Source organism: Eurosta solidaginis, chromosome 4, assembly GCF_040869045.1.
Source record: "Eurosta solidaginis isolate ZX-2024a chromosome 4, ASM4086904v1, whole genome shotgun sequence".
In the NCBI taxonomy this organism is placed as follows: domain Eukaryota; kingdom Metazoa; phylum Arthropoda; class Insecta; order Diptera; family Tephritidae; genus Eurosta; species Eurosta solidaginis.
Window position 1 is genome coordinate 272,328,495 of NC_090322.1, and position 57,045 is coordinate 272,385,539.

The window sequence follows — 57,045 nt, forward strand, 5'->3', positions numbered from 1 at the left end:
AGTGCAACCAGAGCGGATAGGTAGAATGAGACGTAATTTCATACTTTTTGCGAAATTTATTTATAATGTCCCATTTGAGGGGTTATTTTAAATTGCTTCTACACGTTTTCATGGGGTATATTTGATTCAACCTCTTTCCAACAATCACAATATATATTAATATAAACTTCTTATAAATGTGTAGAAATTTTCTAATACCCGCCAATCAGGTACATTACAAATAAAAATTGAAATGACGTCTCTTATTATATAAATCCTCTCTGGTGCAACCATACGCACAAAAAATTTTATGCTACGCTAAATTTCAGCTCTGGGAAACTCGCGTCTATTACCATTTTCACCATAGTTGGAATACGCCTGAATAGTGATTGCTGCGTCATCCAGCGAGAATAAACTAAAAGAGCGCCATCTGGTGGTGGCATTATTTCACCATCATCAACAAAAATCACTCGTCAATACGCATTATTTTTTTCTTATTTTAGGAAGAGCGCGTTGAAATTTCTATCATTTTATTAAAAAAAATTCACACGACATTTACGATTTGCTACGAAAGATACATTCAAAACGAGACAACTTCATTGATTCAACAAACAGTTTAATAAAACGAGTGAGGCGATAGAGACAGCGGTGCTGAAGATCAAAGTTCGAATTAGGCGTAGTGAAAAGTAAAAAATCGCTTACAATTGTACATGATGGCAGCATCTGCTGGAGCACCTGACACTAGAAGCAATGTCGCCGGCGATGATAAATCTTCATCCATGTTACTTGGCATTGTGGAGGAGATTATCTATAGTCCCTTAAATTTAGCACTTGTTGCTGTAATTGTTTTTCTGTTTTACAAAATTATAAAAGATCGCTATGAAGTGCCCAGTAACAAATCGGGTGATGGTTCGCCACCCATACCTGATTTACCAAAATTGCGTCGGGATTTTACAATACAGGAGTTACGTGCCTACGATGGAAATAATTCTGATGGACGTATTCTAATGGCTGTGAATGGAAGTGTATATGACGTCACAAAGGCAAAACGTTTCTATGGTCCAGGTAAGTGGGTGGATGGGTGGTAATTGAAAAAATAAAATTGACGCAGTACATTTGTTAAACTTGCAAAGATAACAACCATATGGTAGTTACTCAACAAACATACTTGTATTTTTCATAGCAGTCATTACATATGAAGTACAATTGTATTAGAGAATGCAATTAAAGCGAAAATTTAGTTAGTATTTTTGTTTCCAAAGTATGTATTTGTGTGCATGCACATGCCTACGGTGGACCCGACAAAAATTGGCATCGTTGATCAAAACAAAAGGATATTCTAACACTTCTGCGCTCTACAAACATAACACCAGAGCTGTTAAATTTGAATTAAGTAATCAATTAATTAGATACCTATTTTAATGTCCAATGATTATTTCAATTGTTTTCCGAAAAAAGCAATTACTAATTGTTTACCATTAGAAAAAATCATGATTTATTCCGCTGAAAACAAAATTGTTGAGTCGTTCAAAAGATATTAATGAAAGACAAAAATGCTTGGTAATTCTATACGACAGCATGACACTGCTAATAAGCGTCCAAAAATTTCGAGAGAGGTGTCAAACGACGCGTCTTGACATCAAAAGATATTAACGAAAACCCGAAAAATTACCCACTGGTCCCTCCGAAACCGGGGAACACCTTTCTGCTTTCTGCGTAGAACACCTTTCTGCATTGGCGGCCTTCGTCCGCGCTTATAAAAAATTACCCTAGGTGGGTCCAACACCGGTTTGGAGACCAAAACTACAACAACCACTTGAAAATCGCTAACTTCAACTGCAAATATCTCCGGACAGAGATAAAAATTTTCCGTTCCGGTTTCAGATTATTAATACTTGATATCCATACGCGTCGTTTGACACCTCTCGATATTTTGGACGCGTATTAGCAGTGTCATGCTGTCGTATAGAATTACCAAATGCCTATTTATGCTAAAGCTCTCTTAAAGTGTGGCCCGAAGAACTCTCACACAGTGGCCAATATTACTAAAATAAAGCTAAGAATATGATAAACTTTGATTAAAAAACAATCCGTGCATAACTATAGCTTAATCCAAAATAGCGGATATATTTATTTTGGATACAATAAATTTGGCTAGACTTAAGGATGAGATCATAGAGGACCATTATAATTTTATATAATGAGTGTAGCTAATTATTCACATGTGTATATACATACTTACCTGAGAATATGTTTAGATCAACGCTCATATACCATTCGCCATATATGTTGCAAGTATATATACGCCTGGATAAGCGCTTCCGATTTACTATTGCATCCTAAAATGTACTTGTACATATGTAGAAATTATCCCGTTCATGCAACAAAATAGAATTTTTCATTCAACAAACGGAAAAATAAGCGAAAAAATCAAAAGTAACCAAAACAGGCTTTTGATTTTTGATTTTTTTTTTTTTTAATAATCGTAAGAAATCATGATTTTTTTTAATTATTTCTTATAAAAAATAAAAGTACAAACTGGTAATCATTACCATTAGTAACAGGTCTGCATAAAACAAATGTTAATTTTTTACTTTAACTCACAACTGCTAATATGCTCCAAAAAATATCGGGAGGGGTGTCAAGAGTAGTGATATAATGATACGAGTACTGAGTGAGCAGCATCGAAATGTTCCAATAAGTAATCGAATATTTTGTACTCGAAGCTTTTCACCATGTACTGAGTAAAGTATTAATACTTCACCAATTGCCGATGGTCTACAGTTTACGCTCAACAGAGTATAGAACATTAAAACCATAACTTGATCGAAAATTGAGATATCTTCACCAAATTTAGTTCACGAGGTTATCTGAACTCAAGATATCGTCGACGATGCGGTAAGTGCTGCTAACTTCACCTTTACCTCAAAACGACTTTTTGGTAATGATGGAATGGTAGCCGAATCAAAAAAATGGTATAAAAACAAAACCTGCTAATCCAATAAAATTATGAAAAGCTGCTAACTTCATAAAATTCCAATACATTTTAAAATGTAGAATGTTGAGCGACATTTTCATTCAATTAAATTTGTTGTTCTACTGTGAAATTTTGTTGGATGGAGTTAGCAGCTTTTGCAGCATCGGCGACGATATATTGGTATTAAAAATGGCCGAAATTATATTATAACCACTCCCACTTACAAAAATTCAAAATGTGGAAAAGTGACAATGTACCTATTAAAAAATACTAATAATGTTGCGAAACTTGGCGAGTGGATTATCATTATGACAAAATAGAGATTTTGTACAATTTAGCAAAATGGGTAGATTCAAGTTTTGCAAAGAAAATTTGAAAAAATTTCAAAAACCTTGTCCAAAAATGTATCAAATTTGTTTTGATATTTTTTATTTTTTTGTAAGTTCTGAAAAAAATGCTACAGTAATTGTCTAAAACATGATACAAAAAATGGAGGTAGTTCCATTTAGTGTGACGTTAGCCACTTGACTTTAGCGGGGACAATGACAATTTCCTCAGAAACAAGCTACCAGATTGAAAAATGTTACGTATTTTTCTAATTTTATTGGATTTCATATTAACAAATACGACTAAATTACTTTCATAGTTATTTTAAATAAGAAAGAAAAAAATGAGACCCGTGTCCGTACGTTTTCTCAGAACATTTTGAAATAGACGTTTCGGCGACGATATATTGGTATTAAAAATGGCCGAAATTATATTATAACCACTCCCACTTACAAAAATTCAAAATGTGGAAAAGTGACAATGTACCTATTAAAAAATACTAATAATGTTGCGAAACTTGGCGAGTGGATTATCATTATGACAAAATAGAGATTTTGTACAATTTAGCAAAATAGGTAGATTCAAGTTTTGCAAAGAAAATTTGAAAAAATTTCAAAAACCTTGTCCAAAAATGTATCAAATTTGTTTTGATATTTTTTATTTTTTTGTAAGTTCTGAAAAAAATGCTACAGTAATCGTCTAAAACATGATACAAAAAATGGAGGTAGTTCCATTTAGTGTGACGTTAGCCACTTGACTTTAGCGGGGACAATGACAATTTCCTCAGAAACAAGCTACCAGATTGAAAAATGTTACGTATTTTTCTAATTTTATTGGATTTCATATTAACAAATACGACTAAATTACTTTCATAGTTATTTTAAATAAGAAAGAAAAAAATGAGACCCGTGTCCGTACGTTTTCTCAGAACATTTTGAAATAGACGTTTGTCAATTGCTTGCTCAAACGAGGTCCTTATAAACCGACACCGCAATTTCTTGATAAATTGGCTACAACCACTTTTTATTTTTTTATTTATTGTATAATTCAACCGTTGCGCTTTATGAGGGAATTGTTACCATTATTTTTTGGGAGAACATTACCCTGTAGCTCTGCAGGTTAGCCACCAGTTATGAGAGTGTTTCTGCCCGTTGTACCAGGGACCACCTTGGGGCAGCCCCGCCTATACACATTCTGTGCCCTTATGCATTGACATAGATGTGCAGACTTTGGAGGTACACTTTCTCAACACGCCTTCAGAAATATCCACTGTAGGGGCATGATAATAGGGCCATGCTAGAACAACAGGATTTTTCGTGTTTTTTTTTTTTTTCTGCCTAGGGTCAAGCTGCCATAAAGATATGAGTCATTAACCAATGTATGAGTCATTATCCACTACTTTTCAATGAAATTACATGTTTTACTTTATTCTCAATCAATATATATGCACATAAATCGTGCTAAAGCCTATTATTATTATCTCAGATGACCATTGCGTTTTCATCCTAAAGGAAATTTCCATCTCGAAAAACCACAATTTCGCTTTAAACAGTAACGGTATGGCAACGCTTCTGGCAAAACAACAAACATTATGAAACTTCAAAAATCCCAAATACGTGAAACAATTTTGAGTGGAACTACCTTCTTTTTTGTATCATGTTCTAAACCTCTTGTTTTTGTACATTAAAATATGATGACATAAAGATTTATCAGCCCATTTGCGTCTTGGCAACAATGTCAATTGTCAGCCATAATTCCGAAATTGTAAGACTTCGTTTATTTGAGAACCAGTATTAACACAAACAACATTACCAGCTCTGAAATCCAGCGAAGAACCACTCTTGCCAATAAATGCTACTTTGGACCAGGTAGGAAACAGTTTTTCGAAAGATTTTCGGACCTTTACGCGTTGTCGACGGCTATTACCGAAGAAGATTTAGTGATGAGCTTTACCCAGACATAATGTAATGTAATGTATTTATTTATTAAATCTATTTTACATGTTTATAATTGTCTTCTGGACTATGCAATCTAGAATAGTTACATCTATGTCCTTCCTTGGAGTACTATGGATGGGGGACTTCCAGATCACGCGAACAAAGTGTTGTGCTAGTGTAGTATGTAGGCATTTTACGCATGTTAGTAAAGCGCGAAGGCAACATCTGCACGGCGATGCACTGAGTTGATCACAGTGTAGTACAGGGAATAAAAACGCAGCGGGTACGCTGGCTAGGTCATGTTATGCGAATGAAAGAGGATGATCCGGCTAAGAAAGTATTTTAATCGGAACCCGCCTGTGGTAGCAGAAGAAGAGGTCCGGCCCACTCTGCTGGAAGGGTCAGGTGGAAAACGATATAAATTACCTTGGCGTCAGTTAACTCAAAATGGTGAATGCCAGAATGGTTTAAACGGCTAAGCGCCAATTATGTATGTAAGTAAATATTTATTGAAAAAAGGGCACAAGGAAAAAAATTTGTTTTCAACACCCTGTATCATCGCAATCCGTTAATATTTACTCCTTTTGCACAGGTATTATGCCTTACAATGACAACATTTTAGCCAACTTTGTTCGGTGGATTTTGGACATCTCAAGTTTTTCAAGTTGAAACACTTGACGCGAAAAGTTTTGCTCGAACCTAAACTTCCTTCCTTGTTTTCTATTCGATTTAAAATGCACCACCTCCTTAAAAAAGAAAATAAAAAGTTTCTTCCTTTTGGTTAAGGTTCACAAGTACTATCTTGGATAGAGCATACTCGATGCCTTTTACTTTTTGTTGTTGTTGTTGTTGTTGTTGTTGTTGTTGTTGTTGTAGTAGCGATAAGGTTGCTACCCGAAGGCTTTGGGAAGTGTTATCGATGTGATGGACCTTTGCCAGATACAGATCCGGTGCGCTCCGGTACCACAGCACCATTAAGGTGCTAGCCCGACCATCTCGGGAACGATTTATGTGGCCACATTAAACCTTCAGGCCATACCTCCCTCCCCACCAACTTCCATGAGGAGCTTGGGGTCGCCAGAGCCTCGTCTGTTAGTGAAACAGGATTCGCCGCGGATAGTGAGGTTGACAATTGGGTTTGGAGAAGCTAATATTGCGCTGGCAACTGAAGGGTTGCGCTACACAGCCTATTTTAGTCGCCTCTTACGACGGGCATACCTACCGCGGGTATATTCTGACCCCCTAACCCGCTAGGGATATCGATTCTTTTCTTATATTTCTATTTAGACAAGAGTCGCATGATGATGTGAAAAGATATTGGAATTATTTACAATTGAGGCGGTTAAGAAGAACAATTTATAACTTCCGCAACCTAATTTTCAGCCTCACATACGCGAGGCGAATCCTGTAACAAATATGCACGTATCATACACACATTTAGCAGGCGAGGCTCTCACGATCCCAAGTTCCTCATGGAACTAGGGGGTGGAACGGGATAGCCTCTAAGTGTCAATTTTATATTAATCGTTCCCGAGATGGTTGGGCTAGTAATGATGCTTGTGGCCGGAACGTACCAGATCTATATCCGGAAAAAGATCAACATTCATAACAATCCCCAAAACCTTTGAGGTGTATACTTATTGGTACAACAACAATAACATCTGCCAATACACGACCAAAAATGCTGGGAGAGTTGTCAAAAGACGCGTCTTGATCCCTGCAGCAATAACCCGCAGGCGAAATAAAGAAACTAGGATGGTATCCGCAGTATCTTTGCTCAGGACACCTTTCTATATCAGCGGTCTAGGACCGCGATTCGAATATGGGCGGGTCCAACACTGTTTTAGAGATCAAATATGTATCCGCGCCAAAAACCCCCTTTGCACGCATTTTTTCTTGTGTACAATAAAATCATCAAAATTACAAAAACATTATTCTTACTACAAACGCGTCGTTTGACACTTTTGCTTGCATTTCTGGATGTGGATTAGCAGTCGGACGATTGATGCAAATTTTTAACAACCATTAGAAAAAATAACCCCGGCTCTTGTCCAACGCCGTTTTAGGAATTTAAATTATTTCCACGCGAAACGTTTTCATGTGCTCAGACAAATTAACGAAATAACAACAACCACGTGAAAATTTTCATATCTTTAGCAAATAGCCGTTAAAACTTTTATTTCCGCTTTTTGACGCCTTTCGCTATATTTTGGCACGTAATTTAGCAGTTGTGGTCTAAAGTAAAGAATTACCGAAAAATATATCCAGTCTTCGAAAAGTTTTAAGTCCATAGATAGATAGATAATTGATTGAGGATCGCACTGCGGCCATTGGTCTATTGCCCTCAGCTGCTTCACAACACCTCATCCAAGCCGACATCTTTGATGAACCCTAGGAGTTCACCTGGCTTAAGGGATTTGATGTGAGAATGCTCTGGCCATGGTGAGCCCATAAACTTAGCCCTACGTCTTGAGATTGCGTCACACTCTAGGAGTACATGGTCCGCCGTCTCCGCTGATCGATCACAAAATCGGCATATGTTGCTCGATATTATACCCAGCTTTTGCATGTGACTGTTCAGTCTACAGTGTCCTGTAAGAATAGCTGTTAGGATTATTAGGTTATCTTTCGAATGGCCTATTAATGCCCTATATCGATTTGTGTTGTAACCCCCTAACAGTAACTTGGATTGTCTCAGGCCTGGCATATTACGCCAGTGTTCTTCCCTCTTCTCCCTCTCTTCTGCTAATGCTAATATATGCCCTCTAATTTCCTGCGGGCCTACTGGCAGGAACGGCTCAGGACAAATAGTTCGTGTCGTTGCTGCCTCTCTGGCCAGGCTGTCCGCCCGCTCATTACCCTCAACTCCCCGGTGGCCAGGAACCCAGGCCAACAGTAGTTCATTGTGTGCTCCTAGTTGATTTAGCTTTTCAACGCACTCAAGGACCAGTGCTGATTTTATTTCAGACGCCGATATCGCCTTGAGGGCGGCCTGACTGTCACTGAGTATGGCAATTGTTTCATTGGAGTATTCGCGCTGAAGGTTCAGGTCAGCGCACTGGCTTATGGCAAATACTTCCGCTTGAAAAATGCTCGGGTATGCTCCCAAGGGGGTAGATATTTTGGCTCTGGGTCCAACGACTCCAGATCCAATCTCCTCTGGCGTCTTCGAGCCATCGGTATACCATACTATTCTATTTAGCTGATGAATGTTCTCAATTCTGCTTTCCTCCCACGTACGCTTGTCTCCCAGTTCTACTTTGTACCTTTTCTCATAAACTAACTGCCTGAGTATATCATCCCTCGGGAGTTGAGAGATTGGGATCCTCTCTCTCAATTCCTCCATGTTCCGGGACGATATGACTTTACCTTTGCCCGAACCCTCCTTGACGATATTCAGAAGGGTTCGCTGGGCTGACTGCTCTATTGATATATGCAGCGGGGTTAGATCGAGGATAGCCTCCAGCGCTGTTGAAGGGCATGTGCGCATAGCTCCAGTGATGCATACACATGCCAGTCGCTGAAGTTTTGACAGTGCTTGCCTCGTCGTCGCCCGAGTTGTTCTCGATGCCCAGGCTATCGAGCCATATGTTATCATAGGTTTTACTATCATGGTATACATCCGTCTTAGCACATATGGTCTATAGCCCCATAATTTGCCTGCTAGACGTTTGCATACCATGATGGACCTCGTGGCCCTAGCTCTCATGGAGTGGAAGTGTTGTTTCCATAGGAGTTTGGTGTCGAAAGTGACTCCCAAGTATTTCACAGCGGTTCCATATTCTAGTGCCACGCCATCTATTGTTATTGCTCGCAGGGCTGTAGGACCCTTCTTCTGGTGAAGGGGATGATGGTTGTCTTAGATGGGTTGATGTCAAGCCCCACACTGGCGCACCATCACCTTGTGATATTCAATGCTCTTTGTATTATGTCACAGGGCGTACTCTCGAATTTACCTCTTGCAATTATGACAATGTCGTCAGCATATCCTTGACATCTTATGCCACTGTTTGATAGCTTTTGCAGGAGTTCATCCACTACTAGGCTCCACAGAAGGGGCGACAGAACACCTCCTTGGAGGCACCCCCTCGTGGTATTAACCTTAACTGCGCTGTTACCTACATTGACTTCAGCGATTCTTGTGCGGAGTAGATTGTCAATCCATCTCTGGATAGGCACCTGAATTCCTCTTCTCTGCAGTGCTATGCTTACGCTTTCGTGAGATGTGTTGTCAAAGGCATCCTCGATATCCAGGAAAGCGCAAAGCACTGTTTCCTCTGTTTCGAACGCCCTCTGTATTTCAGATGTTAATTGGTACAGAGCTGTGTCCGTGGACCTAACCGCTCTGTACGCATGCTGGCTATGATGTAGGGGCCAGCTCTTGAGGGCGGTCGACCTAATTTCTTGGTCTATTATCTTTTCCATTGCCTTTATGACAAAGGAGGTTAGACTTATTGGTCTGAAGGACTTTGCTTTTTCCTACTTTTGGTATGAAAGCCACTTTTGCTCTTCTCCACATCATGGGTATGTATCCCAGTGAAGGCTCTTGATCCTGGCGAGATATGGGATAATCTGTGTTCCTTGCTGCATTAGCGCCGGGTAGATGCTATCCACCCCCGGAGATTTGTATTTCTCAAAGGATTCCACTGCCCATCTGACTCTGGCCTCGCAGAAGAGGGATTTGGCTAATTGCCAGTCTGATGGGGTTGGTTTCACTCTGGGTGATACAGGTTTCGGTACTTGCGGGGAGGCACCAGGAAAATGCGCTTGTAGCAGGGCCTTTGCTCGCTCCTCCACTGTTCCGGTATAGGTACCGTCTGGGAGCCTTATTGCTAGGTTAATCTCTCTCTGCTCTTGGGCTAAGGCCTTGTGGAGCCTTGCCGCTACAGGTGTGCTGGAAATTCTCTCACAGAAATTCCTGAAACTTTCCCTTTTAGCTTTCCTTATCTCTTTATTGTACTTTGTCAGATTTTGAGTGTATTCCTCCCAGTTGCCGGTTCTCCTTGCCACGTTAAAAAGTATACTGACTTTCCTCCTTAGTGACGTCAGATCATGCGACCAGCAGGAGGTTGTCTTTTTACCTTTAACTAAGGAGACTCGGCAACTGGAGTTGTAGGCATCTATCATTATCTGATTTGCCCTGTCCACTCTGCTCTCTAACTCGGTACAGTTGGTGCTTCTGCACTTCTTGAGGCTATCTACGTTAGCCTCTATAATTATTTTGTAGCTGCCCCAGTCTGTTTTCCTGGGATTTCTTTTAGGGTTGGCTTGCCTCGATACAGCACCCAGCTCAAACCTTATGATCCTGTGATCCGAAAGGGAGGGTTCTTCCGAGATCATATTCTCAGTTAGATTGTTGCCGAGTGTTATATCAAGGACTTCTGCCCTGGCTCTTGTAACAAACGTCGGTTTACTCCCGACGTTGTATATAGTTAAATCATTACTGGCTATATATTCTAGCAAACACTCACCCCTTTGGTTGGTATCACTGCTGCCCCACTCCTTGTTGTGGGAGTTAGTATCGCTTCCTATAACGAGCGGAAATTTGATTCTCCTGCAGCTTCTGGACGTTATCTGGAGGGATTGTATTTTCGTCCCCCGGGAAATAGGCTGCGGCTAGCACTATGCTGGAGTCGTCTCCATTGATCTTTGCATCGATTTGCACCGCCACCAAATCTCGACTTAAAAACTCTGTAATGCAAAAATAGTTAATATTTGTTTGAAGCATTACACATGCTCTAGGTCTCTCCTGTGGGAGATCCCAAATTACTCTGTTATTACTCACATTAAGGCCCCTCACCTGTCCCTTGTATATAAGGTTCCTGTATGAGGGCAATGCCCAGATCAACCGAGGCAAACTTCCTCGCCAGTACAGCCGAGGCTGCAATGGCGTGATGGAAATTGATCTGGGCTATCTGGATACTTATGCCGGTCATTTTGACCCGGCCGGCCTCATTGGATCGTCGTAATTCGACAACCCGCTCTCGCTGTCGTCTTGCTTATTCAGTGCCAGCTCCTGGAGGTTCAAGCCCTCGATGAGCTCCTGTGTGGTAGGGATTTCCTCATCCCTTGGCTGTGCGATTGCATCGCTTCCGCTTGCTGCGGTGGGAGGGTTTGTGGACTCACAAGCTCGGATGGTGTCGGTGCTTTCGTCCGAAATTTCGTGTTTGTCGACGCCCTTTGCCTCCGCCCTTTCTTCCTTTCTTCACTGTTCCCTGGTAGCCTCCAGGGTCTCACATGGATCAATCCGTATCTGTAATGCAGCTTGAAACCATTCTTACAAGGGAGCTGGTATGATTCCTCTTCAATGGCCACGTCGAGACGTAGGCCCGTTTCTTCCGCGCTGCATTTTATAACGCGTCACCTTTGCGTCTTGAGGCCCTCGTTTTGGTTCGTGAGGAGCCAGATCGCAAATTCTTTGGGGCGTTCCGCACATTATGTGTGGGCGGTATATCATCCCCGTGCCTCGTACATAATGGTGGCCCTGTCCACCCCTCGAGTGTTGGTACTACCTCTTCGAGCCACTTTTCGGTTCTCTCGTCCTCGCAGTCTACGAGGAGGAGCCCTGCTCGGAAATACACCCCGCAAAATATTAGGGCATGACCACACCCCCTGAACATTCCCTCCAGGATCTGTTCCTGGAGAATCGTCAGGTCCTGTTGTTGTTGTTGTAGCGATAAGGTTGCTCCCCGAAGGCTTTGGGGAGTGTTATCGATGTGATGGCCCTTTGCCAGATACAGATCCGGTGCGCTCCGGTACCACAGCACCATTAAGGTGCTAGCCCGACCATCTCGGGAACGATTTATGTGGCCACATTAAACCTTCAGGCCATCCCCTCCCTCCCCACCCCCCAAGTTCCATGAGGAGCTTGAGGTCGCCAGAGCCTCGTCTGTTAGTGAAACAGGATTCGCCGCGGATAGGTGAGGTTGACAATTGGGTTTGGAGAAGCTATACATTGCGCTGGCAACCTGAAGGGTTGCGCTACACACCCCTTGAATCTGGTATTTTAGTTGCCCCTTACGACAGGCATACCTACCGCGGGTATATTCTGACCCCCTTACCCGCTGGGGTGATCGTCAGGTCCTCTTGACTAAGGGCATCCGCTGGGTAGTTCTTGGGCAGCACAGCCACTCGGATACCCCTGAGGGCTTCCGAGTAGCTCTGCTGCCTTGGTGCTGACTCAGCGGGTATCCCGGTCGCCCTGGCCAAATTCTCCCGGCGCATGGTTGCCGTGTTATGCGGAGCATGGGCCCGTTGCCTCTTCGAACTTGGAGTTTCCTCCGGTGTAATCTGCCCGATCCTACGCTTTTCAGCGGGAGCGGGTGTATGCTGGCCAGCTACCGCTGGCTGTTCTCTCCTTCCGCCTCTGTTCCTCCGTTCGGCGGTCGCTGTTCTCTGCTCGTGGGCTGATTTATGCCTGTGCTCGTCTGCCCTGGCTCTTGCTTCCCTGGGCGGCAGGCCCGCCTCAAGGTATCGGAGATACCATTTTTTACCAGACCCACTTAGTCCCAGTCGCCATTTATCTGTAAGCGATCCTGGTCTGCCCGGTAGTGGTAGTGCAGGATGCCTGCCTCTATTATGCCTCCTGTTTGGCCGCTTCCACTCTTCCCGGTTTCGCTCGGTGTCGGTCCCTTTCTGGGACCTATCGCAGCTGCCTTGTAAGCTGTTTCCAGAATCATGCTCCGACGGTGAGTGCCCATGTTTACTCGGCTCTCTAGAGGGCCTGCTAGGTTGGTTGTCGTTACCTTCGCTCATTAAGAGGTACCGTCGGAGCTACGCTTAGTTGCTGTACCTTTTTCCTCGGGGGCCTGCGATGCACTATGGCGGTACTGGGCCCTCCATGGTTCGCGGGTTTATTGCTTGACGCCTGCACGTCTTGCCCCCCTTTCTTGATTTGCCCGCGCTGCTAACCAGTTGCCGGTTTCGTCGCCTTTTGCTTTTTATGCTCTTCTGGCCCGCGTAGCTTTTCTTGGGTATTTGTGTTGCCCTTTGGGTTTGTCGGTTTAAAAGCTGGTTCTCTGCGCATCGTCTCTCATATGCTCTAAAAAGAGCATTGCCTGCTCTCTCGAGAGACTCTCCAGGAAATGCCTGGAGTACTTGCGTGACCTGCTACTGCTTTGCCCGCTGCTCTTCTTGGAGCCTGTTTTCTTTGTTGCGTTGCTGTTGTTGTTTAGTTTTTTGATTTGGTTGTTGTTTCTGCTCATTTTGTCGAACGACAACATGCTTGACGTGGCAAGCGTAGTTATCAAGTATGGCTGCAAACCAGTCCAATGGGCACGGTGACGCATGACACCCTGGATTAGGAGGTGACAGTTTCTGGTTACCGATAGCATTTGACCACATCTGTCAGGTGAGCGCGGTTGCACCGCTCCCATCTGACCAATTAGTATCAAATAAGATCGGCATAAGCCCCTGCACCGCTACAAGGTGACTGTCTTCGCAGAGGTTTTAAGTCCATATCGAAGCATATTCCAAAAGAGGCGTACCTAATGATATAAAAGGGTTTTTGTAACATATGGGTCATTAAGTACTTTCGACCATCGAAAACCAAGTACTTTTAGCCCAATTCTAGTTTAGAGTCCCTATTGACGCCTAGATCAGTAAAGTTTGTGAATTGCTTGATAATACAATCACCAATCGCATACCTACTCATACTTGTAAAACATAGGAACTTGCACTTAAATGATATAACAAGTTTAAAACGATCGGCGTAAATCAAAAGCTTTCAGCACTTTAAAACCCTTGGAAGTCATTAATGAACAGCAGGAACAACAGTGGGCCTAAGGTCGCTGCCTTGTGGAACACTCGTGTGCAACCTGACCACATATGCTTCATATTTTAACAATCCAGCCGACATAATATGTATGTATCTATGTGAGCTTTTCTTTTCGGTTCGACGCATTTAACATACAATTAGCATTTTATGAACAAGGCCAGATAATGTAAGTTCATTTATTGAGTTCTGCACCGCATATATGTATGTCTTTTCGGATACCATATATGTATGTACTATCACACTTACGTTTGAACATATATATAGGCTTAGGCGTTTGAACTGTCTCCTATTCAAACGATCACATTTTTTATGTAAAATTATTATTATACTCAGCTGAGCAGAGCTCACAGAGTATATTAATTTTGTTCGCATAACGGTAATCCGTAACGGCATAAACTAATCGAGATAGATATAGACTTCTATATATCAAAATGATCTGGGCGAAAAAAGAAATTAATTTAGCCATGTCCGTCCGTCCGTCCGTAAACACGATAACTTGAGTAAATTTTGAGGTATCTTAATGAAATTTGGTATGTAGGTTCCTGGGCACTCATCTCAGATCGCTATTTAAAATGAACGAAATCGGACCATAACCACGCCCACTTTTTCGATATCGAAAATTTCGAAAAACCGAAAAAGTGCGATAATTCATTACCAAAAACGGCTAAAGCGATGAAACTCGGTAGGTGGGTTGATCTTATGACGCAGAATAGATAATTAGTAAAATTTTTGACAATGGGCGTGGCACCGCCCACTTTTAAAAGAAGGTAATTTCAAAGTTCATGATGAAATTTGGCTGCAACGTTACTCCTATTACAATATGTGTGCTAAATAAAAATTAGCAAAATCGGATTAGGAAAAAAATTTTTTTTAGTCACATTTTAACAAAAAATTGAATATCTTTACAGTATATAAGTAAATTATGTCAACATTCAACTCCAGTAATGATATGGTGCAACAAAATACAAAAATAAACGAAAATTTCAAAATGGGCGTGGCTCCGCCCTTTTTCATTTAATTTGTCTAGAATACTTTTAATGCCATAAGTCGAGCAAAAATTTACCAATTCTTGTGAAATTTGGTAGTGGCATAGATTTTATGACGTTAACTGTTTTCTTTGAAAATGGGTGAAATCGGTTGAAGCCACGCCCAGTTTTTATACACAGTCGACCGTCTGTCCTTCCTCTCGGCCGTTAACACGATAACTTGAGCAAAACATCGATATATCTTTACTAAACTTAGTTCACGTACTTATCTGAACTCACTTTATCTTGGCATAAAAAATGACCGAAATCCGACTATGACCACGCCCACTTTTTCGATATCGAAAATTACGAAAAATTAAAAATGCCATAATTCTATACCATATATGAAAAAAGGGATGAAACATGGTAATTGGATTGGTTTATTGACGCAAAGCATAATTTTGGAAAAAACTTTGTAAATTGGGTGTCACACCTACCATATTGTCACGGATATTAGCATCACTAAGCTATACCATCACTAAGGCGATGCTAAGCGCTATTTACGTCAATAATCAAATCATGTATACACATATATAAGGCAGCCGAGAGATGTCACACACAGATGCATTTACTTATACGCCTATGTGTGCGCGAGAGACTGTAAACTACAAACATTCACATCAATAATTCAATCTTTATGTATCTACATAAACGAATAAATAATTGCGTATACACATATGTACCATGTACGAATACGAGAAGCGGAGAGTCAATGCGCAAACACATGCATATATCTGAGAAGTTTGAGAGCTACTGGACTAGTAGATTCTGGAAGCGCCTAAAAGATGTATAAAATTGTGCAATTTTAGTTATAGCTGAGAAGTTTGAGAGCTCATGGACAATGCTAGTAGATTCTAGAAAAAAGCGAACGAGGAAACCAAAGAGTATAAAAGGCGACAGATGTAGAGGCGCTGTAATTCAGTTTGAGTTGAGCTATCAATCAGTTTGCTTAAGCACGCGATCTGGCGGCCAATAGTAGAGTTTCATTTGAGTTATCAATCAGTTTGGTTATTAAGCCAGCGAGTAGCAAAGTATAAGTGTTATTGTGAAGTACTTTAATAAAGGCCATTTTTCCATCATTCAATATTGGAGTTATTTATTCAACAGTTTAGTGATTCGAACTTAGCAGAGGATTGCAAATAAGAGGATTTGCGGCAGATTCGTTACAATTGGTGTCAAGAGGAATTGTTGAATAAATTCCAGAGGACAACAAGGACATGGCAAAGTTCAGTGAATTGAAGATCCAGCAACTAAAGAAGGAGTTGGAGAGCCGTGGATTGAATACAAGCGGCATTAAACTCGAACTTCAGGCACGACTACGAGAGGCAATGGAATTAGAAGGAATTGACGTGGAAGAGTATGACTTTCATCTTGAAGGCGAGGAAACAACAAAAATGGAAGAGACAGTTACGCAGACAGTTACGAGCACAGACTTGAACATGATTTTGGCTGCAATATCTGCTCAAACATCGACAGTGGCTTCTCAACTGGAATCGCAAAAGACAGATATAACATCTCAACTGTCATCACAGATGGAATGGCAGGAGACACGCATAACATCGAAGATTGAAGCACAAGAAACGCGCATGTCAGAAATATCGACACAGATTACATCCAAGATGGAAACTCAACTGGAAGAACAGAAGACATATATGGCATCCCAACTGGAATCGCAGGAGACACGCATAACATCCAAGATGGAAGAACAAGAGGAGCGCTTATCATTGCAGGTGGCACAAATGTCTTCACAGTTAGAAGCACAGGAAGCAAGGGTAACATCAAAGCTGGAAGCGCAGGAAGCAAAAATCGCTCAATTTCAGGCAGAAGTCGATGATTTGAAGGGTCGTATGGAGCAGTTACAACTAAATCGCCCAGCTGTTTCAGCAAGCAATACGAAGGTAAAAACTCCCATCTTTTGACGGCTCTGTTCCTTTCCAGGTGTTTAAGATTCAGTTTGAGAAGACCGCAGCAGTGAACAACTGGAGTGCTGAAGATAAAGTTGCTGCACTATTCGTGGCATTGAAAGGATCTGCTGCTGAAATCCTGCAGACTATTCCCGAGGGAGAGCGGAACAACTACGAAACATTGATGAGCGCTCTAGAGAGGTGATACGGAAGCGAACACAGGAAGCAGATACACAAATAGAGTTGCAAAACCGCTACCAAAAAGCTAATGAAACTTTGCAGGAGTTTGCGTCAGATGTCGAAAGGCTTGCACTATTGGCGAATGCCGACGCACCCGTGGAATACACCGAAATAGTAAAAATTCAGAGCTTTATAAATGGCATACGGGACGTCGAAACGAAGCGAGCCACACACGCAAACCCAAAGCCAACATTTGCAGAAACGGTATCACATGCATTGACTCAGGAAACGGCCTCACTATTGAGTAAACCAGCATACAAAGCTCATCGTGTGGAAGTGGAAAGAACAGATTGGGTAGACACAATTTTGGAAGCACTGAAGGGATCACAACAGAAAAATGCCGGAGTTATTAAATGTTTCAAGTGCGGCAACCCAGGTCATATTGCACGACATTGCAGCAGCGGTCCCAATAGCTCCAACAATGTGGGTGGTCGTAAACGCAGAGCAGAAGGTGACGAGCAAATCTCCAAGACCACTCAATCGTTAAACTAAATCGAGTCAGCCGCAAGGGGCGACAGCTGGCTCCCGCAATTGAATGCCCCATAATCTCTATCTCGCAGATTGGAAGAAGATCGAGCAATCTTACTGTTGGAGGACATGTGGACGGAAAGGAACGGTTACTGACTGTAGATACGGGTGCATCTCATTCCATCATTCGAGCGGATTTAGTCAACAAAAAGATAAGACCATTGCTTGGAGCAAGATTACGTACAGCCACGGGAGAGGACAACCAGGTAATTGGAGAAGTAGAATGTGAAGTCGCAATTGGGAACGTCACGGTAGTACACAATTTTATAGTGGCAGAAATTGTTGATGAAATCATAATTGGAGTGGACTTCTTAATCGACCAGGGCATCAAGATCGACATGCAAAGCAAGACGATGCGATATAAAAACATGGATGTACCACTTAATTTCGGCTACGAGAGAGGCTACAGCAGTAAACGAGTGCTGGTGGGAGAGAGTCAGCAAATACCAACAAAATCCGAAGCAGTCATCTGGGCAGAGGTTGATGGAGATTGTGGGACAAACAAATTGTGGGTTGTCGAAGCAGCAAACAAATCAGCACTAAAAATAATTGTAGGAAAAACCCTGGCTATGACAAAACAGATGGACGTATTCCGGTAAGAGTACTCAATGAGTTCAAGTCACCACTCAAACTGACTAAAGGAGCTATTTTGGGAAGATGCCAAGAGGCTGAAGTAGTTATTAACTGTGAACAGCTCCAGGAACACGTTTCAGCTAGTAATACTGATCTTTCAAATGACATCACGGCATGGATGCAGGGGCTAGAGGAAGCATATCAGAGTAAGGCAAAACAACTGCTCCTAAAGTACGCGAACATATTTGACCAGGATGATTCTAAACCAGGCCGCACCAACGTTGTGAAACATCAAATTGACACTGGAGATGGGAGGCCGATCCGTCAAGCTCCACGTAGTGTTCCACTGGCGAAGCGGGAAGTTGTGAGTCAAATCATTCAAGAAATGAGCGACAGTGGCGTCATCGAACCATCAGCTAGTCCATAGATCTCACCGGTAGTACTTGTAAAAAATAAGGATGGAAAAATGAGGTTTTGCGTGGACTACCGGAAGTTGAATGACGTAACGAAAAAGGATAGCTACCCATTGCCAAGAATTGACGACACTCTGGACTCGCTATCTGGTATGAAATGGTTTTCCACGCTGGACTTGAAAAGCGGCTACTGGCAAGTGGAGGTGAAGGAGGAAGATAAAGAGAAAACAGCCTTCAGTGTCGGTGATGGTCTTTGGCAATTTACAGTGATGCCTTTTGGACTTTGTAATGCACCAGCTACTTTTGAGAGACTCATGGACCAGGTACTGAAAGGACTACATTGGAAAACATGCTTGGTGTACCTGGACGACATCATCGTATTGGGCAAGAACTTTGATGAACATCTTAAGAACTTGGAGGAAGTTTTCGAGAGAATAGCTGGCGCTGGTCTGAAGTTAAGTCCCAAAAAGTGTGCTGTTTAAAAAGGAAGTCAATTATTTGGGTCACAAGGTAACGACAGAGGGCATCTGCACTGCGAAAGAAAAAATAGAGGCTGTAAAGGATTGGCCAAGACCACAGAACCTACATGAATTGAGAAGTTTTCTTGGGCTGTGCACATATTACCGCCGATTTGTACCAAATTTTTCCAGCGTAGCCCATAGCCTCCATGAGCTTACAAAAAAAACAAAGCTTTTGAATGGAAGAAGGAGCAAGAAGTGGCTTTCCAAACATTGAAGGAGCGTTTGTGCACTGTCCCAATGTTAGCATATCCGATTCCAGGAGCAATATTTATTCTAGATACAGATGCGAGTGGATATGCTATAGGAGGCGTTTTATCACAACTGGTCGATGGACAGGAGAAGGTAGTTGCATATTACAGCCGTTCGATTGGAAAACCAGAGAGGAACTACTGTGTTACGCGGAGAGAGCTGTTGGCATTGGTAGAGTGCATTAAACATTTTCACAAATACCTCTACGGCCAGCGATTCCGTGTCAGGACAGATCACGCAGCGTTGAAATGGCTTCTGCAGTTCCGTAATTCGGAAGGACAATTGGCACGGTGGATCGAGCGACTACAAAGCTACGACTTTTCAATTGAGCATCGAAAAGGTAGTACCCATGGAAATGCTGATGCAATGTCACGAAGACCATGTAGTTTGGAATGCAAGCACTGCTCAAAGGCCGAGGCTAAAGAAGACATTATAGATGTCCGGCTAATGACTATAACGTGTACGGATGAATGGGACAAGGAACAACTAAGAAAGTGTCAGCTAGAAGATACAGATCTGTCACATGTTACGCAAGGGCTCGAACGAAACGAAAGACCAAGCAGAAAGGAGATGTCAGCAGAGAGTCCCATTGCGAAGTCATATTGGGCACAGTGGAACAGTTTAGAATTGATATCCGGTTGCTTGCATCGAGTATGGGAGAGTGAGGATGGTCAATGCAAGAAGAAACTGATAGTTGTTCCCAGAAAGAGGATTCCAGAAGTGCTCAGCGAGCTGCACAATGGTCCAAGTGGAGGTCATCTTGGAATCACGAAGATACTCGAGAAAATTAAGCAGAGATTCTATTGGGTTGGTTGCCGTCAGTCGGTCACCGAGTGGATTGCCAATTGCGAGGTATGCAACAGAGCGAAAGGTCCATTTCCTACTAGCAACCGCGGAAACAAATACGTACTGGTGGTTATGGATTATTTCAGTAAATGGCCAGAGGTATACCCAATCCCAAACCAAGAAGCAGAAACAGTAGCAGAAGTGGTTAAAAACGAATGGGTTGCAAGGTATGGTGTACCAATGGAGTTACATTCTGACCAAGGCAGGAATTTTGAATCAGCTGTGTTCCAAGAAATGTGCAAGAAGTTGGGCATTCGAAAAACACGGACAACTGCATTGCATCCTCAGTCCGATGGTATGGTGGAACGTTTCAATAGAACATTGGAGGAGCATTTAAGGAAAGTAGTAGACAAATACCATAAGGACTGGGATACACACATATCATTATTCTTGATGGCCTACCGATCGGCAGTACATGACACAACGGGCCAAACTCCCGCAAAGGTAATTTTTGGCAATGACCTTCGACTGCCAGCTGATTTGAAGTATGGGATAGATGCCGATGCGGAGAGGAATGTCAAGAAATCCACTGGTGTCTTGGAAGAAGAGCTGAGAGAGATACACGATCTGGTAAGGCAACGAGCAAAGATTATGAGTGACAAGATGAAAGCGAGGTACGATAAAGCAATTAATTCGGAAGGGTTTCAGGAATGAGATTTGGTGCTGCTATACAACCCACAACGAAAAAAAGGTTTGTCCCCGAAATTGCAGTGTAACTGGGAAGGCCCATACAAAGTTGTAAAACGGATCAACGATGTAGTGTACCGCATACAAACCACTACCAAACCACGAACCAAAATGAAAGTGGTTCATTTGGAGAGATTAGCAGCGTTTAGATCGAGAGATTTGTCTGATCGGGACGATCAGACTTAGGTGGAGGGCAGTGTCACGGATATTAGCATCACTAAGCTATACCATCACTAAGGCGATGCTAAGCGATATTTACGTCAATAATCAAATCATGTATACACATACATATATAAGGCAGCCGAGAGATGTCACACACAGATGCATTTACTTATACGCCTATGTGTGCGCGAGAGACAGTAAACTACAAACATTCACATCAATAATTCAATCTTTATGTATCTACATAAACGAATAAATAATTGCGTCTACACATATGTACCATGTACGAATACGAGCAGCGGAGAGTCAATGCGCAAACACATGCATATATCTGAGAAGTTTGAGAGCTCATGGACAATGCTAGTAGATTCTAGAAAAAAGCGAACGAGGAAACCAAAGAGTATAAAAGGCGACAGATGTAGAGGCGCTGTAATTCAGTTTGAGTTGAGCTATCAATCAGTTTGCTTAAGCACGCGATCTGGCGGCCAATAGTAGAGTTTCATTTGAGTTATCAATCAGTTTGGTTATTAAGCCAGCGAGTAGCAAAGTATAAGTGTTATTATGAAGTACTTTAATAAAGGCCATTTTTCCATCATCCAATATTGGAGTTATCTATTCAACAGTTTAGTGATTCGAACTTAGCAGAGGATTGCAAATAAGAGGATTTGCGGCAGATTCGTTACAATATTAAGTAGAAGAAAATGAAAAAGTTCTGCAGGGCGAAATCAAAAGTCTTGGCAGGAACAGTATCGCGGTATTACATATATAAATAAATTACCGGTACCCGACAGATGATGTTCTGTGTCACCCTGGTCCACATTTTGGTCGATATCTCGAAAACGCCTTCACATATACAACTAAGGGCCATTCCCTTTTAAAACCCTCATTAGTACCTTTAATTTGATACCCATATCGTACACACACGTTATAGAGTCACCCCTGGTCCACCTTTCTGGCGATATCTCGAAAACGCGCCCACCTATAGAACTAAGGCTCACTCCCTTTTAAATACCCATTAACACCTTTCATTTGATACCCATATCGTACAAACAAATTCTAGAGTCACCCCTGGTCCACCTTTATGGCGATATCTCGAAAAGGCGTTCACCTATAGAACTAAGGCCCACTCCCTTTTAAAATACTCATTAACACCTTTCATTTGATACCCATATCGAACAAACAAATTCTAGAGTCACCCCTGGTCCACCTTTATGGTGATATCTCGAAGAGCGGGCCACCTAAAGAACTAAGGATCACTCCCTTTTAAAATACTTATTAACACGTTTCATTTGATACCCATATCGTACAAACAAATTCTAGAGTCAGTCCTGGCCACCTTTATGGCGATATCTCGAAAAGGCGTCCACCTATAGAACTAAGGCCCACTTCATTTTAAAATACTCATTAACACGTTTCATTTGATACCCATTCCGTACAAACAAATTCTAGAGTCAGTCCTGGCCCACCTTTATGGCGCTATCTCGAAAAGGCGTCCACCTATCGAACTAAGGCCCACTCCCTTTTAAAATACCCATTAACACCTTTAATTTGATACCAATTTCGTACAAACAAATTCTAGAGTCACTCCTGGTGCACCTTTATGGCGATATCTCGAAAAGGCGTCCACCTATAGAACTAAGGCCCACTTCCTTTTAAAATACTCATTAACACCTTTCATTTGATACCCATATCGTACAAACAAATTCTAGAGTCACCCCTGGTCCACCTTTATGGTGATATCTCGAAAAGGCGTCCACCAACAGAACTAAGGCCCACTCCCTTTTAAAATACTCATTAACACCTTTAATTTGATACCCATATCGTACAAACACATTCTAGAGTCACTCCTGGTCCACCTTTATGGCAATATCTCGGAAAGGCGTCCACCTATAGAACTAAGGCCCACTCCCTTTTAAAATAATCATTAACACCTTTCATTTGATACCCATATCGAACAAACAAATTCTAGAGTCACCCCTGGTCCACCTTTATGGTGATATCTCGAAGAGGCGGCCACCTATAGAACTAAGGATCACTCCCTTTTAAAATACTCATTAACACGTTTCATTTGATACCCATATCGCACAAACAAATTCTAGAGTCAGTCCTGGTCCACCTTTATGGCGATATCTCGAAAAGGCGTCCACCTATAGAACTAAGGCCCACTCCCTTTTAAAATACTCATTAATGCCTTTAATTTGATACCAATTTCGTACAAACAAATTCTAGAGTCACTCCTGGTCCACCTTTATAGCGATATCTCGAAAAGGTGTCCACCTATAGAACTAAGGCCCACTTCCTTTTAAAATACTCATTAACACGTTTCATTTGATAGCCATATCGTACAAACACATTCTAGAGTCACTGCTGGTCCACCTTTATGGCGATATCTCGAAAAGGCGGCCACCTATAGAACTAAGACCCACTCCCTTTTAAAATACTCATTAACACCTTTAATTTGATACCCATATCGTACAAACACATTCTAGAGTCACTCGTTCCACTTTTATGGCGATATCTCGAAAAGGCGTCCACCTATAGAACTAAGGCCCACTCCCTTTTAAAATACTCATTAACACCTTTAATTTGATACCAATTTCGTACTAACAAATTCTAGAGTCACTCGTGGTCCACCTTTATGGCGATATCTCGAAAAGGCGTCCACCTATAGAACTAAGGCCCACTCCCTTTTAAAATACTCATTAACACCTTTAATTTGATACCAATTTCGTACAAACACATTCTAGAGTCACTCCTGGTCCACCTTTATGGCGATATCTCGAAAAGGCGTCCACCTATAGAACTAAGGCCCACTCCCTTTTAAAATACTCATTAACACCTTTAATTTGATACCAATTTCGTACAAATAAATTCTATAGTCACTCCTGGTCCACCTTTATGGCGATATCTCGAAAAGGCGTCCACCTATAGAACTAAGGCCCACTTCCTTTTAAAATACTCATTAACACGTTTCATTTGATACCCATATCGTACAAAGAAATTCTGGAGTCAGTCCTGGTCCACCTTTATGGCGATATCTCGAAAAGGCGTCCACCTATAGAACTAAGGCCCAATCCCTTTTAAAATACTCATTAACACCTTTAATTTGATACCAATTTCGTACAAACAAATTCTAGAGTCACTCGTGGTCAACCTTTATGGCGATATCTCGAAAAGGCGTCCACCTATAGAACTAAGGCCCACTCCCTTTTAAAATACTCATTAACACCTTTAATTTGATACCCATATCGTACAAACACATTCTAGAGTCACTCGTGGTCCACCTTTATGGCGATATCTCGAAAAGGCGTCCACCTATAGAACTAAGGCCCACTCCCTTTTAAAATACTCATTAACACCTTTCATTTGATACCCATATCGTTCAAGCACATTCTAGAGTCAGCCCTGGTCCACCTTTATGGCGATATCTCGAAAAGGCGTCCACCAATAGAACTAAGGCCCACTCCCTTTTAAAATACTCATTAACACCTTTAATTTGATACCCATATCGTACAAACACATTCTAGAGTCACTCGTGGTCCACCTTTATGGCGATATCTCGAAAAGACGTCCACCTATAGAACTAAGGCCCACTCCCTTTTAAAATACTCATTAGCACCTTTCATTTGATACCCATATCGTTCAAGCACATTCTAGAGTCACCCCTGGTCCACCTTTATGGCGATATCTCGAAAAGGCGTCCACCAATAGAACTAAGAATCACTCCCTTTTAAAATACTCATTAACACCTTTAATTTGATACCCATATCGTACAGACACATTCTAAAGTCACCCCTGCTCCACCTTTATGGCGATATATCGAAAAGGCGTCCACCAATAGAACTAGGGCCCACTCCCTTTTAAAATACTCATTAACACCTTTAGTTTGATACCCATATCGTTCAAGCACATTCTAGAGACACCCCTGGTCCACCTTTATGGCGATATCTCGAAAAGGCGTCCACCAATAGAACTAAGGCCCACTCCCTTTTAAAATACTCATTAACAGCTTTAGTTTGATACCCATATCGTACAAACACACTCTAGAGTCACTCCTGGTCCACCTTTATGGCGATATCTCGAAAAGGCGTCCACCTATAGAACTAAGGCCCACTCCCATTTAACATACTCATTAACACCTTCAATTTGATACCCATATCGTGCAAACACATTCTAGAGTCACTCCTGGTCCACCTTTATGGCGATATCTCGAAAAAGCGTCCACCAATAGAACTAAGGCCCACTCCCTTTTAAAATACTCATTAACACCTTTAATTTGATACCCATATCGTACAAACACATTCTAGAGTCACTCCTGGTCCACCTTTATGGCGATATCTCGAAAAGGCGTCCACCTATAGAACTAAGGCCCACTCCCTTTTAAAATACTCATTAACACCTTTAGTTTGATACCCATATCGTACAAACACATTCTAGAGTCACTCGTGGTCCACCGTTATGGCGATATCTCGAAAAGACGTCCACCTATAGAACTAAGGCCCACTCCCTTTTAAAATACTCATTAACACCTTTAATTTGATACCCATATCGTACAAACACGTTCTAGAGTCACTCCTGGTCCACCTTTATGGCGATATCTCGAAAAAGCGTCCACCAATAGAACTAAGGCCCACTCCCTTTTAAAATACTCATTAACACCTTTAATTTGATACCCATATCGTACAAATAAATTCTAGAGTCACTCCTGGTCCACCTTTATGGCGATATCTCGAAAAGGCGTCCACCTATAGAACTAAGGCCCACTCCCTTTTAAAATACTCATTAACACCTTTAATTTGATACCCATGTCATACAAACACATTCCAGGGTCACCCTAGGTTCATTTTCCTACATGGTGATTTTCCCTTATTTTGTCTCCAAAGGTCTCAGCTGAGTATGTAATGTTCGGTTACACCCGAACTTAGCCTTCCTTATTTGTTTTTTATTCATTTGTGAGAATAGTAAAAATTTTAGTTTCCATTTTTTAAGCTCGATTTGGCCACTTTTTTCTCTCCTTCATTAGGGCTCTTGGTACTCGGATAGTCGTCTAACCGAATTATTCGAATATGTCATTAGTAGACTATTAAAAGTCCTGGTAGTCGACTTCATTCCATTGGTCCAAATATTTAGACTATTCGGTTAGTAAATAAATAAATAAGAAACATACGTACCGTTACGTAGTATTTGGGATATTCAAATATTCAATACATTCTGAGATGGGGCGTTCTTCAACCAAACTCTGAAATAAGGCGCTGTTCAAAATTTGTCTGAGATAAGACGACAGCGGAGATAGGGCGATATTTCACTCAGCACTAAATATGGTATCGTTGTTATTGTAGCGATAAGGGCACTTGCAGGTTCTTTGCCGGATAATGATCCGGTACGTTGTGGTAACGAAGCACCATTGAGGTACATTATCGATCCCCCAGCGGGTTAGGTGGTCAGAATATACCCGCGGTAGGTATGCCTGTCGTAAGAGGCGACTAAAATACCAGATTCAAGGAGTTGTATAGCGCAACTCTTTCAGGTTGCCAGCTCAATATATAGATTCTCCAAACCCAATTGTCAACCTCACCTATCCGTGTGGAATCCTGTTTCATTAACAGCGAGGCTCTGGCGACCCCGAACTCTTCAAATATTTTGATATCTCTTCTACCGGACTGTATGGAATATTTGTTCCAAATGTGAGCCAAATCGGACCACAAATACGAGTTTTTTAATACCTCGATCCTTGCCACACCTTGCGGGATTTTTTTTCTTGAAGTGATTTATATTTCTGTATGTATTATGTGTTCCAAATATGAGCTAAATCGGACCACAAATACGATTTTTTGAAATTTTTCGATCCATGACCCACCTATCGGAGTTTTTTTTTCATATTATTGCATTGTCATCGGGTTCTGAACCATTTTCCAAGTTTCAAGCTTTTAGCTTATCGGGAAGTTCCTTAAATTTTAATTACAAAATTCGTTCACAACGGCCGTGCGGCCGGCCAGCCTGTCAAGTCAAGCTAAATAAAAACGTTTAAAAAACGTAAGGGTGCACCTCTCAAAGACAAGGTGTATAATTAAGTAAAAGGGTAATAGTCTAGAACAGGGGTCGACTGCTAATACGCGTTCAAAAATATCGAGAGGGGTGTCAAAAGAGGCGTATTGACTTCAACAATAACCCGAAGACGGAAAATAAAAAGTATAACTCGGTCAAAAGATATTACCGAAAAACCGAAAAATGACCCCGAGTCCTTCCGAAAACACAATTTTTTTCAGTGCACAACAACATTACAACAACCACATGAAAATTGCCAAATTCAACTGCAAACATATCCGGACAGAGACAAAATTTTGCTTTTCCGCCTGCGGATTATTGTTGTCGAGGTCAATACGCGTCTTTGGACACCTCTCGATATTTTTTGACGCGTATTAGCATTCGCCCCTATTCTAGACTTTTACTCAAGTTTCTTATTAATTTAATAAAAGTTCAATGTTGTTGTTGTAGCGATAAGGTTACTCCCCGAAGGCTTTGGGGAGTGTTATCGATGTGATGGTCCTTTGCCGGATACAGATCCGGTACGCTCCGGTAACACAGCACCATTAAGGTGCTAGCCCGACCATCTCGGGAACGATTTATATGGCCACATCAAACCTTCAAGCCGTCCCTCCCTCTTGGGGAGGAAAAAAACTTTAAATTTAGGTACATTCGGTTATTGAACACAAAAACAAAAACAATTAAACAGCAATATATCGGCAATCTGATCTTTGGGAATGTACCTAGCCTTTTGTAGCAATATAGGAGTATTACATATGTATATGGTATAAACAAATACAGGGTTGCACCGAGCAAGATTGAATGAACGCAAAAGTTGACTACCAACTTTGTTGCATGCTATTACCGCAAGCCCGTTTACAATATTCAATTTTCAGATATTGACTGGAAAAAATGATCAATGTAAAGGGTTTTTAACAAAAAGAATATAGACCTTACATATGTTCAGCTTTATTACATAAATACGAGTTACGGTAGTTATTTTTCTTATGGTATTTCGGGATGACATATTTTTTAAACGCATGCGTGTGACCTTAGTTTTCTCAGATGAGACCAAGCAAGTGAGTACTAGGTTTTCGTCCTAATCCGAGAAATCAATTTCCAAAAAAATTTTATATTCCTCAACCGTTTTGTTCCTGTTAAACTTCATGCTGATTTATGAAATTTTATATTGAAAAGTTAATAAATGAGCTCCGATTTATTTAGACTCAAACGAAGTTTTTAAAACCTAATCGTTTTATTTTTTGTTTTTGACATTAAAATGAGTACCTATCGAATACCATTGTAAGATAGATAGAAATATATTTTCAATAGAAAATAATTTTCAATTAAAAAGAGCTTATATAACAGTAGTAGAAGGTGAAACAATCGTTTATAGTTAATCACCTCAATATAAAATTATAATAAAATTTATGTTATTAACAGAATAATTTAATTCACAGTAAAAAGCGTGGGGTGCTTGATATTGAATGTTACAATCATTCTATTGGCAACTATCTGAGAGGGAAGATATGAAATGTAGTCAAATACACCCCACGCTTTTTACTCTGAATTAAATTATTCTGTTAATAACATAAATTTTATTATAATTTTATATTGAGGTGATTAACTATAAACGATTGTTTCACGTTCTACTACTGTTATATAAACTCTTTTTAATTGAAAATTATTTTCTATTTTTTAGTTCGGTATACTAGAAAAGCGTGTTTTTTTAGTATTTTTAAACTATTATTTATTTTTAATTTTTTAGTTCGAGTAATTTTAAAAGTTTTAGTCGAGAGTGATGAAACCTCGAAACGCCAGCGGTCCATGGATGAATCCAACCCCACGGCACCGAAAAGGGCCAAGACGCAAGGGGCTGGACGCGGTCTTTCGCCGAAATTGCCAAGGGTCTGCAGATCATTGGCATTATAGACGAGAGCAGCGAAGATGGCAGGATCCCAAAACAACAGTGGAACGATCGAGGCCGCGCTCGCTACGGTGGCCGTTAAGGTTAAGAAAGACAACCCTGGTCCACCGCCATCTTACACCGATGCAGGGTGGTTCCAGGGCAATGTCAAGCTAATTGCCTGTGACGACTCCAGATCGGTAAACCTCTATAGGGCCGCCGTCACGCTGATAGGGGTGGTATATCCGGGCACGCGCCTCAAGGTAGTGGAGGCGCGTGAGATCCCCTCACGACCAAGGGCTAGAGCCTGGGTTCCAGTGACGCCAACGGACCCAGCTGACATCCTGGAGCTGCTCCAGGAGTACAACCCGTCACAGGTTTGGAAGTCAACCCGGATAAAACCGAGCTTGTTCTCTTCACGAGGAGGTACAAAGTACCAAATCTTACACCGCCAAGAATTGGGGGGTACGTTCTTAGCGTTTAGCGATCAAGTCAAGTATTTGGGAGTCATTCTGGATAGGAAGCTATTATGCAAGGTTTCAAATCTATGGCCATTTGGGGTGTTCATAAGTTCAATTGACCTTATGTCACCACACCTTCACATTGATGCATTGTCATCGAGCCTGGATACGCGTGCAAAGTTTCAATCAAACTTATGGCCATTCAAAGTGGTAATAAGGCCAATTGACCTTATGGGCGTTGACCTTATGTCACCACACCATCACATTAATGCATTGTCATCGGTCCTTGATACGTATGCAAAGTTTCAAATTAATCAGACTTCTAGAAACCGGTGAAAATTAAGCTCAAAGATTCCGTTACATAGTTACAGGTCAAGCTAATAAAAGCTTGTAAAAGCTTGTTAAAAAGGGCTCAAGTATGCTCTTTCGTAGATGGGCCATGCATCCACTTCTATCATTAATAAAGGAATGCGTTTTTCGCATTATGTGCAAGGTTTCAAATCTATGGCCATTTGGGGTGGTTATAAGTTCAATTGCCTTTATGTACGTTAACCTTATGTCACCCCACCATCACATTATTGCATTGTCATCAAGCCTTGATACGTGTGCAAAGTTTCAATCAAACATGGCCATTCAAAGTGGTAAGAAGGTCAACTGACCTTATGGCCGTTGACCTTATGTCACCAGACCATCACATTAGCGCATTGTCATCGAGCCTTGATACGTGTGCAAAGTTTCAATCAATCCTATGGCAATTCAAAGTGGTAATAAGGCCAATTGACCTTATGGCCATTGACCTTATGTCATCACACCATCACATTAATGCATTGTCATCGAGCCTTGATACGTGTGCAAAGTTTCAATAAAGCTTATGGCCATTCAAAGTGGTAAGAAGGCCAATTGACCTTATGGCCGTTGTTCTTATGTCACCACACCATCATATTAATGCATTGTCATCGAGCCTTGATACGTGTGCAAAGGTTTAATCACACTTATGGCCATTCAAAGTGGTAATAAGGCCAATTGACCATATGGACGTTGACCTTATGTCACCATACCATCACATTAATGCATTGTCATCGGTCCTTGATACGTATGCAAAGTTTCAAATTAATCAGACTTCTAGAAACCGGTGAAAGTTAAGCTCAAAGATTCCGTTACATAGAGGTCAAGCTAATAAAAGCGTGTTAAAAAGGGCTCTAGTATGCTCTTTCGTAGATGTGCCATGCAGCCACTTCTATCATTAATAAAGGAATGCGTTTTTCGCATTATGTGCAAGATTTCAAATCTATGGCCATTTGGTGTGGTCATAAGTTCAATTGACCTTATGTCCGTTAACCGTCACCCCACCATCACATTATTGCATTTTCCTCGAGCCTTGATACGTGTGCAAAGTTTCAAGCAGACTTCTGACTATTCAAAGTGGTAATAAGGCCAATTGACCTTACGGCCGTTGACCTTATGTCACCAGACCATCACATTAGCGCATTGTCATCGAGCCTTGATACGTGTGCAAAGTTTCAATCAATCTTATTGCAATTCAAAGTGGTAATAAGGCCAATTGACCTTATGGCCGTTGACCTTATGTCATCACACCATCACATTAATGCATTGTCATCGAGCCTTGATACGTGTGCAAAGTTCAAATCACACTTATGACCATTCAAAGTGGTAATAAGGCCAATTGACCTTATGGACGTTGACCTTATGTCACCACACCATCACATTAATGCATTGTCATCGGTCCTTGATACGATTGCAAAGTTTCAAATTAATCAGACTTCTAGAAACCGGTGAAAGTTAAGCTCAAAGATTCCGTTACATAGAGGCCAAGCTAATAAAAGCGTGCTAAAAAGAGATATTATCTTTTGTAGCAAATACAGCGAAATTTAAATTTTGAATTTTTTCGTGTTTTTATATTTTTCGTAAATTATTGAAAATAATTTATTTTTGATTGTCATTTGTTACATTGACAATAAAATTCGAAGCACCAAGCAAAACTAGATTTTTCACTCAATTAGGCATTCAATAAAGCAATAGTGAGATAATTAAGAATTTGTATTTTGTATGGAAGAGAGAGTTCAATTAGGGCCTTAATGTAGAGAACTTGACAAATTATTTCATTAAGCCTCTGTGTGAAATTGGAATAAACAGCAATATATGTGGATTGTGGATAAAACAAGTGTGATATCGTATCTGTCCACTGCCTGACAGGATGTTCAATGTGGCTACTTTTTAGCATTTTGGCAGCGTTTTGACAGGGTGTTCAATATGGCGGCGCATAGGGCCGGCTGTCTTTAGAGGGTGTTAGATAGAGATACAGAATGAGACAGCGATAGTCAATTAAAAATCAGGTAATCCATTATATTTGTAATTTTGACGTCTATGCAGAAGTTATCACACTTGTTTTATCCACAATGAATATATCGGCACTCTGATGTTTGGGAATGTACCTACCTTTTCTAGCCATATAGGAGTTGTTGTTGTTGTTGTAGCAGTTTAATTGCATTTGTTGTAATATACACTTACGGTCATAAAAAATCCGACGACAATGTGTTCCCTGTTACGTCGTTTCTACGGTCATTACAGCTATGTAACAAAACTTTTTAGTTATTGTGATTAATATCGACAATTCCTTAACTCATTAGGTGGTATCGTAAGGCGAGAAAGCTAGAAAGTTCCTAGCAGTTTGAGTAAAAGCAAAAATGTTTCATAAAATATTTTATCCTTGAAGAAGAAAATTAATATAATTGTTTACGAAGCACAAATCACGCAAAATATGGAAATAGTAGGCGGAGTACATTACAATAAATTATTCTTAAAAAGATTATGGACGAAATATATTAAATAGGTGACTTTATCCTCTCATTTTCGAAGTGGACAACCACGAAAGGCCAATGTAGGCGTTGATAGGAATATCGTCATCATGGCTCTTCTGAATACATTTAAAACTGCTCCAGAAACTTCCGCGGAATTGAAGGATAATATAAACATGACAACTACAATAGCAAGGGCTCTGTTTCTCTTGAGAAAAACGAATTTGATGGCCCATGGCTACAAAAAAACCTACTTCCACCACAAAAAAGCGATCCCGCACGCTAAGGGGTATTATAAAAACATAAATTGGACAGGGAACGATTGGCCATGATTCATATTCTCTTATGATTGCATAAGTTTTAATCAGTTAAGGTTCGCGATGCGTAATAAGTCCCAAAAATCAGGAAGATTGAATCAAAACTGCGTTAAGCAACAGTGAAGGATTCTCCATATATAATGGTGTGGAACGCATTAAAAACCGTGAAAGTCGATTATTTTGCGTGATTTGTTCTTTTTAGACAATTATATTGTTTTTTTTCTTGAAGGATAAAATTATTACTTATATGAAATATAGTTGATTTTACGAAAACTACTAGGGACTTTCTAATTTTCTCGACTTAAAGTACCACATAATGGGTTAAGGAATTATCGATATTAAACACAATAACTAAAAAGATGTAGTGACTGTAGAAACAGGGAAAACAGTTTCTTGGGCTTTTTTTTACCGTAGGTGTAGGAGCATTATATATACATATGTACTCAACCCATATTTTATTTTTCTTGATTTAGTTCTTTTTATTTATTAGAAAACCCCATCCAAAATATTTGAATTATAACTTTCATTCCGGTAATTATATTTTGGAAAATACGTTATGATTGAAAGAGAATACAACTGCTACCAATTTTAGAAAATTCATTTAAAATTTTTTTTTCACAAAATCATTTTCATAAATCATTTTCTACTAAATATTTTGTGAATTGATAGTTATGTTGGTTTGGTCATTCTTTCAGAAATTGTTGGAAGAATGTCGTGTGTTAGAATTGTATTCAAAAATGCACTCTCTCAAAATTTGTTTCAAAAACTCCCTATATTAGCATAAGTTCAATGCATTTTGTCATAAGAGGGAGTTAATGAAAAGCATTCTGAGATGAAGCGTTCTTCAATCTAACTCTAATATAGGGCGGTTTTGTGACAAATCTTGAATTGGGAAATTTTTGAAAAATATTTAGAGATAGCACGATTTTGAACAGGCAGCCGATATGGGGTGATACGCTACTCAGCAGCCGCAATGAACTGATAAAAACAAAAATAAAAGAAAATAGCTTGTTGTCTTATAACTTTATATTCCTACCTTGACTTTGACGGTCCTGCTACCCAGTGAGTATTCACCTTTTTATTCTGAAATTTCGTAAAGCTCTTTTCCATTAAGTATTCATGGAAGCGTTCCGGATAAATCTTTAATTTAGAATATTCGGAATACGTTCATTTGATACTACCTCACGAGGTCCGAATACATATTTCAAATAAGTATATACATAATTTTCCAAATATAACCCGATTCCCCTAATTCTTAAATGGAGACGAATGTTCCGAACATACGGAATTAATAGAACAGAAGGTCGACTTTTAATATGCGCCCAAAAACTTCGAGAGAAGTGTCAAAACACGCGCATTGACCTCGATAACAATAATTCGAAGGCGAAAATAAAAATTTTTGCTCGTACAAACGATATTGACGAAAAAGCGAAAAATTACCCCAGGTTGCGTTGCCGGCCTTGAGCCGAGCTGATAAAAAATTAACCTTGGCCGGTCCACCAATGACGTGGGATCAAAATTAAATGCGTGCAAAATCCCTTTGTGCACAAAATCTTTTTCAGTGCACAAAAACATTACAACCACATGAAAATTGCTAACTTCAACTGCAAATATCTCCGGACAGAGATACAATCTTTCTTTTCCCCTTCAGATTATTGTTATCGAGGTCACCTCTCTCGATATTTTTGGACGCGTATTAACAGTAGACTCCTGTTCTAGACTTTTACCTGAATAAGTTAACATGCCCTATAAGTACATTTCGTTATGGCATCTCCATTATTTACTAATGACATTTTTACGTGAATCGTATATTAATATGTTTACGTTGGTGTCCTCACTTTTCATAAAATTACCTATGTTCAATGTTCAGCCATACTTATAGATCGTGGCATAGTTAATAAATTCACTATAAAATTAAAAACAAAATTTATAAGGAATTATGCAGTGCAGTACTTATCGGGTATTTGTAAACTGATAACTTCCTATTTCTACTACTAATCAGCCCTATTCTGCATTTCGAGTTGGATTGGAATTTTTTCGATTTGGCAATTTTGGTATTCTGTGTTCCAATCTCTTTCAATCCAACTTGAATCGTTCAATTTTGTTTATTCTGCATTCCGATCGTAGTTCCGTTTTTCTAAGTTGCAAATTTGTTGGCGGAAAAATATTTTATGTGTCGATGTCGAAGTCCTTGGACGTATTTGCCCCGCAAAAGTATCTAACACATACTTGAAAGCATCCTTATTAAGTCGAAATTTTTTTGAACCTAAATAAGAAAATAAGTCATTAAACTTTACCACTTTTAAGTTCAATTTCTTACAATTCGTCACTCATCTCAAATGGATTACACAAATCTGGCAATATTTGCCGTTCCATTCTCGCCTGGCCATTTCCGTATGCGTTGCTTTCCAACTCCACAAATAATGCCGCGGGTATTGATTCCAGTATAATAGACAGCTATAATTTGTGTCTGTCTGTTCGTTGGGTCCAGTTATATGCCAAAGCAAGCTGCCGGAGTTAGAGGAAGGTGAAGCGAAAACGTAAACAATCCTTGCGGAAAGATAAATAAATCTTCGTAAAGTATTTTAGGCCAGTGCAATGAAATTAGCATCCATAAAATTCAGAAAATGTCAACTATATTCGTGCAGGAATCCGTTTTAACAAAACTTGGTGGCCACGGCAGGGAATTGGCCAAAAGAACGACAAAGACACACAATTATGAAAGCACTTCAATCAAAAAAACATATCACTGCGGCAATATATTCTATTGTTTTTTTTTTGTACAAAATGGCGTGGATAATAAAATATAAACGTTTTTCAGTGTTTTTTACAAATTTTCTTTAATTTATTTTGTTCCAATGTTCACACATTCCGTACAAACAGCTGATTTCTAAAAATCATTTGCTCTTCCTCTTTTCGTTACAATTCCGTCGTAATGCAGAATACCCAACTTCGATTAAAGCGGAACGTAGAACGGGAACTTAATCGAAATGCAGAATAGGGGTGAATATTTTTCGAAAACTCGCAAAGAAACAGCACAGTTAACGGATGTAATTAGATTTGGGAGCAAAATGGCTGCAATTGTCAAAAAATGTGTTTGTCGAGCAAACCTCTTGTGATTGAATCATGATGCCCTTCAACAAATTTTGATCTCATATATGTATATATAATTAAAAGTTTGAATATAGCAAGGTACATTTTTTTAAGAAAATACAATAATATGTGGTAAAAGTCGAACAGTCGCATAAAAGCGAGTAGTCGAATAATCCTTGTTCGGCGATTTTTCGAAGATCGATATTCGAGTCGACTTATTAACATTTGAAATCTTTAGAAAATGAGTGCTACTATTAGTAATTTGCTCTCCAAAATGGCCCAGATGAAAAATCTTATCGATTTTATAGCTGGTGAACTTAAAAGCCATTGTGTGGGCCAAAAAAAGTGTGAATGATGTTTTTTTAACCAATTTTAGCTGGCAAATGCTTGTGGTATCTTGTGAACAACAAAATGCCGGTGTGAAATTGGTATCTAACACTTCAATTGATTAACCCTGTACATATGTTTATATTTTCAAAATAGATGCGTCGATACATGTTAATAGTTAAATTAATCACCCCCATTCTGCATTTCGATTACGTTCCCGTTCTCCGCTCCGCTTTAATCGAATTTTGGTATTCTGCATTACGTCGGAATCGTAAAGAGAAGAGGAAGAGCAAATGATTTTTCGAAATCATCTGTTGGTACGGAATGTGTGAACATTGGAACAAAATAAATTAAAGCAAATTTGTAAAAAACACTGAAAAACGTTTATATTTTATTATCCACGCCATTTTGTACAAAAAAAAGCAATAGAATATATTGCCGTAGTGTTATATTTTTTTGAGTGAAGTGCTTTCATAATTGTAAGTGTGTTTTTGTCGTTCTTTTGGCCAATTCCCTGCCGTGGCCACCAAGTTTTGTTAAAACGGATTCCTGCACGAATATAGTTGACATTTTCTGAATTTTAAGGATGCTAATTTCATTGCACTGGCCTAAAATACTTTATAAAGGTTTATTTATTCCTTCCGCAAGGATTGTTTACGTTTTCGCTTCACCTTCCTCTACGACGGCAGCTTGCTTTGGCATATAACTGGACCCAACGAACAGACACAAATTATAGCTGTCTATTATAATGGAATCAATAGCCACGGCATATATTTTTGGAGTTGGAAAGCAACGCATACGAAAATGGCCAGACGAGAATGGAAAGGCAAATATTGCGACATTTGTGTAATCCATTTGAGATGAGTGACGAATTGTAAGACATTGAACTTAAAAGTTGTAAAGTTTAAAGACTTATTCTCTTATTTAGGTTCAAAAAAAACTCTCGACTTAACAAGGATGCTTTCAAGTATGTGTTAGATACTTTTGCGGGGCAAATACGTCCAAGGACTTCGACATCGACATGTTGTTTTTGACCTGGAAACATATAAAAAACAATCATCATCAAGCCTTCTACGTTTCTTAACAAGTTTTGCTTACATTTTTGTTAAAATTCTGTTATAAATTAATAAAAAAATAAAAAGAAAATATTTTTCCGCCAACTAATTTGCAACTTAAAAAAACGGAACTACGATCGAAGTGCAGAATACAAAAAATCGAACGATTCGAAGTTGAATCGAAAGAGATTGGAACACAGAATACCAAAATTGCCAAATCGAAAAAATTCCAATCCAAGTCGAAATGCAGAATAGGGCTGAATATACCATTCAGTTTATGCGCATATGTTGTTCAACATTTCAAATATTCTACAAAAGGACTGGTACAGAAAGACCTGCAAATTTAGAACTCCCTATGTTAGTTATGACATAGTTCGCTTTGAATAAATTGTTTTTCAACTGGGGTTTCGTGAAATTTTTAAAAATATATTAACTTCTGAAGTCATGCTTTCAACAGCGAGAAAAATTATTAACAACGATGAGCATCGTAAAAACTGTTGTACATTTGGACAAATAATCCCAATGTTAGTTACAGTTAGTGTTAAAATCGTTTTTCACCTGGTCCTTCCAGCGGGGTGGGGCCGCCCTCTTCCTCTGCGGGTTCCGAGATGTCCATAGATCTTTCTGAAAACTTTTCTCTCGAATAATCCCAGAGCCACTTCATCTGATGTTGTCATGGTCCATGTTTCTGCACCATATAGCAGGACGGGTACGATAAGTGACTTGTGCATAATTTTCGTTAGCCGAGCTCTATAAAACCAAATTGGCATGCGATTATGGACGACGAAACGTATTTGAAAATGGAACTGAGTACGTTGCCAGGTACCCAGTTCTACTGGTGGCAGTCTGGAGAGGATATTCCTAATTAGGAAAAAACATCCAGATTAAAAAGTTTTGCAGACAGAATCTGATTTGGAAAAGTTAGTTCAAATGAATCCACGCCGTTACTTGCGATGGTAGCCATCAACGCAGAAATTAAGGTAAAAGAGTGTCTTCAAAAACGTCTTCTGCCATTCCTACGTCGTCATCTATATTTTGGCCGGATTTTGCTCCAGCACATTATGCTCGTGACACCCAAAAGTTGTTCGAAGAGAACAATGTATATGCATACCTAGTGTTAGGAAAAACTTGAATCCATTCAACGTGCCTGAGTTGCGGCAAATTGGTCGATAATGGGTTCTGATGAAAGCAAAACTCTTGAAAACAGGGAAGCCAATAAAAACCGTTACAAAAATAAAAAGCAAATAGCAAAATAAATGGCAAATGATATCGCTAAATATGGACGAAGCCGTTGTACAAAACTTGACGTCGGGTCTCTCCAGAATAGTTCGGTCATACCGACAGCAACGAATAAAATGATAAAACAAAAAACAAAAGTGCAAACAAAGAAACTGTAAGCATATTATTAGCATTTTTTAATTTGCAGTAGAGAACGTAAAACTATAGAGAACCGTCGCGGTTTTCACCATAGGAGAAATGTGGCATGAATTTCGTCAATTCCAACACTAGAAAAATTTTATCTAATATATCGTTAGCTTAATGTGAAAATGTGCTAAGTCCTAAGACCTTTTACACATTTTACAGGATAAATTTTACAGGAGACGAAAAATAATGAATAATTTTTGAAATAGCCATTTCTTTTTAAACTGTGAATGAGGATACCTTAGTTGCAATATTTTTGAGTGTAGAAGCTTTGAAAAAGATAAATAAAAATCATGTATGCTAACCCAGCAGCTATTATATGACTTAGCACAATTTCCGCAGTCAAAACAAATTTTTTCTCCCGACTTAGCACTTTTTACTCAATCAGCCCAATTCTAAACGAAAATTCCGTGCGAGTTTTTTCCCTTCTCCCATTCCTCGTATTCTAAATAAAAATTCCTTATGAGTTTTTTCACTTCTCCCTTTCCTCCTATTCTGAACAATGTTCGAAAAAGCGGAAACCGGTTATGGGAGAAAAGTAGGTATTCAGACCAATTCTAAATATTCTCGCGGAATTTTGTTCTCGCGGATTTTTTTATTCCCGCGGAAAAATTCCTCCAATTCTTTTCTCCTAGAGAGAAGAATAATTGGGGAATAGGAATTTCGAATTTTCGAAGTCAGCTGTTTTGTCAATTGAAATTTCGTTGCGCATTTCTTAGTTTGTTTAAAAAATTGAAAAGTTTAATTATTGTTGCCAATTGGTTTGAAATTAAGAAATAAGGTATAAACAATGCACATTATTGCATTTCATGTGGTATTCACTGAAATGAGTAATGAATTGGTGCCACAGCAACATCAGCAGAGGAGCATAAGAAGAAGACCGGCGGGATAACACAAATCCGCCGGAGTTGCCTGCATTCATTCTGCAAAGCAATTTTCTGGCGGCCAAGTCGAGTTGAGTTCGCCTTTCGCCATATGCCGAAATCTATTTGAGCCTTCTTAAAAAATCCTTGCGCAATTATTGGATGGCTACATCAAATATGCGAAGAGCTCTTCCGTTGCTTATGATATATTTTTCGACTTAAAATAAAGAATATTGTGGTTGTTGTTGTCGTTGTTTTAACAGTGAGAATATTGTGGTAGAATGTAAATACATAATTTAGCACAAATTTGTACAAATAAGTGTTCTTTCTTAAAATAACCAATTTCCTTTAACTATTTTTATGCATTCCCTTTAATTTAACTAGTGAAAAAACTCCTATGAAATGGAACCGGTTACTTTTCTCCCATAACCGGTTTCCGCTTTTTCGAACATTGTTCAGAATAGGAGGAGAGGGAGAAGTGAAAAAACTCACAAGGAATTTTTATTTAGAATACGAGGAATGGGAGAAGGGAAACAATTCGCACGGAATTTTTGTTTAGAATTGGGCTGATTATGAATGTGAGGGAGAGGGAGATTTCTCTGCCATTACCTAGGAGTTTTTTCACTAGTTAAATTAAAGGGAATGCATCAAAATAGTTAAAGGAAATTGGTTATTTTAAGAAAGAACACTTATTTGTACAAATTTGTGCTAAATTATGTATTTACATTCTACCACAATATTCTCACTGTTAAAACAACGACAACAACAACCACAATATTCTTTATTTTAAGTCGAAAAATATATCATAAGCAACGGAAGAGCTCTTCGCATATTTGATGTAGCCATCCAATAATTGCGCAAGGATTTTTTAAGAAGGCTCAAATAGATTTCGGCATATGGCGAAAGGCGAACTCAACTCGACTTGGCCGCCAGAAAATTGCTTTGCAGAATGAATGCAGGCAACTCCGGCGGATTTGTGTTATCCCGCCGGTCTTCTTATGCTCCTCTGTTGATGTTGCTGTGGCACGAATTCATTACTCATTTCAGTGAATACCACATGAAATGCAATAATGTGCATTATTTATACCTTATTTCTTAATTTCAAACAAATTGGCAACAATAATTAAACTTTACAATTTTTTAAACAAAATAAGAAATGCGCACCGAAATTTCAATTGACAAAACAGCTGACTTCGAAAAATCGAAATTCCTATTCCCCAATTATTCTTCTCCCTAGGAGAAAAGAATTGGAGGAATTTTTCCGCGGGAATAAAAAAATCCGCGAGAACAAAATTCCTCGAGATTATTTAGAATTGGTCTGAATATGTTTCCCCATCACTCCTCCCCTTTAATAATTGAAAGATAACACTAAAACTATATATTTCACAAAAAATACTATTTATTTGTCAAACTATTTCTAACGGTTCTGATCTGGACTCTTTTGCCGGATGGTGCGCAGACAATAATATATTTTTAAATTCAAACAAATGCCGTGTTGTGTCTTATTCCAAAAGGACAACTGCCACATACTTTAGGTAGGGACTTGGGTGTAATTTTTGACTCCAAACTCTCTTTTTCTAGTCACGTTGACTTCATTGCTTCAAAATTTGTTGCAATGGTTGGGTTCAGTAGACGTAACACAAGTGACTTTAAGGACCCTATGACGTTGAAGGCACTTTATATATCCTTGGTCAGAAGAGGTCTTGAATATTGCTCAATAATATGGAATCATTTCTATGAATCTAACTCCTATAAAATTGAGAAAGTTCAAACAATTTTTACAAAAATTGTTTTACGTCTGCTTCACTGGCCGGACGGCCTCCCATATATGCCAGCAGTCACAAATTGCATGGTCTTCAGGCTTTGCATGACAGAAGAACTTTTATTTTACTCATGCTTGCCTATAATGTAATCAACTTTAGTACGAATTACTCTGATTTATCTTATTTGTTCATTCCATATATTCCACTGCGTGATCTTCGGCATAATAGATTATGTATCGAAATAACTCATAAAACGAATTATGCAATGAATGAACCTATAACTAGGACATTTTTTTAAACATCTGACGACTTAGCACATTTACACATCATTGCCCACAGCACGTAAAAATGAAAAATGAAAATATTTTTTTTGTGATCGATGTATTTTGAATTCATGTTTAAAACTGCATTAAAAAAACAATTTTTCAAAAAAAGTGACTTGGGACATTTTCACATTAAGCTAATGATATAAAATTCTTGTGTCACGGTGTTAGAGGCTTAACTCCTCCGAACCGATTCTCATGAAATTTTGTGAGCATATTGGGTAGGTCTGAGAATCGGCCAACGTCTACCTTTTTTTCACTACGTGCATAGGGTCTTGAGATCAAAACGTGTACCCGGGTACCCCTAGAATGTGTTTATACAATATGGATATCAAATGAAAACTGTTGATGAGTGCTATAGTACAGGATAATTTTCATACAACTGGGAGGCTAGGGTCTCGAGATATAGCCCAAAACGTGGACCCGGGTACCCCTAGAACGTGTTTATACAATATGGATATCAAATGAAAACTGTTGATGAGTGCTATAGTACAGGATAATTTTCATACAACTGGGAGGCTAGGGTCTGGAGATATAGGCCAAACGTGGGCCCGTGAACGCATAGACAATGTTTTTACATTGTGGGTATCAAATTGAAGCTGTTGATGAGTGCTTTAGTACAGGGTAGTTTTCATACCTATTGGTGACTAGGGTCTCGAGATATAGGCCAAAACGTGGATCAGGGTAACACTAGAATGTGTTTTTACATTATGGGTATCAAATTGAAGCTGTTGATGTGTGCTTTAGTACAGAGTAAGTTTTATGCCGCTGGGTGACTAGGGTCTCGAGATGTAGGCCAAAACGTGGACCCGGATACACCTAGAATGTGTTTTTATATTATGGGTATCAAATTGAAGCTGTTGATGTGTGCTATAAAACAGAGTAAGTTTTACATCGCTGAGTGACTAGGGTCTCGAGATATAGGCCAAAACATGGACCCGGATACCCCTAGAATGTGTATGTATTATGGATATCAAATGAAAGCTGTTGCTGAGAGCTCTAAAGTTCATTGTGATATTCGATTTAGTGGCATCAACCTGGCAAAACTGATAAATATGCATGCGAAGCCGAAATAAAGACAAGAATTAATAATACCCACATACCTATTATATACGTCCTATTCGATTTGCCTGAAATTTCGTATATAAATTTGCCTATATTAGTATTTACGATGCTTTTTTCCGGGAAGTATACCAGAGACGGACAGGGACTGGGATTAGGACTAGGACTGGGACTGAGACTGAGACTGAGACTCGGAGTGGGACTGGGACTGGAACAAAATACATACCACCCTCTGGGACTGGCAATAAGAGATGAAGAAAGAGAAAAAATTGAGGGAAGAAAGAAGAGAGAAGGAGACTGAGAAAGAGATAGAATGAGACGAAGATGGAGATAGATGAAGCGAAAAAGACGGAAGGAGGTGTGAATAAAAAGATTAGGAAAAATTGTAGAGGGGTAGGGCAGAGTTAGACGGAAATAGCTTATTAAAATATATGCAGATAGACCAAATATAGGGCAGAACAACGTCAGTAGGGTCTGCTAGTTTTGATATAATAACCACAATTTAACTATTTTTTAATGTTTTCAATTACTTTATGTGTAATTTCAACGAAAACACCGCGTTTTTTGCTAATCTTCAAGTAGGTAATGTAGCGAATTACCGCCAATTTGACAATGTCTATAGATTTACGTCTCTGATTTGCAGAACTTTTTTCACCAGTCCTTACATGGAGTGTACACACGCCAAATTTGTTGCTGTAACACGTTGCGTTCAGAAGATGGGGTGACGAAATAAGTGGACGGGCGCTGAGTTACGTGTGATCGGTGACTTGCTTTGTACTGGCTTTCGTATTTTTACAAATTCTTCTAGCTTTAATCATTTTTATTGTGCAAACACCAAAAACTCGCATAGGTTTTAAAGGGGTCTTTCGGAAGTGGACGTAGATTGGGTTAGTCACCATCCGAAATTTAAAAAAAAAAAATTTTGATCCTAGTCTTCAGAAGGAGAAGGAAATATAGAGATCAAATTTAAAACTAAGATGAAAATAATCAGTTATTGATATTAGAGAAAAATTGCAAAGTTTACAAACGGCGATTGTTACTAGGAGATGTTTCTGAATTTCACTTCTTCATCAGCTAGCTTCTCGGGAGCTGAGTATTGAACTCGAATCTCCAACATTCATACCAGTGTAAAGGTATGTAGATGCCTTTAACCGCTCAGCCATAGGAATGCCCCACTGATCTAATATCAATTACAAAACAATTGATTGCATAAAGCAATATGAACAAATCTCGCTAATTAAACTGAAAGTAATCAGGTTACAAGAAAAAATTTATTTCGGCTGTACTTGCAAATATCAAAACCAATTTTTTAATTTCCGCTGCGCTCTCAAGATGGGATTAAAATTTTTTTTCGACCCAGTCCATTGTGCAGTTCTTTGCCGTATACGAATCTAGTACAAGTACTTTCTGTTACTATCTCGACAGCCTTCGGAACGATTTTTTAATCACTCGAACCCTCAAGCCCCTCATCCCTCTGGGGTGATCTATCAGACTAGCGATTCATTGTAAGCAACTGCGCTGACTACGCATTCCACTACCACGCCTAATTGCCATCTAGAATTACCCTTAGACATTTTGTGCTTCTACTGCAGGGTTACAGTCCTATCTTAGGCTTAATGCAATTCGTCACAACGCAAGAGTATTTTGTTCACAAAGTCTTTAATCCTTTATAAATAATTTCAAAAATCATGAATGGTCAGCCATAAAAAAATAACATTATGCAAACTCATGGCTCTTATCATATTCAATCAAGAATTTTGCAGTCATCCTCTATGTATTGTTATATAAATACATACCATACATTTATATATACATACATACTCATATGTATCTAACTAGATTACACTTTTGCAAATCATGCCGGGTTAAAAGTACATATAAGTATATTCATATATCGCTCATTTACTTCAAGTGTCATAACTCAAAAAACAAAATTTTCCAGGAGAGCCATTCAAAGATTTTCAGCCCAATACTAAACGAAAATTCCGTGCGAGTTTTTTCCCTTCTCCCATTCCTCGTATTCTAAATAAAAATTCCTTGTGAGTTTTTTCACTTCTCCCTGTCCTATTCTGAACAATGTTGAAATTGCGCAAGGATTTTTTAAGAAGGCTCAAATAGATTTCGGCATGTGGCGAAAGGCGAACTCAACTCGACGTGGCCGCCAGAAAATTGCTTTGCAGAATGAAAGCAGGCAACTCCGGCGGATTTGTGTTATCCCGCCGTCTTCTTCTTATGCTCCTCTGTTGATGTTGCTGTGGCACCAATTCATTACTCATTTCAGTGAATACCACATGAAATGCAATAATGTGCATTGTTTATACCTTATTTCTTAATTTCAAAAAAATTCGCAACAATAATTAAACTTTTAAATTTTTTAAACAAAATAAGAAATGCGCAACGAAATTTCAATTGACAAAACAGCTGACTTCGAAAATTCGAAATTCCTGTTCCCCAATTTTTCTTCTCCCTAGGAGAAAAGAATTGGAGGAATTTTTCCGCGGGAATAAAAAATCCGCGAGAACAAAATTCCGCGAGAATATTTAGAATTGGTCTATTTAACTGCCATATCTTGCGCATATAAAGGCATACTTTCATTTGTATAGCACGTGGTACATTTTTAACGGATCACAAAGAGTTTTTATACAACATAGATCATACGTTACTTTTATATGTTATTAACTCAAAAGTCATGTTTTTTGAGTTATGACGCTATTGAAGTAAATGACCGATATGGCTAAATTTTGCTTCACTACGAAACTTTTATCTACTAATTTAATTTGAGTTCTATAATTATTTTTACTTATCAGGCGGTCCATATGCGTCTTTTGCTGGTCGAGATGCATCCCGAAATTTGGCAACATTCAATGTTGAACCCAATAATAAAGAAGATTATGATGATTTAAGTGATCTAAATGCCATGGAAATGGATTCTGTTCGAGAATGGGAAATGCAATTCAAAGGTAATTCGCAATAAAGATTTACCTTATAACTTTAACTGATTATACCCATTAAAAAATAACTTTTATGCATCAAATTTTATCATTCTTTAGAAAAATACGATTTGGTAGGTAAGTTACTACGAAAAGGTGAACAACCGACCAACTATGATGATGAAGAAGAAGATTCTAATGAGGTAGTCACTGAAACCAATACTACTGCCACAGCTTCAACCACGAGTGCACATACAAAAGATGATGCCGTAAGGAAGCGTGTCGCTAACTCCACTGAAGAGGAAGCTAAATAGATCGTAGTTGTCTCGTAAATTTTTCGTTATTAAAACTAATTAATAAATTTTAAATTTTTAGTTTACTTAAACATTATTTAATTAAAACATTGAAAAATTATTACCGTAAAAGTTGAGTGTGTTCATCAATTGAACGGATAAAATATTTAACAAAACACAAAATGTCACTACAAAACATTACTTTGGTTCATACGCATGATTATAGCTTTAGATGTGCAAATGTGGCAGTTAGATGTGTGTTTTATTTCGTATATAAACCTCTATTTTCACCATAGGCAGTTTTCTTGAGAAAATGATCCTTGGGGGAGAATAGTTTTCTTTATTAAATTGTACCGAAATTATTACGATGACAAACTGAGGTGTTTTAGCCATGTCCGTATGGCTGTTTGAGCACAAACTAGTCGTTCAATGTCTCGAGGAAATTTGGTAAGGGGGTATATATGGGTGTGGCGGCCGCCGTGGTGTGCTGGTAGCGTGCCCGCCTACCACACCAAAGATCCTTGGTTGAAGTCCCGGGGCAAACAAGTCAAAAATTTAAAAACGAGCTTAGAATAAAGTTTTCGTAAGCGGAGTCGCCCCTCGGCGATCGCATCGGACCACTAATATAAAGACAACCGATATCTCAAAAATAGGGTTCTCGCCATATCTTCATTTTTATTTATTTATTTATTTAAAGTCGACAACAAACGTAAAATGTTCGACTACATGATAAAAATAGACATACATATTGTAACGAATGTTAGCATCACTAAGCTATACCATCACTAAGGCGATGCTGAGGCCATGCTAAGCGATATTTACGTCAATAATCAAATCATGTATACACATATATAAGGCAGCCGAGAGATGTCACACACAGATGCATTTACTTATACGCCTATGTGTGCGCGAGAGACTGTAAACTACAAACATTCACATCAATAATTCAATCATTATGTCCACACATATGTAGGTACACGCAGCTGAGAAGCAAGGCACAACCATATGCAGACATCTTATTTGAGATGCTCCTAAATGTAGGCAATTATAATTGGGGAAGTGTCGCTCACACATACAAGCATGGTGTATGAGAGAAGCTATAAAATCGTGCAATTTTAGTTATAGCTGAGAAGTTTGAGAGCTCATGGACAATGCTAGTAGATTCTAGAAGATGCGAACGAGGAAACCAGAGAGTATAAAAGGCCGCAGATGTAGAGGCGCTGGAATTCAGTTTGATTTGAGTTTCGATTAAGACGATATCTAGCGAGCAATAGCAATATTATTTTGAAAGTCAGTTTCCTTTAAGCTATCAGTTTGGTTATTAAGCCAGCTAATTGCAAAGTATAAGTGTTATTGTGAAGTACTTAATAAAGGCCATTTTTCCATTATTCAATATTGGAGTTATTTATTAAACAGTTTAGTGATACGAACTTAGCAAAAGGGCAAATAAGAGGATTGCAAGCAAATACGTTACAATATGTATGTATACAGTTCAAATTTAAATAAATCGAAATTTCAAAAATGTTATAGTAGGGCGAATAATATATATAACAATATAATTAAATTTCTGAATATATAGCTAGAAATAAAAGAAAACAAAATAAAATCATATGCTGGCGGAATGCATCAGATTCCGCTCAGCAAACGTTCGGAATGCGCAGGGTTTTCCGATCGGCTTTTAACAGCTTAAAGCTTAAATTTTTACCAGATGCTTAAATACCCTACAAGAATACTGACTATCATCTGATTGTCAGCAATGTCAACCTAACGATCAGCGCCTCATACAAACTTTCTATCACAAACTTAAGGGGACTTGCGCAAATGTGATGTAAACAACTGTGTCCGTGTGAGTTTTTGTCTCCTTCTTATACACCAACATCGCCTACTGATTAAGTATATAGCCGTACTGCTCACTCTCATTCCTTTTCCTGGATCAGTGCTGACACTCTAACTATCAAAAAGTGTCATAAATGATAGTTTACTGTAGATATCAGGTTTGACTGTTATACTATCATAAATGACCATTGTTATATTCCGCCAAAAATGAAACAATGCTTTTTGCTTTTTATTTACTTTATTTCATTACGTTTTTAATTTTGTACATGATAAAAGCATACGTGTTTCTTATTTGTTTAAAATAAATAGTTTTATAAGAATTCGAGTTCAGAATGTTCAATTTAAATTCAGAAAATAACAAAACAACAGAAGAGCGCTTTCCTCATGCGGAAACACATTTAAAAATGAATCACCACTAACCACTATTATTTTTCGCGTATCAATTTTTTTAGTGCGCCCCATACATTCAGACAGCTTTTGGTATTTTTTAATATTATTTTCTTTTAGCATGAAGCTTTGAAATGCTCTCTTTTTCATTTTTTTAACTTATTTTTTATATGGTTTTCGTCGGTTGAAAATGGCGGAATTTAAAAAATAACAAAACAACCGTGATAATCATTTGATTGTCATATGACAGTCAGTAGTGACAACATGATTAAATCGGATAAGCTGTTCTCGCATACATAAAATTCCGTTGAGAATTATGTATCTGTCTCACATGCATAATGGTATCTGCTGTATGTTCTTTTGTTCTGTACCAGGTGTCCGAAGCTTTCCCAGTTTGAGTCCTTTTTCATGATTATAGGCTGTCGTTGGGAACATGCGGACATGCGTGAGCGATCAAAGGAACATACATAAATTTGAGTATCAATGTTTACGTCATCGCAGGATCAGCATTGTCAATTACAAGTGTGAGTGTATTAGTAAAACTATCAGCGTTTCTTGTAGGGTATGTATATAGCATACATTATTGTCTGAAAAAATCGTTGCTGCTGTTGTTGTAGCAATAAGGACACTCTCCGAAGGTTGTGGGAAGTGCTTCCGATGTTGATGGTCCTTTGCCGGATGCAGATCCGGTACGTTCCGCTAACAAAGACCATTAACGATTTAGGCCCGGTTTTTCAATACACGTTCAACTTAGTTTGTCAGTTAAACTACGCTTAAACTTATTCTGCAGTTTTTAAGCTGCGCTTAAGCGGCCGATCTGGCAGGGTTAAACTCTAGTTAACCTATCAGTTATTTGCGTTCGTTGATAACTATACATACTTCTAGAACCTCAAGAGTTCTTTCGAAACAGTACAGTGGCTCAACTCGAGAATCATAGCGTACTCAGCAAAAGACGGAATTTCTTATAAAGCAAAAAATGCTGATACTTAAGTTGAAAAAATGTAATTAACAACTTGTGGTTCTCTGACTGGACTCAATTATAAAACTCCATACTACAGTATATTCACGAAAATAAAATGAAGAATATATAAATTTAAAAAATAAATAAACGTGAGGCGCGATAGCTTGGGAAAAAATTTAGGCAGTTTCTCTTTCAATTTGCGTCGCGCTCCTTTAATTTTTCCTACAAATTGGCGGGGCGGGACCTACTTGTTTTATGCCGACTTCGAACGGCATCTGCAAGGCAGATGAGTTTTCACTGAGAGCTTTTCATGGCAGAAATACACTCGGAGTGCTTGCCAAACACTGCCGAGGGGCGACCCCGCTTAGAAAAATTGTCTACTAATTCAAAAACCTTGGTTATAAAATTTTGATGTTGCTTTGCCGGGTGCGATCTTCGGTGTGGGAGGCGGAGCACGCTACCATCACACCACGGCGGCCGCCTATGTATACAGCCCAATTCTAAACAAAAATTCCGTGCGAGTTTTTTCCCTTCTCCCATTCCTGGTATTCGGAATAAAAAATCCTTGTGAGTTTTTTCACTTCTCCCTTTCCTCCTATTCTGAACAATGTTCGAAAATGCGGAAACCGGTTATGGGAGAAAAGTAGGTAGGTATGAATGTGAGTGAGGGAGATTTCTCTGCCATTTCTTAGAAGTTTTTTCACTTGTTAAATTAAAGGGAATGCATCAAAATAGTTAAAGGAAATTGGTTCTTTTAACAAAGAACACTTATTTGTACAAATTTGTGCTAAAATATGTACATTCTACCACAATATTCTTTATTTTAAGTCGAAAGGTATATCATAAGCAACGGAAGAGCTCTTGGTATATTTAATACAGCCATCCAGAAATTGTGCAAAGATTTTTAAGAAGGCTTAAATAGATTTTGGCATATGACGAAAGACGAGTTCAAGTAGACTTGGCCACCAGAAAATTGGTTTGCTGAATGGAAGCAGGTAACTCCGGCGGAATTGTGTTATCCCGCCGTCTTCTTCTTATGCTCCTCTGTTGATGTTGCTGTGGCACCAATTCATTAAGCGGTAGTCATAGGTGCCTTATGTCGTATCGCTGTAGTCGTATCCCTAACGTAATCAGCTGTTTATCGTTACGACGGAAACCAAAAACCAATTGGTTGGCTACGATACTGTTACGACCTTATACGCCAATTACACGGCTCAAGTATCCTTGTTCCAATTACCAATTTGCACAAGGATTTGCCCGGTGTGTGCACTGGTTGCGCTATTTGCGCAGAGGACTGCGCTAAATTCAAGCGATTTTGATATTTTCGCATGTCTGCAAATATTGCACATGTTTTTTTCTTCGTGTGTGGTAAATCTTACACAGTTTACCTGTGGTTCCTGATAATATAGCATCAGTAATTATTGCTTAAAAATGTTAATATCGAAGACGCAAGGACCATCTCTAGCTTGTAAAAGGAATTCACACGAATTCAATAATAAATAATTTTTTTTTACAATTAGAACACATGTTTCATTTGTTGCGCTAGTTGAAAAAGGAATATTGCGCAGTGCTGCAATGAGTTGAGCTGGTCTTGCAGTTAAAATATATGTATATTTTATAAATACAATGGAAAATAAACGCTTCTGTGCGAGTTTTTCGACTTATACCGTGAATTACCAGCACTGTGGAAAATAAATAGTGAATTTTTATACAATTAATGCCTTTTTTATACAATTAAAATACATGTTTCATTTGTTGCGCTACTTTAAAAATGAATATTGCGCAGTGTTTTTGAGCCGTGTATGTCAAAATTTTAATTTGCAGAAATTTCGTCGTTTTATATTTGCGCATGGTTTTTGTGTAGAGTTGGGTCGTTTCGTTCTGAACTTGTTCAATTGACCGGGTCTCTCAACTGAACAAGTGAACTAGATCTTCGATTTCGGTTCTTTTTGTTCTTTTAGTTCATTTGTTCTTTTAGTTCGTTTTATCTAATGTTATTCTTTCTCTCTTCTTGTTCGCGAACATTGTAAATTCATACATATATACGCAGAAATTCACAGTGAGCACGAATGTCGACGATGCCACTTACACTAAAGATATGTGTGGCCATCTTTGTGTGTGGCACTGCTAAAACAATGTATGTATGGACTATTTATGAAAAACATGTTTTGTAAAAATCTAATTATTACATTTATTAAACTTGAAAAGTTCATATTTATGTACAATTTGTGTCTGTACTCTTTCAATTTCCTGGATCTTCCGAAATTTGTAACTTTTTTGAAGTTAATTATACATATATATAAACTTATTTATTCATTACTCATTTAAATATACGTACACAAAGCATTGCTGCATACACACCCCCATCTATACCTTGTTGGCTTTTTTCGCGGGTGCGAGCAGCAGTGATCAAATTTGCTTGAAAAAAAGAACAGATGAACAAAAAGAACAACTTGTTCGTTCATCAGAAAATGAACGAAAGATTCGAATCTCTGAAATGAACGAAAAAGCACAACTCTATTTTTGTGTCATGTATGGGCCGTATTAGCGGCCATAGTACAGGTCTACAAGTAGGATATGTAGCAGCACGCACATACACAGCCACGCTCACCTGATAAAATGCTTGTTTTTGTTGGTTTTTCTTTGTGGATGCTATTTGGCACTGTTGTACTTCTTAGGACCAAAAGAAAGTGTAGTAGCTGCTATCGAAAACTGCGTAAAATTTTTATTGTAAAATTACAAAGAAATATCCATATTTACTTTCAAACGAGCACTTAATTACACCTCTCTTTAAAATCCATATATTTTGTACAATTTTAATTAACAAATTGTGATCCTTTGTTACCGGGGACGATTGCTAAAACACGACCAAAACCGTCAGGGGAGGTATTAATAGACGCGTTTTTGCATCGCTGCCAATAATTCGAATACTTTTTCTCTTTGGACTATTGTTAACCCCCAATTTTCTATCCGTATCCATAAAAATTTTTTTTTAATTTTAATCATTTTGTAGTCACTCAAGGAGTGTCTGGCCAAAATTTCAAGTCCCCACACCCATTCGTTTGGGCGGTAGAGAAAGTTGCTTGTGAGCAACGTTGGGCAATTGTGGTATATAAAAAAAATTTGTTTTGTTATTATAGCCGTATTAAGATTTATTGAATTATTTTAAATGTTAAGTATGAAAGGACAAAAAACAATTTTTGTTATTGTTACAGCAAAGATGTACTTTACATTTAAGACATTTGGACATTGGAGTTCCTGTTTTGCACAATCTGCAGCGACCTTTTTCGCCAAATACTACCCAGTGATCCACTTTATCATACCGCTTTGCATCTGGAGGGTTCGGTTGGAACCTATACTTTTTGGTGCTTTGCGAAGACACACTGCTCGAGGGAGAGATACCATCGGAAGATGTTGGATTATTTTTTTCCGAATTTGATGGTCGACCTCTTTTCCTTTGGATGGAATCTTCAGAAACTGAACTATATTGCAAAAGTGCATTAGCAATTTCCAGTTGAAATTGTATTAATGGAATATGTTTCTGGTTGGGATGCAGAAGACCAATATGTTTTCTATAAAGCAACCAGGCATTTGTAACGGATGTTCCTAGGCACCAATAGAAGATTCTCATGTACCATTTTCTTGAGCGGTGGTTAACCTTGTACAGCTCCATGAGCATATCAGCTAGGTCAACCCCTCCCATGCCTTTATTATAGGAAGCAACTATAGCAGGTCTTGGAACATCAGTGTAAGTTTTTTCCTTCGGGCTCCAACGCTTACAAACATCAACAGGCTAGTGGTCTATACACGAAGATGCTAGCAAAACTGATTTGTTGTCAAACCACTTCAGGCATACTATATTAAAATTAGCTTCACATCTCACGTCAAAAGATCCTCTTCCCCGTTTTTTTAGTTCAACATCTGAAAGCAATTGGCAACTGCTTACCCGATTTTTACGGATAGTACCCGTTGCAAATATGCCCATTTCCTTCAACGCAAAAAGAAGAAGACTTACTGATGTAAACCAGTTGTCGAAATAAAGTTTAAAGTTCTTGTTTTTGGGCAGGTTTTGAGCCAGATAAAGGACAACATCCGAAGATAGTCCCAATCCGTATGACGGACAGGTTCCTTCGCCAACATACATTGTAAAATCATATACCATGCCAGTAGTTCCAGCACGAGTAAACATTTTAAAACCCCATTTGTGGGGCTTAGCTGGGTTATATTGTTTATAAGTAGACCGTCCTAAGCCAAGAGTAACAGTATAAATTTATGAATATATGAATTATATCGATGTATACCTTTGAATGCAATTATCTGTTCATCAACACTTTGATGCTCTTCCTGAGGTAGATTATTGAAGTTCTCCTTCAGGATATTTAGCAAAGCTTGTCATAATTTAAATCATCCTTTTTAGGTTGTTGGCTGTTTTCATTGAAATGAAAGCACTGCTTAATTTTTTCAAACCGGCCGCGAGACATTGCTTCTGATATAGCCGTAAGCTTTGTGTTTTGGGACTAAGCCATTTTAAACTGGGGTAGTCTAAAAACACCTACATAAGTATAACAAAGCGCCAATATACCGTTTTATATCCTCCTTAGTACAGTTAAGCTCAATGCCGAGTTCCTGTAGTCCATATAAATTTGTTTGCTGTATGATCAAATCAATACAACGAGTGTCAAAAATTGTTTCGAAATATTCAACTGACGTCAAAACTTCAATAATTTCCAGGATATTATCGTCCTTCAAACTAGTATCAGGGGCTTCATAGGGCCTTCTCTCTCCATTTGAGAGATTTTGAATCAACTTTTTCAAAGCACATATTAACAGCATTAGAAGATTCTTGCTCAACCTCGTCCGCCAGCGTATTGTCAAGAAGGTCGATCTCTATGCTTTCTCCTCTTTCCACGATCCCTTCCAAATTCCTCTCCAGCACTGCCGATATGTCTTCCACCTCATCGCCGCTTTCCTCGTCACTGGAAACATCCCAATCGAAGTTCAACATTTCTTCAATATCTTTGTTTGTCAAGCCTTTCTGTTCGGGTCTCATGTCTAAAAGTATATAAATTAATAACCATAATTGCCCAAAGTTGCTCACAAGCAACTTGACAGTTTTGGAAATTACTCACCTGTGGTTTGTTTGCAATGGTAAGATTTAACATTCACAAATATTTTACTTGTTATTTACTTAAACAGATTCAATAAAAATATTTTAAATTTTTATTATAATTTTGAAAAAAATTCACGTGTATAAAAACCTCTTTCCAAATTCGCAAATATATTTGTCTTGACACACGCGTGCACTAATGAAAATAACTTTGCTAATTGGCGATCAAATTAGCTGTTGTTTTATTCAACTTAAAGAGAACACTTGTAGCTTCCGATATCGATACCGTTACAACAGCAAAAACAAAAACGACGCTGACCGTTAGGCGTCAAACATATGAAGTTGCCCACAAGCAACGTTGGGGTCGAAAGGGTTAACAGGACAAAACGCGTCTTTTCATTTCTCTTTCCACATTTTTGGACGGTTTATAGCAGTCGACCTCGGTTTCAAACTGTTTTTCGTGGAGAACTTTTGAACGGGTAGAAAAACTTAGCACCCGTGTTTGTATTCTTAATGCTGGAATAACTACGCTTCCTCAGATACCCCAATTCAAGACTTTTGTATAATTTTCTTTCGGACCCAGTGGACCTATCTACATTTTCATACTAAATTCGTTTAAAAAAATTTACCATCACAGCAACCCATATCGCATATTCCGGTCCGTTTTTTGTTTCCCTGCGTCGTTTTCCACGACAGCAACCCCTGTAATTTTGACACTTCGTTCAGTGTCAAACGCCTGTTCCACTGAGTTCCACAATAGTTTGACACTGAACGAAGTGTCAAACGGCAGTGTGTTAGAAAGAGCAAGGAATTGTTTCCTTTTCATACATATACTTGTAAACCTGTACTATGTTAGCGGCACCAATAATCGATTGCATTGATTCCATAAGGTTGGTCGAATAAGGTGAGGTGCACACAAGGCTACGCGTTATAGACGCTGCAGGCGAAATTTGTACGCTTGATGCCGAACACATGTATTTGAATGGAGAGCTGCACACGAGGCGTAAGCTGCATGAAAGCGACAAAGCATGAAAGCTTCATGTAGCTACGCGTACAACAATGTTAGTCGCTGAGCGTTCGTACGCTTGAAAAAAGGAATAACAAGATGTTTGTTTACATTTTTTGTGTATGCAAATTTGTGTAATTAGTTAAAAAATGTTTATTTAGTTAATAAAAGTGGGTGAAAGGTATATTACCAAAGCAAAAAGAGTATTAAACACCACAACAGCTTGGTTAGACATTATTGAAGCGTTTAAAAGGCTAAAAAGTGTTGGAAACTAGAAATCACCCTTTTCTCTAGTCCGCGGTGGTTTGAAATTGCCTTTCATAATTTACAAAGGCACGGGGATGCAAACAACGTTTAATACCTATTTTCCTTTGTGGTTTCGGGGACGGATATAGATGAAGAAATTTAATTTTCAATTTTTTTCAATAATTGTTTGCTTCTTGTAGCGACGCTCGAAAGTAGCTTCTTGTGCAGATCTTGAGGCGTAGAAAAATTGTAGCTATATGAAATATCTTGTACGCGTTTATGACGCGGAGCCTCGTGTGCACCTTGCCTAAGGTTACCGATAAGGCACCAATGTCTGCAGCTTTAGTACTACTAAATTTCAATACGTATGAAATATGTGTCTATGTTTCACCATCTGCACTGATTCTATGTATTCCATGCGCATCCACTATTTATCACAACTGATTCAGCTATATATGTTATACACAGAAATACAACAGCATTGTGATTGATAACTGAGTGTGATATCTTCCAAAGTGATTGGATCACCTGATTTGTAATTGAATATCGCTGTCTCATTCTGTATCTCTTTCTATCACCCGCTGAAGATAGGCGCCGCCATATTGAACACCCTGTCAAAACGCTAAAAAGGAGCCATATTGAACATCCTGTCAGGCAGTTGACAGATAAGATATCACACTTACGGCTGAATTCTGTAATTCAGTCTCATCTCAAGTCTCTAAATTTGAGATTTTCTTTTAGAGACAATTTTTGTGACTTGAGATGATTTCGGTATTCAGTAAACGAAAGTCACAAAAACAATTCACCATATCAACGAAATTCACCAAAATGACAATTTACTCATACATTGAACAAATAATATAGCATCGCATTTTGTCAACGCAATGTTGAGTAGTGTTGTGGCTCAGCTCGCTAAGACACCGTTCACAACATTTATAGAAAATCCGAAAGTGTGTAGGTTCGAATCTCAGCGGCGCCACATAGAGTTCTTTAAGTATTTTCTGTTTTTTATTTTTTTCTATGCTTATTTTAATTTGAAGAATAAAAAGAATATATTTAAAGCGTTTTTCGCAAATAATTTTCATACTCTTTCTGAAATTTTCACGTTTGTGATCTGCCCCGAACCAGCTCACAAATTAGTGATTGCTTTTGTGAGGCTGGAGACGCGAGACAGCTTACAGAATGGCAAATTGTCTCAAAAGTGATTTTCACCCCAAATAGTCTCTAATAGTGACTAGAGACGGCTTACTGAATTCAGCTATAAGTCATCATTCACAATGTACAACAGAGGGTTGAGTCTCCGATTTTCGGTACACCCTGTGCTGTAGCTAGTTGTTTAGCCACTGCCGCCAGATGGGTCTCCTAAGCATTATCTAAGCGAGGATAGGTGTTTTTTTGTTCACGCGCAAATGAAACGTATACGCGTGTAAAAAAAAACACGGCTAATAATTAGACTTTTCAATTTTTTAAATAAAATAAGAAATGCGTAACGAAATTTAAATTGACAAAACAGCTGACTTCGAAATTTCTATTCCCGATTTATTGTTCTCCCTAGGAGAAAAGAATTTGAGGAATTTTTCCACGGGAATAAAAAAATCCGCGAGAACAAAATTCCGAGGGAATATTTAGAATTGGGCTGAACTCCACCTCAACTCGATTCGAAATGTAGGATATCAACTGTTGTTGTGGCGGTAGCCACGGTT

The 57,045-nt window shown here is 38.9% G+C and overlaps 1 protein-coding gene across 1 annotated transcript; it reads left to right on the forward strand.

Moving 5' to 3' along the window:
• Positions 1-375: 375 nt before the first annotated feature.
• MSBP (membrane steroid binding protein) lies at positions 376-46,051 on the forward strand. Its single transcript, XM_067786152.1, has 3 exons — positions 376-1,044; positions 45,384-45,536; positions 45,627-46,051. Exons 1-3 carry the CDS (start codon positions 690-692, stop codon positions 45,818-45,820), a joined length of 702 nt encoding a protein of 233 aa, XP_067642253.1. The 5' UTR covers positions 376-689; the 3' UTR covers positions 45,821-46,051.
• Positions 46,052-57,045: the final 10,994 nt, after the last annotated feature.

Coding starts and splice junctions, on each gene's coding strand:
- MSBP (XM_067786152.1), top strand. CDS start 690: ATGATGGCAGCATCTGCTGGAGCACCTGACACTAGAAGCAATGTCGCC. Junction 1,045..45,383: donor AAAACGTTTCTATGGTCCAG/GTAAGTGGGTGG, acceptor TTTACTTATCAG/GCGGTCCATATGCGTCTTTT. Junction 45,537..45,626: donor ATGGGAAATGCAATTCAAAG/GTAATTCGCAAT, acceptor ATCATTCTTTAG/AAAAATACGATTTGGTAGGT.